At 39.4% G+C, this 72,089-nt stretch overlaps 1 protein-coding gene across 2 annotated transcripts; it reads right to left on the bottom strand.

Annotated features, from left to right (window-relative positions):
- Positions 1-28,527: 28,527 nt before the first annotated feature.
- On the bottom strand, positions 28,528-71,016 carry WDR36 (WD repeat domain 36). Of its 2 annotated transcripts, none has more exons than XM_055315284.1 (23): positions 70,840-71,016; positions 68,471-68,498; positions 66,814-66,914; positions 65,246-65,363; positions 63,223-63,355; positions 61,481-61,535; positions 60,334-60,466; positions 59,885-60,060; positions 59,441-59,561; positions 58,886-58,951; positions 57,547-57,633; positions 56,310-56,455; positions 48,416-48,530; positions 47,756-47,921; positions 47,413-47,521; positions 44,378-44,457; positions 36,811-36,918; positions 34,933-35,030; positions 34,399-34,544; positions 31,821-31,940; positions 31,579-31,660; positions 29,972-30,159; positions 28,528-28,727 (listed from the first exon to the last, which is right to left on the bottom strand). In XM_055315284.1, the coding sequence occupies exons 1-23, from the start codon at positions 70,987-70,989 to the stop codon at positions 28,578-28,580; spliced, it is 2,676 nt and encodes an 891-aa protein (XP_055171259.1). In that variant the 5' UTR covers positions 70,990-71,016; the 3' UTR covers positions 28,528-28,577. The 2 variants fall into 2 exon arrangements, with proteins under 2 accessions (XP_055171259.1, XP_055171260.1); XM_055315285.1 differs by having other exon boundaries at positions 66,814-66,897; positions 70,840-70,872.
- Positions 71,017-72,089: the final 1,073 nt, after the last annotated feature.

Raw genomic sequence — 72,089 nt, 5'->3', positions numbered from 1 at the left:
ATTTATTCATGAGAGACAGAGAGAGAGAGAGGCAAAGACACAGGCAGAGAGAGAAGCAGGCTCCATGCAGGGAGCCCGACGTGGGACTCGTTCCTGGGTCTCCAGGATCATGTCCTGAACCACAGGCAGACGCTCAACTGCTGAGCCACCCAGGTGTCCCAATAAACTTAGGTCTTTAGCAGGATGGAAACAAATTGCTGGGAGCCTGTTCCTATTTTTAAAAACCCTTTCTAACTGTCTCTAGATAATAAAAATAAACATTAGAAAAAACTGGGAATCCAATGGAATTTTAGAGATAGTCCAGGAAAGGAAACAATTTTTCAGTAAAGCCTCAAAACACAGAAGTATTTGGACAAATCAGAGAACTGAAGTGTGCACTGGAGAGCATCAAAAGAGCGATAATGATCTAGGTACCATCCAGGAAGGCTGCCACTTGTTCTCACTCTACTCCAAGGCTTAGAAAACAAAACTATTGGGGTGGGGTAGGATGGAGGTGGAGAGCATCAAAAGCTATGTGACAGAATATCACATACACATAAACTCCAAAAATTATTCTGTTTCTTCAAGTGACAAATGAAGAGGATGGCTGGATAATTTACAAAGGACTAATGATGAGAATGAGAAATAGAGAAGTCGGTGTCCATTTACAAAGAAGGTAGAAAAAAAGAGAAGAAGGTAAAGAGTAGGAAGCATAAACAATAAGTTTTTAAGAAGTAATCATAATGCCATAATTAAGCCATAAGAATTCTGGTTTTGATGGAATAATCAGCTATGTTCTATATTTAATTATGTGTCCTTTAAATCAAAAATAATTTATCCTAACAGCTAAGCCCAGAAATGGATAAAGAAATACTAAAACTGCAGTTATAAAATATGTTCTTATTCCCATGGGAAGAGGTTAACTTATGAAATCATCAACTGACTGGGAAAATAAATTTTATCATCATTAAGTAAATTGCATCATTAGCAGCTTAGCATCTCTTCTGGACTTCCCATTACTTAACCACAAGTACAGGCCCAGCTTCTCTTGTTATCTAAATCAATGTTCATGCAATTTAACAAAACCACTACCTGTATTACTAAAAACAAAACCATGCTTGAACATGGCAAGGTTTTTGTAACCACCTCCAACATCCATCTCATGACCTACATTATGCACATGCCTATTATTTTTGACATATTTAGTTCTTCAAACGTTTCTGGGGAAAATGCTTTCCTTCTTAGATAATATTCTGAAACATACTCATACTCACTAGACTTCCAAAAATTGAAAGGACAAACCACAAATCTGCATTTGAAGAAAGAGAAGAGATTCTTTTTTTCTAAGGAAAAAAGGGAGTAATTTACTGTAATGCTACTGCATCAATCTAATGGATCTCAGAGGAGGAGAAGGTGGCTCATAGGCTTAGCAGACAGGAGCAATACTTAACATAATTCAGCAGAAGTAACCTGCTTGAGACACCACTGCTATTATTACTGCCACAAGCACCAAGCAGTTCCAACATCTCCAGCACTGGATGTAGACACTGCCCTGGTACCACCACGGTGCTGCCCTGGACACTCCATCCCACTGCCACCACTATTGCTGCCAGAGGACTCCTCTGTCCATGCTCTATCTTACTAGCTTGTAACTTAGAGATTGATCAGATGCATCTGGTTGGCGGGGCTAGGTCACATGCTCACAAACCTGATACAGGGCGATCTGGGAGAGAAGTGTCTGGCATTGTCATACTTCTATATTCTGGAGGTGGCTCTCCTATCAAAATTTGCGAGGTAAGAAATTCCTCAAACATATGAAGAGGGCTTAGATGCTGGGTAGACTAAAAGAATGATAAATACCTACGTAAAAAGATAAGGGTGTGTCCAGTTCTTCTTGATCTCCTTCATGGGCTCCTCTTCCAAATTCTGGTGTTTCCTTCTGTGCATGAATCCCTCATCTGCACACACTCTTTAGACATCTCCTCCATTTTCATAGTTCTGTGGCTCCTAAATAAACACCTTTAGCCACTTCACGTCCTTACTATAGCAGACACTGTTCACTGTCCACCAAAATCCATTACCTTTTCTTTTAATAGAAATAGAATCTTAGCTTGGCACAGAACTTCCCAGACATACAAAATTTCCCAGCTTTTCTTGAAGTTAGTTGTGACCACATGGCTAATTTCTCTTCAAACAATGTAACAGATGTGATGTCTGCCACTTCCAGCTCTAAGATTTAGGATGTCCAGATCTGTTTCCTCCATATTTCATTTTCTCTGCCATTTTCAACAGCTGGAACCTGTGGCAACCCCACCTCGACCACACGTATAAGGACAAAGCTTTGGGGAATGAAGAAGAAACCTAGAAACCTGGGTCGCTGAGAAGCAGAAGTACCCATTAACCAGGAATGTGGCTCTTGTACTAATATATGAGAGACAAGTAGAGGTCTATATTTGTAAGCAAAAGAATAATTATTGGGCGACTTTTTTTTAGCTTCTCAGCCTTATGCTAATACACACAAACACACACACACGTATACATGCACACACACTCATAAGTTCACCAATTCTTTCAATGAAATCAGTACCAAGTTGCTACCCTAGTACCAATGTGAGAAATCTTGTGGTTGGCCTAGACCCCTCATTCTTACTCCCCAAATGCAATAGATCACTATATCCTGTTTTCTATATTTCACTAATCTAGCTCTTTCTCTAAACCCAAAGCTACTACCTCTATCTAGGCTCTCATTTTTTCTCTCTTGATGTGAATTCATTGCTTTATTAGTTGGCTTAGGCTACCATAACAAAGAACCACACACTGGGTGGCTTAAAGAACAGAACTTGATTTTCCCACAACTCTGGAGGCTAGAAGTCCCACTTGATCCTTCCCCTTGATTCTTGGCCTAAACCTCTGAAGCTAGGACCACACAAGTTCCAGCAGAAACCATGACTTTTAAATCAGAACAACTCCATTTCCTTCAGGAGAGTTTTCTGAATACTGCAGCTAGTCCCCAGGGAAAATGCTGATGGAAAGATAATTACAGAATCCTTCCTGTCCTGATTACAACAAAGAGATCTGTGGGCTTGCCATGAGACAGCCACTCTTAGAAATGGTATTATAATTGGGATACATGGCAAGAGGAAAATAAAATTCAGATCAATTCCCTTGGGTTCTCTGCCTTATACTTTAAATTTGTCACATGTCCAGACTTCAGTAAGCTATTCTAAGATTCACTGCCTCCTTGCTTTTGGTATACAAGTGTAAAGGCTCTGACCTAGCACACAGAAACAACAGGAAATCCTCTTATCATGGTTGGGTGGAATCATCCTACATAAATAGTAAGTAATGTAGCTTCTAAGGGATCAACTGACTTTTCTGATCTTGCAGCTTCATCACTACTGATCATGGTTGAACTTTTACCATGGAGATCATGGTGGTTATCCAATTATAATTATGTGAAATAATAGCAATGATGTGTCATGTGGTCCTACTGATTCAACAGTGTCATTCAACTGTCGACTTCTGATCTATTTATCTATAAAAAATAGCTATTTCACAGGCTTTCAAATGTAAAAAACTATAAAGTCTCTTACAGATTGAGCAATTTCCCCAAAGTCACCCTATTTAGTTGACAGTGGCAGGGCTGTCATTTGATTCCAGTCTTCACTTACCAATTCCTCTGATGATACCCTTTAGACAGTGTGATATCTTACCGTCAAGCAACATTTTATTGAGATTAGGTAAAGAGATAAAATCTGGAGCTCAGGGTAAGCTTAGAATACAGAGTTCCAAGTCACTGAAGTCCCGTGAGCCACTGACTCCTTACCATAGGATGTGAATTATAAATCTGGATTTATAAGCAGGCTGTGTGTGAAGCATCTAGTTTATAGTAGGTGCTACATAGATGTCCATTACAGTTACAGAAATCAAGGTTCTGTTTTCTATTTTCCTAACAATGTAATGGCCAAGTTTTTACTCAAATATTTTCAGAGTAAAGGATAAGAAGCTTCAAAACTTCTAATTTTTCCTTTCTATTCCCTCCTTTCCAAAATGAACCACACACATCCCTTCCTCTGGAAAAACTTACGAGGCAACTGTATTCGTGTAGAGCCTAAGTGTAGGTGTAGTGGGCTGCTACAGATGCCCTCTTCAGCATTCCAAGGGGAAATCCCCAAAACAGACTTTTAAGCAACCTTCCCCCCACATCGTCTTCCACATCCTTCTAGGCCTTTCTTTGGTTACTTTGGGGAGAAGCAAAGCATTGCATGTTGAGATCTCTTGTTAAAACTCCCTCACCTAGGAGAGGTGTTGTGTTTGTCCCTGTGTTTAGCTTACTGCATCAACACATTATCATTTCACTCAGGAAGCTAATCCAATTCTGCTGGAGTCTTGGAGAGAAAAGGAGAGCTGTACACACAAATAATGACAGCGCTCAGCCTCCTGCGTGTGGCTGCCTGTCAGCAATCTTCATGTGTTAGACAGTGTTTCCACCTACTGACTAAATGTGATACCGCAGCCCATCCCTGCATCTGGAGGGGACGCTCACAGGGGCAATGGAGAGAAGCCGCCTCTCAGAAGGGAATTGTGATTTACTTTGGGGAAGACCGGGTTTTTTCCTGGCCCCAAGTACATAGATTCAACCAACCTCCAAGCAGTCTTGGTCCTTTTAGGTATAGACTAATACTAGCAAATAAAGTCTGATGCTGGGCCTAAATATGAGAGCAGTGGTAGATCACAATCACATTGTGCTTTAATACACAAAAAAGATTTGTAAGGATATTTACAGAGAAAAATTTACAGTATTTCTGGGATTAAATCAAAACATCAAAGGTTATATATCTAGAATATGTTACGTGAGGAGCATCTCCTGATTTTTTTTTTTTTAAACTGACTATGCTCTGGGTATTTTTGCAGCCTGTCTGTAGAGAGTCACTTTCTCCATATCCATTCACCACTTCTTCCTCTCTAACACAATTCCAAGCAAAATTATCCCAAGCTACAAAACTCGATGTTTAGCACTCCACCCCCTCAGTTAGAGGTCTCTCTACGATGTAAGACTCTGCTGGGGAAAAAAAAACTGCTTTCTGATGAACATACAACGCTTCATCCTGCCAGCCAGGTGAGCAGATGTAAAGTAGGCTGGAACAGAAGCCACAAGCTCAAGTAGGGAAACAGATGGAGCCTGAGGCAATGGTGACATCATGGAGCTACTATGCCAGTCCTGAAATCCTTTCTTCTAGAATTTTACAGGAAAAAAGTGGGTGTGGGGGGGGGGAGGAATCTAACTATGGACTGAATTTCTATGTTGAAGCCCTAATCTCTACTATGAGAGTATTTGGAAATGGAGCTTTTTGGAGATAATTACGATTCACTGAGATTATAAGGGTGGGTCCCTAACCAGATAGGATTAGTGCTACCTTAGAAGAGAAAGCCAGATCTTTCTCCACACATTAAATCAAATATTTAATTGAAATTACAGAGAAAGCGATCTCCCTACCCCTCCAGGTGAAGACAGAGTGAGAAGGCAGCCATCAACAAGCCAGGAAGAGAACTCTTACCAGAAACCTCATCAAGTAGCACCTTAACCTCACACTTGCCAGCCTCCAGAACTGAGGAAGAAATGTCCATTGTTTAACTGACCCAGACGGTGATATTTTTGTTATGGCAATCTAAGCCTACTCATACAAACACCCATCTGATTAGGCCATTTTATTAAATTTTCTGTTACTTGCATTCTACATTGATGCCAAGTGTAGGACCTAGCAGTGGAATGCTGCACAGAGAAGAAACAAAAATGTGAATTTTCCAAGTAAAGAAGGCAGAGAGACAGACAACTAGGTCTCTCCTATTTCAATCTGGAAATTTGAAGATTCTTTCTTATGCAGTATGAAATGTGATTTCATGCACAGACTTTGAGTTTACTACTGCAGCTCTAGTATTAGAAGAAAGTGATATGAAAATACAAAATGTGTGGGGATCCCTGGGTGGCTCAGCAGTTTAGCACCTGCCTTCATCCCAGGGCATGATCCTGGAGTCCCAGGATCAAGTCCTGCATCGGGCTCCCTGCGTGGAGCCTGCTTCTCCCTCTGCCTGTGTCTCTGCCTCTCTTTCTCTCTCTGTGTCTCTCATGAGTGAATAAATAAAATATTTTTTTAAAAAAAAGAAAATACAAAATGTGTGCGTTATTGATGATTTTTGCAAAGTCCTACCTGAGAAAAATGAATTCGGATGAGAGTTGATTAGTCTTATAGCTAAGAGAGCAGGTCTCTGCATGCAGACTGCAATCTAAGTTGTCTGTGAGGCCCATGATGGGAGTCTTCCCACTGTAAGAGGAAGAAATACTACTTTTCTACCAGAGCTGAAGCAGCAGCCTTACCAAAGGCTGGTATTGGGCTCCCAGTTCTTGTTTCATGTTCTCTGCTGGACAAAGGAGGTAAACCTGCTGGTAAAAAGAGATATAAAAGGTGTTTCCTTACCTCCAAACTTATTATTTCATATTGTTAATGGCAATTAAGTGAAAAGGAGAAGACGACTCCCTCTGCCATTCTCCCTGCTTGTGTTCTTTTAGTCTCTCTCTGTCAAATAAATACAATCTTTAAAAGAAAGAAAGAAAAAAGGGAAGGAGAAAAGAGGAAAGGAGAGGAGAGAAGAAGAAGGAGAGGAAAGGAGGAAAGGAAAATAAAGGAAAGGATGTATGGAAAATAAAAACCTGTCACTAGGAACCAATATTTCTCAAGCCTTAACACTGAATCTTGTAAGACCTTAGGCAGTGGTTGTTCACAAACAGAAATTAACTGGAAAAGACTAAAAGTCTTACTCAATTTTAGAGGGAACTGTATTTCTCAAGACATATCACACAATGCATGACTGATTTAACTTGGGAACGGCCTGGGAAGGTATTCAATTTATAGGAGAAAGGGTGTACGTGAATGTTACAAAGCCAAAGGAGTAGAAAGTGGTAGATACTTCTAGTTTTCTGCTCAATGATCTTTTATTCCTTACTAACAGCATCAAATTTTGTTCAAGCCAGCATTGTGTCCCAGAGGTGGAAATGCAGTTCCTGATCAATTTCTTCTTTTTACATTAAATTTCAGAAGGCTTAGAACCAACTTTGTGGGTCATCTTGTACAAGGAAGTTTCTGTGGTAGCTTCATATTGTATCTCCACCCAAGATTTTCATGCTTCTTTTTCACCAATTTTCACAAGTACTATTTTGCTGCACTTATTAAACATTAAACAACCTTAAGACATCTCTAAAACAAACCATGCAGAAGCAGCAGCAAGGAGGGGCAAAAGTAACAGAGAGGAAGAGAGAAAACTAGAAAAAGAGAGGGGAGGAGAAAGAAAAAAAGAAAAGGGACAGAAAGAAGGGAAGAAGTGAGGAAGGAAGAAAGAAGAGAGAAGGGGTGCATAAAACACACAATTAGGTGACGGGGAACCTTGCAAATCCAAACCTTGACGGGAATGATAAATGCCATTACCATCAGTGACTCACTGTAAGAATTAGCAATGCGGCTTAGGGAAAGACGGATAAAACACGGGAGAAACGATAAAAAGTATAAACACCTAAAACTCATTGCCTGAGGATATTTTGAAACATCCTTTCTCTCAATTCCTGATGTCATGTAGGGAATCACCTTGCTGCAATGGTTGCCTGTAAGTACATCATCAGGCAAGCTATTCTGGGGGCAAATGCCTGGGGCCACAGTGTAGTTCACCAATCCGTCTGATGAGCAGTTACAGTTTTTACTCAGGCAGAGAACAGACAGGGCCAGAATGGGTGTCCCTAATGGGTGGCTGATTTAAGATCTCACAATCTTAAATCTCTTAAGAGATTTAATCTCTTAAAAAGACTGTGTGTCTCATAGATAGTGTATTTTAAATACTTAATGTCTACTTGTTTCCTCTGTCACTCTCCATCTGTATCCACACACATATTCTCTACTTGCTTTATTTGTGCCATGTATCTCATGGGTTACCAATTTACTTATCTCTTAACAGAGCTAAGTGTGTTCTGTCCATTTGTTTTTTATCTCACGCTCTCTGGCAAAATTTAGTATCCTGAAATAAAGAGGAAAATTCACATTACACCTGGCATCTTTCACTTTCACAATGCTCCTTTCGAAATAGTCTTATATAAGAACAAGGGAAATGTTAAGCTTTGAATTCAGCTTAATGCATCTCAGTAAAATAAATATATAAAACCATTTTAACCCAAGCCAAGCACACAGGCTACATATCAATATCTATCTATACCTTAAGTTGGCTTTTCCGACATATTTCACCATGCAATCATTCCCTTACTGTAAAAGCACATCACTGAATTTCTTTAAGAATTTCCTTGTAAATCTATACCAATTTTATACATAACATACTAGTCCAACTTTTCCAACTGAATATTCTATGAAAGGTACAAAAAGATATTGGACAAAATATCATATTATTGAACTATTACAATGTAGTAAATTGCAAAGCTATTTAGGACTTCCTTTACTGTTTTGAATCATAATACAATTTCTGATTATATTCTTGCTATCAATTCCTGATACTATAACAAGAAACAGTCAAAGAGCCAAGCTATTTCATCTTTAAATAGATACCAGGCTATTACTGCTCCCTCAGAATCTTTTTCCTAAAAATAATTGTGATTCTCTGAGTACTAGGAATAGGCAGTTGACAGAACAAGTTCCATTACAAAATGGCATAAAATGGTTTTGTGTCCCAGTTCCACCTATCTTTAGTCAAAGTGACTAGATACATTTTTAGATGAACAGCTCCATGGCTTTCAGCCATGGCTAAGAGATAGACAAATGCTCTGTTCTATGTTGATGGCATAGAAACGCAGTGTAGTTTCAAGAAGAAACAGAACAATTTTTGTTAGAAGAGTTAAATATTAGTGACTGACAATAAAATCTGTATCACATGCTTCTTACTATTCATGTGGGCCATAAAAGCAGAACCTAACACCTACATAAACACACACGATGGTCCAGGCAGTAGCTTCATAAAACAGGTCAATCAATTTAACAATCTGAAGGCACATTTTGCAACTTACTCATCTAAAAGGTAAAGATTTCTGTCAAAAATCAATCACTATACAGATGCTGTCTTAGTCAATTCTATAAAAGAATACCACAGCTGGGTGACTTAAACAACAGATACTCATTTCTCATCGTTCTGGAGGTGGGGAAGTCCAAGATCAAGGCTACAACAGACCTGGAATTTGGTGAAGGACCTCTTCTTTTGCAAATGGTTGTTTTCTTTTATCCTCGCAGAGCAGAGAGCAGAGAAAGGGGAAGCAAGCTCTCCTGTCTTTCTAAGAAGGGATCCATTCTCCAGACCTGTCTCCCAAAGACTCCACTTCCTAATACTATCACACTGGGGGGCGGCAGGGGGTCACGATTTTAATGTATGAATTCAGGGAAACACAAAAGCATTCACTCTATAACAAATGCTGTAGAATATGAACAAGTTTTAGTAATGTTTGTGGAAGGAAAGGTGCCCAGTTAGTGACAACTGCCTTCAGTGGGCCACATTCCAGGCCAGAGTGTTTTCTCTTATTTTTTATTTATAGAAAGAATACCTATCTTTTAGGATTTGTGGTATCTTTTTTTAAAGATTTTATTTATTTATTAATGAGAGAGAGAGAGAGAGAGAGAGAGAGAGAGGCAGAGACACAGGCAGAGAGGGAGAAGCAGGCTCCATGCCGGGAGCCCGACGCAGGGACTCGATCCCGGGACTCCAGGATCGCGCCCTGGGCCAAAGGCAGGCACCGAACCGCTGAGCCACCCAGGGATCCCCGGATTTGTGGTATCTTGATAAAGAATAACTGTTAAAGAAGAAAAAGTATTCAGACTTGGAAATAAGGCAATAAGATTACTTCATCTCTTTTTAAAGTCATACTAAGTCATTGTCTAAGAAGCTACACTGTCAACAATGGTCATCTGATGACATAAGGGAAAATATTTTGACTTTAGATTAAGGCCTCAATTCTGTAAAATTGTTGACTTTAAGAAGATAGATAAGTAGTAACTTTTTTTGTCCAGTAGAGATGAAAGTAATTTCTTTTAAGAAGAAAAAAAAAGATACCCCAGAGTTTGAAGTTTAGTGCTCTGTAAAACATTAACTAGTTTTATATCCAACTTAGGAATTGATTTTAGCAGTCTTTCTTTTACTTTCTTTCAATCTCTTATATTCTCTTTGAACCAGCTTTACCTTCCTGATAATTCCATCATTAATGAGTGAATAACATATCTCTTATATGTGCTCATCACATATTTGTATGAGCTATACTTTCAATGTTTTAAAATTATACTTTATCATACCCCACTTTCCCACCCTAATGCAAGTTAAATTAGGAAAAAGATAAAATTTTAGGAAAGATAAATATTCTTTATATTATATTCTAATATACCTCAAGATAATATATTCAATATGCCTACTTTCTCCACAGGAAAAATTGACTGGAGAATATGGCATTAGAACTGGAACCAAACGGTCCTTCCAATACTTCTCTCTTGAATTAAACTCACTTGCTGGGCAGCCCGGGTGGCTCAGCGGTTGGACGCCGCCTTCAGCCCAGGGCCTGATCCTAGAGACTTGGGATCGAGTCCCACGTCAGGCTCCCTGCGTGGAGCCTGCTTCTCCCTCTGCCTGTGTCTCTGCCTCTCTCTTTCTCTGTCTCTCTGTCTCTCATGAATGAATAAGTGAAATCTTTAAAAAAAAAAAAAACTCACTTGCTCACCAATTCCTAGCAGAACAGACAGCTTCAGCCCTTCCACTACCTCCACTCTCCAGAAGCAGGCTGCACGAAGCTTTGCAAAATTCTTTCTCCCTGGACAGGGGTTAGTGAGTTGGAGGAGAAAGGCCAGGAATGAAGATTAAGTGTCAGGTCACTGCTGCCACAGTTCAGCAGATCTGATCATCCTACCCCCAGGTATACATGGAGTCACCTCCCAGTCTGAAGAAAAGCACAAGCTTGGTTTTTGCCATAATAGATGTAATGATTGTTACCTATACATTTAGTATCTTCAACAAATACCAAACAATAACATGGAATCCGTTTATACCGGGCCCTCACAAGAGGCCTCAATCAATTTATATAATGTCAAAAGAAGTACATTTTATTCAACAGTAACCTCTATTAAAACTCAGAGACGATACTCAAACATGTCAAATGAATAAATGACTGAATGAACACAAGAATTAAGCATAGGATATACTTCCAGCATTATTAGAGAAAGGAAGCTGAAGTTTTTGAACAAGCAAAGCAGAGAGTTTAATCAGAGTCTCGCACGTCTCTGTACCAGGGTATCTAATGAAGTCGTTTCTTGAAAGAATGGTGTTTCTATCAGTTTAGGATTAAAAATAACATCTGGAGGATACGGATTTGGCTCTTCCTTTTGCTTCTGAATTTCACCCAAATTATCCCAAATCAATCAGAACAAATATCACTTAAGGTCCTTTAATAAAGGAGATGCCACATGATCCCTTGGAAAAGAATTCCAGGTCCCTCAAACCTTACAGTTGAAAATTTGGGGGAGTCTATTTGAAATCCCCTTTGCTCCAAAAACAAATCCAGTCCTATTTTCTGTTCAATAAAGAAATGAATTTTAGTTAAGGAAGCTTCCTCTTTGCAAAATATATACTCTCCTTTCATAATTTTACATGAAGTCTACTCCAATTAGAGAATCTGAATCTTTGATGTACCTGGGTGGCCCAGTTAAGCATCTGCCTTCAGCTCAGGTCATGATCCCAGGGTCCTGGTATGGAGACCGGGGTCTTCAGGCTCCCTGCTCAGCGGAGGGTCAGCTTCACCCTCTGCCCCTCCCCCTGCTCATGCTTTCTCAAATAAATAGAATCTTAAAAAAAAATCTGAATCAAAAAAAAAAGAAAAAAGAAAAAAAAGGAAATTTAAACAATCCAAAACTTAGAAACAACCAAAATGTCTATAAACAAAGAAATAAATTATACTAAATTCATATAAAGGAAGACTAAATAGCAATAAAAAATTGTGTGATATATACAAAAACATGGATGAACCTCAAGACACTATGTTGAGTGAAAGAAGCTGGACACAAATTAAACAATGTATGGTTTCATATATATGAAATCCGAGAACAGGCAACACTACTCTGGTTACAAAAATCAAAACAGCAGTTGTTTCTGAGATCTTGTGTGTGGAAGAAAGGGGAACTGACCGGCAAGGGACAAGAGGGAGCGTTCTGGGTGATAGAACTGTTTTATTATTTTTTTTAAGATTTTATTATTTTATTTGATAGAGAACACAAAGCGGGGCAGTGGCAGACAGAGAGGGAGAAGCATCCATCCGAGGACCATCATGACCTGAGCTGAAGGCAGACAGTTAACCGACTGAGCCACCCAGGCACCTCTTACATCTTGTTTTAATAGTTTCATGATGTACACCTGAACTGAGCATTTAATATCTGTACATTTACATATATGCAAATTAAATTCCAAGAAGAAAACTTAGTAGAGAAAGGGCTATCAGATATTACCAACAGCCTTGCTAGCACTTTCCATCAATCAAGGACCCTGAAGTTTCAATTGCTTTCTTGAAATCTGAGATTATAGCTAAATAATCAGTTTCTGGCTGGCTACAGTTTTTCTCCTCTGGAAGTAGTGAGGTTCACCAGAAGAGTAGGTGAGTCAGGAAGTCAGTTTCCAAATAATTCCATACTCCTAAGTATGCTGGGCTCTGAAGAAAATCAAAACCAGTGATTAATGAGATGTGCCCTTGATTAATTAGCCAGGTTGTTTTTCAGATGTACTTCCCAAACAGGTCTGGAGGGCAATTGGATATGAACTTTTCACAGCTATTCCTATCAAGGTACCAGATCAGTGAGAAGATTCTCCAGTTGATAAGAAAATTAATAGGTTACTTTCTTTTTATTTGTGCAAGTACAGATCAATTCCCAAGGTGGAGAAAAGGAGCTTTCTAGTAACTAATTAATCCCAGCCAGGACACCCCAGAATTTATGGGATGTACAAAAATATTCCTGTTTAATATTAATGACACTGTGCGAGTTTCCTTAAGTAGAATAGGCTTTGGAGACAAAGACTGTCTACCACCAACTAAAGAGTGATCTTTGCCAAACTTCCTCAAATGACTTCACTTCTCAGAGGTAAAGGGAAAATTAAGTACAATGATTTGAGATCATCAAGGGATGTTAAGAAGTATAAATCCTGGATGACACTCTCTCTTTTCTCAGAAATCTGCATACCAGACACGTATGTGGAAAAATGGCTTTCATATACTTTTGAAGAAAACACTGACACATAAATGAGTCTTCAGTAAGTGATCCCACAATTCCATCAGGCTACTTGCTTTTGTGGTATCATAATTACTACAGAAAATATCAAAATATTTGTAAGCATTAGGAAAGAGAGCCAATCATTTGGATGATTCTTAATTACTTAGGGGGTTTTTTCTCCCCTTTTAACTTTAGAACTTTATGACTCTTGATTGAATATGACCCTTCTGAAGCACAGAAGGGGAGAAGGGGAGGGTTGGAACTGCTTACCCAGTGTGTCCCTGGTGCTACAGCAAGGGCAGAGAAATATGTAAGGGGACTGTCAGAGGAGAAAATGGGACATGGTAGCAGATTTGAGACACTTTTAAAATGATAGATTCCAGGCAGTCCAGGTGGCTCAGCAGTTTAGCGCCGCCTTCAGCCCAGGGCGTGATCCTGGAGTCCTGGGATTGAGTCCCACATTGGGCTCCCTGCATGGAGCCTGCTTCTCCCTCTGCCTGTGTGTCTGTCTGCCTGCCTCTCTCTCTCTCTCTCTCTCTCTCTCTCTCTCTGTGTGTGTGTGTCTCATAAATGAGTAAATCAAATAAAATCAAATGATAAATTCCTAGACTGAATTAACTACTAGCTCTGTCTGAGCTTTTATACACAGAAGAGCTTGAGGTCTCTGAACATGATGAGCCTCCACTCTGGTATCAATCAAAGCCACGAACATTATGTATACATCACTCTGGATGAATTAAATAGCTAAAGAAATGCTCAGGGGCTACTGCATCGACACCCAGACAGGAATTCCCTTGGGCTTAATCTATCTTGGCTAATTAGTATGCTAAGCATTTTACCCAGACAACATATGTCAATTTTAATTAGTTTCACCACTCAAGAGCAATGATTCTTAGAATGGATAAAGATGGAAATAGGGTGCTTGGGTGGCTCATTTGGTTAAGTGTCTGCCTTCAGCTCAGGTCATGATCCTAGAATCCTGGGATCGAGTCCTGCTAGACAGGGAGCCTGCTTCCCTCTCCCTCTGCCTGTCAATCCCCCTGCTTGTGCTCTCTGTCATATAAATAAGTAAAATATTTAAAAAAAAATAAAGATAGAAGTATTTGTGTCTCATGTGAGTGTCACTTAAAAGCATCCATGGCAGGGGTAGCTTTCAATAATTAGATGGACAAGAAGATACATTCTGTGGATGTCAATCCGACTCCTGCCTCCACTGCACAGGTGTTTCTTTAAAGCGCCCCGTGTACAAAGGGGTTATGGTAGCAGGAAGAGAGGCCGTATATAGGCTTAAAAAATACACAGGCCGATCTGGGTACTGTTACTGCTGAGTGCTCTGCTTGCGCACACGAAGACTCCTGCTGGGCGCCTGTATGCCAGCACTTCCTGGGAGAACAGCAGACACCTGGTGACAGAGGGATTACACCCGACCTCTTCCATCATAGAGGACACAGCATTTTGTCCTCCACAGGGTAGACTGATATTCTGAATATGCACTTGTGCTCCCTGCCTTTAAAATCTCTGCCAGCACCGCCCGTATGGACCTATGGATGTCATATTCACCACCATGGTATTGCCAGAATACGATTTTGGATCAAGAAACTCATGTCATGGCGATCAAGGTGCATTAGTGGGCTCATGCTTACAGAATTCACTGGTCTTACATGACCCTGAAACTACAGGGAGGAAAGGGACTTGATAGACAGAGCAGGTTACTGAAGTCTCAGTTATGATGCCAGCTGAGAAACAATATCCTGAAAGGATAGGTAATACCTTATAGAAGACAGTATATGTCTTGATTCAAACCCAACACATGGTGCTGTTTCTCCCATAGCTAGAATGTTTGAATCTGAAAACTAAGTGGTAGAGTGGGTGTGACTAATCTAGGACATTTATTATTAATAACCTTCTCAGTGTTCCTGCTTCCCTTCCCCTCTGGTGTGAGCTGTTCTTGGTTCCTAATGGAGAAATAGTATCTTTGTCAGAGAACAAATCAAAGGTTCCATGACTTGGGAGTGGAGATTCCACTTATCTTTTGGGCTCCTTGCACCACTGAACAAATAGACAAAGGGAGAAAAAGAAGATGCTCTACTGTCTAAGTGACTTCTCCTGATGACCACGGGGAAAGTGTTGCTATTTCCCTGGGGGTAGGAAGGCTGACATTCTCTCCAGTGTCCTGTCAGTCTTCAGTGACAAGAGGTTGCTGAAGGGAGGCTGCAAAGCTAGTGTGGGAAGAAGACACTCCCCCCTCTTTTTTATTTTAGATTTTTATTTGAGAGAGAGCACAAGCAGAGGGGGAGGGGCAAAAGGAGAGAGAGAGGGAGAAGCAGGCTCCCTGTGGAGCAGGGCATCTGATGATGTGGGGCTCCATCCCAGGACCCGGAGATCATGACCTGAGCCGAAGGCAGACACTTCACCAAATGAGCCACCCAGGCGTCCTAAGACATTCCTTTCTTGTTTGCTTCCTGTTCCAGCCAGCAGTCCCCAGCTGCACTTCTTTAATCCAGACCAGTAATTCATTCCATAAGCAATGGTTGGTTCTTGTTTGCATATCTTCTAGACTAGGACCTCATAGCATTCACTCAGAGGCACCAGCACCAGTTGGCCAATGCTACCAACGGCTGATCTGAGAGGCGGTTCCATCTCAGTGGCACCTCCTCCAAGTTCCTAAGGCACAGGTACCAGCCAGGCAGCACCACTATCCTCAAGGTTCTGAATTCCAGACTCACGCGGCAATAGCAGCATTTGGCCAGGAAGCCTGCCTCTCTTCTCTGCTTCCTGGGATAGTGTATTTTTTATTACTTTTACTTTCATAATTTCTCCTTGGCTTATATTAATATTGATCTAAGAGTTTGGTACGGAGGCCATAGCCCATCGGGAGAAAGGAGGAAGATGAGGTGAAAGAGAGGCCACTGCTTCTAGAGTGAGCCTAAGACCCTGGCAGGCCTAATGAAAGCTCTGGGATCCTTGCAGCTTTGCAATGGCAGGTCTGATTTGGTCTGCTTTGGGAATTTACTTTCCTCTCTCTGACATTCAACTCAATTACCTGGAGGAGACACTCACTGAGGAGGTACCCAAGCCATCTTGCCCATCAGTACTGGGGATTTACGGATGAGTAAGAGCCCAGCTCTGTCTGTCCCCAGGTGACCTGGCAGGGACACACTTCTCCCATGCGAGACTGCAGGAGACAGGACATGTTCAAGAAACCAACTATGCAGTGTTTTTCAATGTCTGTCACACGCTGGCAAAGTGCCAATATACATGCAGCAAACTCATGTCACGTATAGTGACAGGTCCACTTAAAGTTGGAGGAGATGTGCCTAGGAGCATTCCAGATCCCAGCACATACTCAGAGACCATTTGCTGAATTACCAGTGGGTCCTGGCACACAGCAGTTGAAAAGCTATGCATTATTTTACATGAACACACACACATATACTATGAAGTATAAAAAATGCAATTTCCAAAAAGCTAGGCCAAATTTTTTCAGACATATGACCCCCAGAATACAGATTTATTCTTAACCCTGGGGATACTTCAGCAGGACACCATCTAAGAACGAGAGTCAAACAAACCCCCTCGGACATATATATAGCACACAGGGTGCCCACGAGATATGCACTCCCACGTGGATGATGAAAAAGGCTCTGTGGTGGATGTGGCATTTTCCAAGAATCCTGGGGAGCAGTGCATTTTTTAAACCCTCACTTCAAAGCTGCGAAGACTCTGGAGCTTCCATCAGGCCTGCTGTCAGGTGAGGCTCATTCCAGAAGCAAAATCTTCTCCTTTCATACTTGGAAACTGGCAGAGAGGACATTGTGAACACAAGCCAAAGCACAGGCATGGGAAAGCCACAGGGAGAGCTGGAAATTTCCAGCAAGCAGTGCAAGTGTCTGTAGATCAGCACGTGTTGAGGAGAGGAACTGGCTGAGCGTGGTTGGACTGTAGAAGGCAGAGGACAGGCCAGGATTGTGCTGAACTCTGGACGCGCGTGGCAAATGGAGCAACCACGGCGCTGGGAAGTGGACTGCACGGAATCAGGGACTACAGATACATGCACACCCAAGGGGCAGGGCTGTGCAACCGGAGCGGTGAGGAGGGGGACCCCTCTGTATGCAGTCTCTTTCCCCATGGTCTCTTCCTCTCCCTGCTTTCCCGATATCCCTTCACTTCATCACCTCAGAGGCACCTTGTAGAATAAATGGTCAGGGAGGCTAGTCAGGACATCAGGTTTGCAATGGCCACCACCACTCATTCATGCGGAGCACAAACCCTTGGCTGGGGAGCAGACTGAAGCCTTAAACTTGAGGAAAGTGTGGAGTACAGACCTTTTACAGGACTCTAACTAGCAATTCAGTTTTCCACAATTACTTTGTCACTGAAAAGATGCCAAATGATACACTTTTTAAGGAGGCAGTTTGGCGGTTATTGTTTTTTAAGGAGGAAGAAGGAAGACTTGTATTTTTAAGTTGCTGTAGTTTAATAAAAAAAAATCCAAAGTACTCTATGTTGTTATTTACATTTGATTTCTTCAGGATTCATTTAAAAATGCAGCATTGTTGCTAGAAAGTGATGCCACTTGTTTTCTCTCCTTAAAACATAGGATTTCCTGGTCTGTCATTTCTTTAATGGAAATTAAAATTTATAGATGTCTTTATTTTTAAAGGTAAAACTTTTTTCTAAATGTAGTATGTTTTCACATAGATGATCAACTTGAGATATTATTTTATTGCTTTTTTTTTAAGATTTTGTTTATTCCTGAGACACAGAGAGGCAGACACAGGCAGAGGGAGAAGCAGGCTCCTCACGGGGAGCCCGATGCGGGACTTGATCCCAGGACCCCGGCATCACACTCTTGAGCTGAAAGCAGACGCTCAACCACAGAGCCACCCAAGTGTACTGTGAGATAGCTTTTAATTCGATATAAACTCCTTGAAAATATTCTAAGCCTTCCCTAATACCTTTTTTCTAACATTAGATCATTTAATATTTTTAGATGAGAAAGATGTACCTAACTGTGCATGCCATCACTTGACTGAAACACCCTTTGAATCTTGAACTTTCACAGGGTGTTGCTACTGACAGATGAGGTGCTGAAAAGAGGGACTCCTCAGCACTTTGCCCACACACCCGGACTAGATCTGAGTGACTTTACTTTCCTGTGCTGAATGAGCATGGGACTCCAGGGATCAGCAGAGGGCACTCTGACCCCGCCATGGTTGTGGCGATGCTATCCTGGGTATCATGGCACATGTTCAAACTCATCAAGCTATATATACTACATGTGTGCAATTACACATTGACAAAGCTTTAAAAAAGAAACTCCAGGGGATCCCTGGGTGGCTCAGCGGTTTCGCGCCTGCCTTTGGCCTAGGGCACGGTCCTGGAATCCCAGGATCGAGTGCCGCGTCAGGCTCCTGGCATGGAGCCTGCTTCTCCCTTTGCCTGTGTCTCTGCCTCTCTCTGTGTTTATCATAAATAAAAACAAATCTTAAAAAAAAAAACATTTAAAGAAGAAACTCCAATTATCCAAGAAGCTACTATTTTCATACTGACTTAATCAGTTGAGTAAGGACCTGAGGGGAATAGGGCAACTGAGAGCAATGAAATCATGTGACACCAGCCCTTAAACTGGAGAAAGCCTGTAATTTAGGAGGCTACTAAAAAGAAGGTTATAGGAGCAGCTGAGTGGTTCAGTAGATAAAGCATCTGACTTCTGATCTCAGGGTCATGAGTTCAAGCCCAGCATTGGGCTCCATGCTTGGCATGGAGCGTAGTTTCTAAAAAGAGCAAATTTATATAAAACAGCAAGGTCACATTCATACAAGAGACTTCGTCATAAATGTCATGTATAGCTTTAAATCTTCCCTTCTAGATTCTTTTCTAAGAGCTGTACTGCTACCAACTCAAGAAGTATTGTGTTTACCACTCATAGTTACTCAGAGATGGTGAGCCAGGCTCACAAGGCAGAATAAAACTGGACTATTTGGACAATTTTAATTCCTCAGCATCTATGCACTTTCATATCATACTAAAATATCTGACCAACTGCTAAATTATACACAAAACAAATATATTTTGTTTAAATAATATTTAACCAATAACTCAGTAAAAATAATCTCCAGTAAACGATGAATAGCGTAAGAGGTTTTTTTTTTTTTTTTTTGGTATTATGAACCAAAAGACAGTGTCCACTGCCACTGTAACAGCAATGCCTGGCATTTCTTTCCTTCTAACAGCATCCCAGCTTCATGTTTAGATTGTGTCCATTGCTCTTTCCCTAGCCCTAGGGGCTACACCATGTTTGGTCTAAGTTAATCATTCCTCTTTATCAGTGACTCGCCAAATGGTAGCAATGTGAGCCAGGTCTGCCCAGGGACACTTGGCTGGTAGTTGGGGGCTTTTCCAGTTAAAAGAACAAAGTTCACATGGAGAAATAATTTTCTCTTTCCATTTTTTTCCTTCTTGGAAAGGTCTGATGAGGTGTGATGTCTACAACTGTTGATAACCATCCTGACCACAAAATAAGATATGAGGAACTAACTTTAATATCTGTTACAAAATTTCATAAAAATGAAAAAGGAAACTAGAAGAAAACCCTATGGCCTTTACAATATTACTGAAAAACTGAATCAATGTGAAAAACTGCCTACGTCTAGACTTCTTAATGTATAAAAAAAAATAAAAAAAATAAGGCTCTTCCATCTGTTAAGACCATGGTTATTGGGGTTTTCTGTTACTTAATCCTGATATCATTTTTTAACTGATAGAGAACGGTTTCTCCTATGGGGAGGGTATATATGCTTTTATTTGTATGAAGATTGATATTGTATTATTGTTGAAATTTAACATATAGACTAATGGTATGTGTTGGACAGCCAAGCGGAAGATTATGGGAAGACCTACTTTTTGATACCAAATACCTTGTGAACACTCTATGTTTGGAGAATTTCCCACTTAAAATTCCTGCATCCCCAACATAGAACTCAGAACCTCACTCTCTTGGCTTCCTTTGTGACTTGGGTATAGGAGTGAGCCTTAGCCTGTTCCCAACTGGATGTACCCTCAGGACAATATGAATTATAAGCCGTTGGTATGGAGGAGGCACTGTGTGTAATCTGTTCCAGGGAGGTAGTGGCCAAGACCACCAGCCTTCAGAGGTATCAGGGATACCCAGCAACCCGGGGCCAGTGCTGCCATACAAGTGCCTTGAGATGATCCAGACACTGTTCTCAGCCACAAAGTCAGAAAAATTTTGGAAAGATTACTAATGTTCTCTAATAAATTTACATACAGCTGAAAATAGCTAAAACTGATTCTAAACACCCAGACTGATGGATCTCATTATATTAACAATTTAAACATTCTTGATTTATCATTTGTCCTAGCCCAAAGTCAGCCATCTATCTAGTACTAACTGAACTCAACAAACCACTGATCTCAATGGATCTGCAAGTGAATTGGATCCCAAAACCTGAGAGCTGCCCTGGCCCCACTAGCCCTCTCAGGGACTGAGAGTAACACTGATTCATATTCTGTATCTCAGAACATCGGGGTTTAAGGCATTCTCATAGATGGGCATTAGGTATCGCGTAGCTTATACTACGTATATATTTGCACATCTTGGTCAAGTTGTATGTTTCATTCACCAATCATTTAGGGCAGTAATTTTCAATATTTTTGGTCTCAGCATTCCTTCAGTCTTAAAAGTTACTAAGGACTTCACCAAGCATTGGTTATACAGATTATATCTACTGATATTTCCTGTATTTGAAATACTGAGATCATGAGATCACAAAGAGTCAAAAAACTTATGAAACTTTTTCATAATACTTTCTTATGAAACTTTTTCATAATACTTTTACTGATCCTCTGAAAGAATTTCGAGAACCCCCAGGGAACACTGGCTCACTGTACAAAAACCACGGAATTAGGTATTTATTGAACATTTGTTGTTTGCCCTACATCGAAACGGCCTCTAGCAACTGTGCAGCTCATGCGAGGGCACACGCGAAGGAGAGGCGTGAGAATGTGGCTGCCACGCTGGCAGTAGTAGAGGAAACCAGCCACTGTGAAGAGGAGAAAAAATAGTGAGAGATACTTTCGTGTCCGATCTAAATTTATCCCAAGTGCCTCCAGGCAGTGCTATTTGTCTAGGGATTTTGCACATAAGAACTTTTTTTTTTTTTTAAAAGGAACTTTGGTTTAAAAAAAAAAGTCAACATTTTTCTTACAGATTAGTCATTTTTTAAAGACGAAATTGGTTTCCAGGGATACAAAGGTGTGGTGTATCTGTTAGGTGACTGTCATTTCCCAGCAGGAAGGGAAATGGTAATTTCCTGCTTTGGCTCTGGTAAAGGGTGAGGAGATAAGCTAATTGGGATTAACTCTCCCTTTGACATTTAACTCATCTGCAATCAAGCGGATTATTTCTGTTTATCGCTGAAGGAAAGTGAAACTCTCCCACCTCAATATTCCTCCCGCTTCCTGGGAAACCCCGCCATGCAGGCGAGGATCGCTTCTGCCAAGAGCTGCCCTTCCCACCGCCTCCTGGAGGAGCTCCAGGCTCGGCCCGGCTCCCGGTGACTCAGGGCGCGTCGTCGTCTCGTCGTCGGGGCGCCTTTCTAAGCCTCAGCTCGCGTCCGCCAGGCGCCAGGCGAGGGGGCGAGGAAGGGGCCTGGGCACCACGCGCTCCCTCGAAACGCCGAGGACGGCGCCGGGCGCCCGGGGGGCCGTGACCGCGTGCAGGGGCCGCCCCGGTTCAGGCCGGGGTACCTGCGGGTCTGCGCAGGGGTCACCTTCCAGAAGGAGCAGCGCCGCTGGAGCCGCGGGATGTACGCACGTGCCAGGATGCGAGCGCGGGCGGGCGGGCGGACGGGTGTGTGCACGTTTCATGAGAAAAATCACATAGAAACTTAAAACAAACGGAGAATTCTGAAACGGAGATATTACAAAGCCCAGAGTCTGCAGTTCACGTTATTTCCGGTTTTGTCTGATTTTCCCTGAATCCCGCGATGGAGACTGCGGGGCCTCCGGCTCGCGCCCCGACAGTAAGGGCGAGCACGGGGTCAGCCGCCCGCTTTCCCGCCCTCCCCCGCCCCCGCTTCTCATCCCCGCGCCCATCTTTCCTCCGGACCCGCGGCAGCCGCCGTCTTCTCCGCAACCTTCGGGGCCCGTCCGCTCCCGGCCTCCCGCCGCCTCCACACGCCCGCGGGCCGCGCCTCCATCACCCGAGAGCGAGGGCGCTCGGCCCCGGGGACTCCGGCGGCAGCCACGCGAGGCCTTCCGCGACCGCACGTCGTCGCTTCGGACGCCTGGCTCCTGCTCAGGACTCCCTGGGCAGAACGACAGCGGCCGCCAGCAGCACGCACGCGGCCCCGACCCGCCGCACCCGGGCCTCGCGCCGCCGACGGCACGCCGACGCTCCCAGGCCGCCCGACAGCGCCTGTCCGCGCGCCTCACGCACGTCCCTCACGCATGTGCGCACGCACGCACGCACCCTCACCCTCACGCACGTCAGTCACGCACGCGCTACCCCGCGCCCCCTCACGCACGGGCGCACGCACGCACCCTGGCCCTCACGCGCGTCTGTCACGCACGCGCTCCCTCGCACGCGTCCTCACGCAACACCCTCCCGCATGCGCACGCACGCGCGCCCTCGCGCACACGCCCTCGCACACGCGTCCCAAGCACTCCTGTCACGCACGCCACTCACGCGCACACCTCTCACGAACGCTTGTCACACACACGCCCTAACACTCCCTCACACGGGGCTGCCACGTACGCACCCTCGCACGCGCCCCCACGCACGCCCGTCATGCACGCGGCCCCCCACGCCGGCCTGGGCCTGAGCAGGGCAAGGTGACGTTCGGGTTGGGACGTCTGCTCAGCGCCGGCGCTCGCGGCTCCTTCCCGGAGGGCCTGGCGGGGGGCGGGGCAGCCGCCTGCTCCCGGGCCTGCTTCACCCCTCCGGTGCCCCCGTGCCCGCCGGCCGCAGCCCCGCAGGCCGCAGCCCCGGCCTCCCCTCGGCCGCACTGCCCCTCGGGTATCACGTGGGACCCGCCGCGCTCTCCCGGGGTCACCGGGTCGCGGCCGCCGCCCCTCACAGGCCGCTCCCTCCGCCGCCGCGGGGCTAGCTCAAGGCGGGTCCTACCCGGGTCCGGGTCCGTCTGAAGGGAACCGCTTTGTAGTGAGGTAAGGAGAGGACGTGTAGACTCGGAGCCGCGGCCGCAGCGCATCCTCCGGCCCCGGGGGAGGAGCGGGAGCGTTCCTGGGCCAGGCGGGACGTGGGGATCCCGAGGAACGCGCTAGAACAGCAGGGGAGGCCGGCGTTAGCCCTGGGCTTGGGGGCGCCCACGCAGGCCTGCGGTTCCGGGCAGTCACAACCCAGTGCTTGATTGAAAAGCACGGTCCTCACAGAACCTACACGAGTAAGTTTCAAACTCAATCCAAAGTCCTGACGTGGGGCAGCCCCGGTGGCCCAGCGGTTCAGCGCCGCCCTCGAGCCCAGGCGTGACCCCGGGGTCCGGGATGGAGGCCCGCTCCTCCCTCTGCCTGGGTCTCTGCCTCTCTCTCTCTCTGTGTCTGTCATGAATAAATAAATAAAATATTTTTAAAAATAATAAAGTCCTGACGTGTAAGGAGGATGTAATTTACCCATACGGGCTAAGAAGAGACAGAAAACCCGGTTCAGTAACCATAGGAAAAAAACTAGGCAAAAATCTCAATAAAGACTTTGTCCAAGACTTTCTTCCCTTTGATCAAACAAGTTTTAAAGACCTACCCAGGCCAGGGGCACCTGGCTGGCTCAGTACAGCACGCCACGCGTGACCTCAGGGTAAGGAGTCCAAGCCCCACCCACGATGGGTGTAAAGATTACTTAAAAAAAAGAAAAATCAAGGATGACTCTATGGAACAGAAAAATCCACCAGTTTCACCTTACTTACAAATTCTATCTCAAGAATAAAAGTGAAGAGTAAGTCTTTGACTAGGAGCGCCGGGGGGCTCAGTCATGTAGGCAGCTGCCTTCTGCTTGGGTCATGACCCGAGTCTGGCTTTGGCCCTGGATCAGGCTCCCTGCTCAGCGGGGAGAGCTGCTCTCTTCCTCTGCCCTTCCTCCCAGCTTGTGCTCTTTCTCAAATAATTTTTTAAGAATATTTGAATAAGGGATCCCTGGGTGGCGCAGTGGTTTGGCGCCTGCCTTTGGCCCGGGGCGCGGTCCTGGAGACCCGGGATCGAGTCCCACGTCGGGCTCCCGGTGCATGGAGCCTGCTTCTCCCTCTGCCTGTGTCTCTGCGCCTCTCTCTCTCTCTCTCTGTGACTATCATAAATAAATAAAAAAATTTAAAAAAAGAATATTTGAATAAAATTCACCAAATTACACCAGTTAAGGCAGATACCGATCCTCTGATACATGCTGAAAAATAACCTGATAAATTTTATCCTTTCTAGTTTAAATTTTTTAAAGTAGTTATTAATAGAATTTAACGAAAGGGTATCTGCAAGAAATTCAGAGCATTTATTATCGTTAATGGTGGGACATTAAAAGCATTTCCACTCAAGTCTGTAGCAAAGCAAGTATTTGTTACACACTGCTAGTATCCAGTTATCTGTGCCAGACCATAGCTAAAGCAATCCTAAGAACACTTAAATAAAATATCATATAGGAAACAAAGTTTCATCAATTGCAAAAGATGGGATTCTTTTGGATTTTCTAGGTAAGAGTATGTTCACAAGAGTTCTGCAGTTTAACGGATTAGCACAAAAACCAAACTGCTTTTACCATGACAGCAATGGCCAGTTATAAGATATATTAGGAGAAAGGTATATTTCAGTACAGCAACAAAAATTAAATGCCCAGAAAATGTTACAAAATGTAAGAAATCTTACAAAACCAAGCCCACAAAAAGCTCTGGTTTAATGAAAACGTATGTTGTTCTTCAAGAGAAATACGATTGTAAATCTCTCCAAATCCCGTGAATTTATTAGCACAACCAAAAACTTCCAAGATATGTTCACCAATAGTCAAGAAAATTTTTGCAAAATACATTAGTAGGGTGTTATCTCCATCAAATCTGACAATACACCAGAAAACCAGAATCAAAGCAATTATTTGGGATATCAAATACCTCAAAGAATTTAGTACATAATAGCATTTCAAATCAGAAGAGTGGACTTCAATAATTGGTTTTTGAACTTTTGAATAAAAGTAGCTCTATACCTTACTCTTCAAAAAATCAATTCTTGGGCAGCCCCAGTAGCCCAGCGGTTTAGTGCTGCCTTCAGCTCGGGGTGTGATCCTGGAGGCCCGGGATTGAGTCCCACATCAGGCTCCCTCCATGGAGCCTGCTTCTCTCCCTCTCCCTTTGCCTCTGCCTGTGTCTCTGCCCCTCTCTCTCTCTGTCATGAATAAATAAAATTTTAAAATCTTTTAAAAAAATCAATTCTTGATGAAGATCTAGCTGGATGCATACATGATGTCTTAGAGAATATACTTCATATTTTGAAATTAGTAAAAAATGTATCAATCTGAATACACAGAAATATAAAACATCTATTAAAAAAAAAGACCGCAAAAGTCAAATACAAGTGACCAATCAGTAAACATGGGTAACATAAAAGACTAATCTCTACACTATATGAAAAAACCAACAAAAAAGAGAAAGACAATCATTCAACAGAAAAATGGGTCATGTTAGAAAAGGCACTTCACCTAACATAAAAATGGTCTAAAATAAACTTATGAAAAGATGTCCATCCCTACTAGTGCCAGTTTGTAATTAAAATAAAAATATTTTTTCACTCATTAAATAAAAAAGAAATCTGGTATCAAATGTGCTTAGTAATATGGGGAACGGGTACTCACTCACTGCAGATAAACCATAAATTGACAAGCCATTCTGGGAGCCAACTGAAGTATCTCTTTAAAACTGCCTAACTCTGGTCCAACAATTCAAAAACTATCTCCTGCAGAGAGATCCTTATATGCACCCGAAGAGCCATACAGGATGATGTGCTGTGTTCTTTCAGCATCATTTGTAATTCGGGACAAAAATGAGGAAACTCTCTTAAGCGTCCATTTTAGACTAGATTACGGAACAACTTATTTTTATAAAAGTAAAGAGATTAGGTGTGATTATACTGAAATAAGCCAAGTAGAAAAGTTGCAGAACAAAAAGCATACATTTATGTAAAAATGGAAACTATTTTATTTCCGGCTTACACAGAACATGTATGTACATCCATGGACAAAGGTAGAAAGTTAGGTAGAAAGTTAACGACTGGTACTCACAGGGAAGGCATTAGGATTGAAGGTGATGGCCGAAAATAGATTTATCTCTGATGTTTTTACTAGTAAAGTGTAGTCATATACTACATTTGTAATTTCAAAGGTAAAGAAAAAGCAGTATGCACAAACACATTTTAAGAAACAAATGCACAAAATTATTTGTATTTCTTCCTCCTTTCCTTCCGTGATGAAAACATACAGGTGAGGTTCTGGGAGATTACCTGCCACAATGATGCTAATTCTGTACAAAGATATCTCCAGTAGAAATGATACACTCAACTCCTATATTCTCATTTGAAAGAAAGGAAAATTCAGTTCAAGATTTGTAAAAGCAATACAGGATCTGTTTAGAGCTCCAATTATTTTTAGTGATTTCTGACATCCACATGGTACATGATTGTACACTGAAATTCTGCTTATCTTTAGAAGGCAGTATTTGGGGCAGAGGGAAATACAATTTTTAAGGCTAAACTTAAGTCATGAGCATTTCAGTCAGTAGTTTTTTATTAAATTTATACACATCTCTGAAATCCAGATTGGCATATTTCTTTAGCAGTTTACTAATTCCACCTCAACCATTTAAACAAAAATCCTTTGATATTTAAAGTCACCAACTGATCAACTCCTTGTGAGCATTGTTCTTTCTGGAGATTATTCTGTAAAACCTTATTCTAATGAGAATGACACTGGCATTCGAGTACAAGCTGCATTTTATGAATAACACTACGCTTGAATGTATAAACTAAAAATTGTTTTCAGAGGACTGTGCTCTTAGAATCACTTTAAGTAGATTAAACTTGATATTAATACATCCATTATCAATATGGTTTCCAATTATTAAATTGCCTGTAGCAATAGGGACCGAGTTAAGACACCACCACAGCAGTCCTATTGTATCTTGAAGACCTGCAGTGTAACTGGCGTAACTTGTCCCCGCCTTTTTCTGCTAATTAGTAAAGTGTCTATGTTTGGGACAGCACAATCCCACCATAAAGTCCTCTATCAACCTCTCATTCTGAGGGAGCTTCAGTTAATAGATGCAAAGACTGGCAGCTCGTTCATTCATTGGTGACCTTAGCTGCACCCTTGGAAGACTTCTTTGGCAGCAGGGAAAGGGGATACACACAGCAGGCCCAAGCAGCTGCCGTGATGACCTCTGGCACTTTTCCGGGCAGAGGAATTGCTGACTTTGAATTCGTGTATTGCTGAAGTCTTAACTCATGAAAATAAAGGTAAGAGACCCTGCCAGAACGATCTGGTTTCACAACGGTTAGGAGAGAAAGTGTATGGGCAGTAGTTTCTCCCAAATGAAGAGGTCACGGGTGAGGAAGAACCATCTCTCCAGTGGAATTCAGAATTTCCCTGCCCCGCCCTAAGTACCCAGTCAGCGCTCTCCTACGGAGGCAAAGGCGGGTTTGCCTCGGGAAAGTGCCTCTCACCTTCCTTAGAACAAGTCCCTGTGAGAAAGGGCTCCAGTGGGAGAGCCTGGGGCAGGGTCATAAACCTGCTCTGCCGCTGAGATCCCACAACCACAGGGGAACTTCCCCTCCTGCCTTCTAAGAGCTCTGGCTGCGTTAAGGTCTGAGTCAGTGACCTAAGCTCTAAGACTCCACGATCCAAACTGTCTTCACCACAGGGCACCAAGAAAACAGGCCTTTTTACTTCATATCATGAAGGCACTTTTACAACTCTATTAAACACCAGTTTTATCTTCATTCAGCAATATTTTACATGAAACACCTAACACCTCTTACGTTACACATATTCAAAAAACAGGAGCCGATGACGACAGTTCAAAGAAGTCATACACAAGTAAGTGATGTGAAGAGACTCAGAAAATAAGTATTTTGAGTAGATTCTGTAAGTATTTAAAACAAAAGGTATCATTTTATTTCAAGAAACTAGCATTTGAAGTGAAAAGTGACTACTAGTTAGTAGTTTTGGCAATTCTTTTCTTTTCATGGTGAAACTTAGAAAACAAGACATGAGTTAAACTGAACCCATTTAATAAAAAAGTATTTATTCACATAATTTTATTTTTATAACAAAGCACTTTTTATATAATTTAAAATACACATGCTTTGATTGAAGAGTGACTGTAAATGGATCCAATTTTCTTCAACCTGTGATGATAACTTTGTTATTTCTTCTAGAAGTACTGGCTCTGAAGGAAGCATTTTAAGGTGTAACTGAAAAGAAAAATAGAACATTTGAGAAAATTAAATTTTTGTTTATTCTAGATTTAACCTTCTTACCAAGGAACATTGCAAGATACTATTTTTTCTTTTTAAGATTTTATTTATTTATTCATGAGAGACACAGGCAGAGGGAGAAGCAAGCTCCCTGGAGGAGCCCGATGCAGGACTCGATCCCAGGACCCCAGGATCATGACCTGAGCAGAAGGCAGACGCTCAACCACTGAGCCACCCAGGAGCCGCTCTATCAAACTTTCTTACGAGTTCGTTTCTGGTACTCTCTGTCTCTCCCTTATGAGAACTTAAGTTGTCATCACTCTCCTCCACCTAAGGAACGCCCTGATACAAATAGAGAAACAAAGTCCTACTTCTAACACTAACTCCATATTTCTGTATCTTTAGGTTTCTCCTTTCACTGGAACTCACTGGTAATGAATGACTGATGGCCTTTGGCTTTATCTTCTAAAGATTAAAGTAAATTTATATTCAGGAACTATACAGTTGGTAAATTTGGGAAGGGATATAGAAAAAATTTGTAGCACTTGTTTTTTCAACCTACATGGTATCATCTACATATTTACTTTTAAAATAATTTTAAATAATTAGATCAAGTAAAACCGATTTTATATATATTAATAGGATAGATGGAGTATATCATCTGTTAACACTAAGTCACATCATCTACTTTCTTCAATACAATATACTATTGAAATAAACATGATTTGTCCATTACGTTAGTCATAAAAACCACTGTTCTTGCCAAATGACTTGAAACCCCTTCAACCAGGATAGATGTACTTGATTTCAGCAGCAGAAAAAAACAAAAAGTAAACATGAAATCTAATTTTCTCTTCATGATAATAGAGTGCCAAAATATAATGACTTTAAAAAGTTAATAGTTTAGTATATTGAATCAAATGGACGACACAGAAAAGTCAGGGGAATGTATCAAAATTGTGTTGAGTAAAGGAAAAGACTACAAAGCTGTGCTGTTCAGCTGTCCAATACAATAATCACTAGGTAAAGATGGCTATTTAATTAAATTTCTGTAAAATAAGGAATCCAGTTTCTCAGTCACATTAGCTACATTTCTCAGTGCTCGGTAGTGAAATGTGTCGAGGGGCTGGCATGCTGGACAGAGCAGACAGAGAACACTGCTATCCTTGCAGACAATTCCATCAGACGACGTCACCCTAGAGGAAGGCAAGCTGAGGATTCCTGCCTTACGATGGACTTACCTTTAGAAACAATGCAAGATAGGCCTGGGCTAATTCAAAGTCACGCTTCTTGTCCAACATCATCCCGATCATCTTTAAGAAGCTCTGCATAATGTCTACAGACCCACCACAATCAGGAGACAGGCTTCGCAGCTCTGTTTCAATTCCTGATGGGCCTAATTCTTTTAGAAGGTTAAGAGCAGCTTCATCTGCATTAAGTTTGAAGAATCCAGTTATTACCTACAATCACTTCACTTAAAAGACTATAGTTTCATTTCATGCCCAAGCAACATCTATTTAAATTACACAGGAAAGTCTTCCCATGACTTTATTTTTTACTCTTAAGTAGCAGAATGAACCCCAAATTAAGTAACAATCAATACAAATGATGAGAGAAATACAATAAAAAGTACTAAAAGCACTAAAGTTTTTGCATTCTAAGTTTTTTTCCCCTGCTGTTCAAGCTGTTAAAATCTAATTAATGCCTAGCAACAGACACTTCAAGATGGTCTTACATCAATCAGATGGTCACATATCAATCAGAACAAACCCAAATATAAGAAGGCTGTAAGGTACACACCAAATTAACGGTAGTTGCAAGGAGAATAGGATGAGGTGAGGGTATTTATTTTTCTTTCCTTTTATTGCTATAAAATTTTTTAAAGCATCATATGATCGTTAAGAAACACTAACAATACAGAAATATCTAAGAGGGGGAAGACTCTACACCTTATTCTTACCCACCTAAATTTACTCCTTTTTTCCAGAAAGAAGCACTCTTGTTTTATATGCATCCTACAAGTACATATTCTATACACTTACAACTATTTTTAAAACAGGTATTTGATATTATAATGGCAATAACTATGCTTTTAGCTTTTAGAAAAGGAGTAACACCAATGACAAAAATCTAATAAATTTTATTTTCTGTCCTTCAGTCTATACTAAATAATAGTGCTTTTTCTTCTTTGTGCCTTCAGAAATATAACAAGTTACTCTTTAATGATTCTGCTATTCTTTAGTCATCTATATAATGGCCCATCAGTACCATTATTTGACTTTTGCCAAGGTGGACTGAAGTAATGCCAGTATGAAAACAAAAGCATTTGGATCCAAAAAACAAGAGGATAAATCGAAAAGGAGAATGACCGTGATTTTGTTAATTGCTTATAGTTCGTATTGTTGATCACTATTAGCTACAAACTCTAGCTTTCAAAATTTGAATCTATTATCATAATAAATAAATTTAAAAACTGTCTTAATGGGGTAACTTGGAACTATCTAAAAATCACCTAAGATCAAAGTCTCTGTATTATAAACTGTATTTGTAAATAACAACAAAAAAGACAGGAAGAAAAAACCCACTAATTTTCCATATGGAAAATGTGAAAGGTTCTCAAAGGTTATTATAATATTGATACTCATTTGCGTTTAGTGTCACTTGTCTAACATTAACAATACAAAAGCTAAAATTATTTCACATTAAAATCAAAATTTCACTCCCTTCAAATTTTTACTATCTTTTTTCAACTACTGGAAAACTTGCTAATATTTCACTCAATTTCTCTTCATAAAATGTATTATATAATACATTGATATTTGGTGAAAGATTTCATAATTTAACTTACATTTATTATTTACCAGTCCTTCTTCAAGTTTCAAGCAGAAATCTGATTTTTGAGCTAAAACTCCAAGATTTACCACTTTAGACTTAAACAAAAACAAAAATACATTATTCCAAGAATACGAGCGTAACAAAATTATAGCTTATAATTAAAAGCTGTCATACATTTTGCTTTATATCTGTAAAACTAGGTCTTGATAAAGAACTATAAATGTAGAACACAGAATGCTTCAATTTGGTTTTTACCTGATGGGGATCATTATTTTGCTCAGGTACAGCATATCTGGGTACAAGGCCAGGAACTGTTGGAATAAAAAATGGTGCTGATTTGGGTACTTTGGGTGGTTCCTTTGGTTTATTCTTTTTCTGATTAAAAGGAAATGAGAAAGGGAAAAAAGGACTAATTAGTAATTACCTTGCCAACAGTTTCTAATATTTAATTCCAAATCAATTTTAAAACAAAGTGCAAAAAGTAAACGGAAGGAATGAACTTTCTCAAATTCGAATGCCAAAATAAAGTCCCAACTGACCAAGATTACATATTAAACTGGGCATCTCGGGCAGCCCAGGTGGCTCAGCGGTTTGGTGCTGCCTTCGGCCCGGGGTGTGATCCTGGGGACCCGGGATCGGGTTCCGCGTCAGGCTTCCTGTGTGGAGCCTGCTTCTCTCTCTGCCTGTCTCTGCCTCTTTCTCTCTCTGTGTCTCATTAATAAATAAATAAAATCTTTTAAAAAATAAATAAAAAATAAGTAAAAAAATAAACTGGGCTTCTCAAGGCAGACCTCCAGTGCCCTTGCTGACGAGGGAGAAGAAGAATGACAGGGTTCTGGAGAAGCTCTGAGAGTTCTCATTTTCCTCAAACATATTTATATGAATATTTTGGTAAACAAGTAACAAGTAATTTTGAACTTCTAGCCCTTTTTTGCAAAATGGGCTAGAAAGCAAAACTTAGATAAGTGCTCAACAGTTTCTCAAATTTTTTTTTCTCCAAAAGAAATTTGGAACCAGGGGTAGACTTTGCCACTAGAAAAAATTTGGTGAAATTTTTTTTGTGTGTGAAGAAAAGCCCTGATTCCACCAGGGCTATCACCAGGGATACTGGTGTCCTTGTGGAGGCATACCATAAAAGAAAATTCCTGCACGCAAACAGGACAAGGTACTGCTGCCTGCAGCGTAAGCACAGCCCTTCCTGATGACGGTGGAGACTGCAATAAGGATCACAGTCACACTGAGTTAGAAAGGAGAGACACTGAGATGTAAATAAGAACAAAAGGCTTCTGCAGGTGCTCCATAGGGCTCTGGAAATTATCTAACCTCACAAGAAAAACCAAAAGGAGAAAAGTTACCCACAGGGAAAATGTTAAAATTCTAACTTCTTTCATTCAATAAGAAATAAAAATATTGGGGTTTTTAGCATATTTCTCCCATAAAGATCATTCACTCAGGAGTTTTTGTTGTTGTTGTTGTTTTGTTTTGTTTTTTTGAAGATTTTATTTATTCATGAGAGACAGAGACAGAGAGGCAGAGACACAGGCAGAGGGAGAAGTAGGCTCCATGCAGGGAGCCCGATGCAGGACTCGATCCCATGACCCCAGATCATGTCCCAGGCCAAAGGCAGACACTCAACCGCTGAGCTCCCCAGGGGTCCCCTTCACTCAGGTTTCTAGGGAAGTTTTTATGCAGAACAAAACTGTATCTGAGCACAGAACAGAGCTGTCCAACACCTTAGCTCAATGAATTGGGCATTATTCTGATTGCTCCCTTCACACTAGTCTACTTGGGACTTAACACACTGCTTTTAAAGCTATCCCATAAAGTATTCCCTTTACAGCTGACACCCTGGGCAACATGATGGACAGATTTCATAACTATGTTCCGACACGATGCACACTAAAGCTAATGCCCAATCTGTCACAAAGTGAGCAAGTAGAAACAAGAATATTTAACTTCTGAGAGGAAAATTAACACATGAAAACTCTTCTTATCCAAGACACACCTATCTTTTTTGGTGCTAAGTAATCAATTACAAAAACACCCTATCTTGTCATAGTTATCTATGTCAGTTCTCACACTATTTTATGCCTGGCCCACCATGTCACTTAGTATACACATAACCTCTAATGCATGTGGAGATGTATATCTAAACAATCAAGTTTCATAAAACAACATTTATCCTTACTATCAGAGGATAATCTTTGAAGTTTTCTATTCTATTAAATTATTTTGCTACTCACAAATATGGAGTCATAAAATATGCTTTGGAAAATACTAACATGCCATAATTTTCCATTTCTCATGTAAAACTATGAATTCCTCAAGGACAAAGGAACTAGGATTTTTTTCACTGCTGTTGTCCTTAGGACATTACCCAGTACTTAGTTCATATTAATTTATGTGCCTGGACTCAACACAGCAAGCTATAAAAATATTCTTGGGAGTTGACAGTAAGATATGGAATAATCAATGAAGCTTAATTAAAAGACCAGCAAAAGTCTTCTTTTCATACCCAAGTACCTAGCAATAGAAATATCACACATCACAGCAGCCATTTAAAACAAAAAAAAGTCAAAAAAAGTTTATTAGATTTAAAACACCCAATTTTTAATGGTGTGCCCTTTTGTTCAGGGCCCTCAAAGTCAATTTCTATAGGGAAAGAATCCTATAATAATCATATTGGATAAAACAGTATTCAACTAGTATTTTCTACTACCTTAGGCATTAACTGTTCCTTCTGAAACTCTCCAAATAGAGGAGCTATCTCTACTAAAGAATATGCTTCTGGAATGTGTCTTTAGGAGCCAATATTAAGCGTTCTAAGCAATACCTTAATAACATCAAGATTAAGAAGATTTTTCCACCGTGATTCAGGGAGGAGTGACAGTGTCACCAACTGCTCATTCAACTGTTCTGGGGAATCATACTCTATCATTTCATCACTTGGTTCTATGGTTTCTTCTGAAAATTCCACATCTTAAAACAAAAAAATTTCAGGTGAAACAAATTAATGCAGAATGAGATTTCTGTCAGATAAAAAGCAACTTATTTATTCTAAATCCATTAGTATTTCATACCATGTTAACTGAGCATAGCCTTATAAAACTCTACTGACTTCATTTCCTGACCTCATATTGTCTACAACTCCCATGACCAGTTCCAAAACACTTATCCACTGGTATACTACTTAATTTCTTATCAATACTGTATCAATTATATTTTTGCAATTAATTCATGAAGTCATTCAAAATATTTCCTACCAGTTAGAAAATACTTTGAAGGAATGGATTAAACTTTGCCTTCAGTAGTAATATCCCTGTTAGGTTTATGATATTATACTTCAAAACTACTATTTTGTGATTACCTTCGTTTTGACAAGTACCAGGAAGCATCACTACTAAAGGAACATAATCTGTGGGAAGTGGCCGTAGTGAAACAACTGAATACAGGGAAATATTGGACCTGAGAAATAAACATATAAACAATTTTAAAAACTTATAAAAATAGATTTTTCTGAGAAACTTCAGTTACTGGCAATAATCTCTACTATCCTGCACTCAGCGTCAGATTCCATCATTTTGAAGTAAAAAAAAAAAAAAAAAACTCAAAGTATTATTTTGAAAATGCCTCGATTTGTATCACAGATGTCATCACAAGAAAGCTGTGCATAAACATTATAAACAGAGTCTTATTTATTTATTTATTTATTTATTTATTTATGATAGAGACAGAGAGACAGAGAGACAGAGAGACAGAGAGAGAGAGAGAGAGGGGCAGGCAGAGACACAGGCAGAGGGAGAAGCAGGTTCCATGCACCGGGAGCCCGACGTGGGATTTGATCCCGGGTCTCCAGGATCGTGCCCTGGGCCAAAGGCAGGCGCTAAACCGCTGCGCCACCCAGGGATCCCCAGAGTCTTTATTTTCAATGTAGTACAAAAAAGTATTTTTTTGAGAGATCAGTAGTAGATAAAACTTTATAAGATAACATATATCTGTATTGTTTTGACAAATGGCAACACCTCCATTTAGGGAAATCATTACTGAAGGAAAGATGGACTCAGAGAATTAAGTCAGAGAGAGAATATGCTGATTAGATACTTTGCGTTGCTGAAGTTACGGACTTTCCCTTCTTTAGAATGATCCTCTAAACTGGTCATGTGTTAACCCTGTACCATGGCCTTGGATGACTAATCAAGATGTAGAGAACTCTCCCAAAGTGGGCTAATCAGATTCTCTTTCCCATACATTATAAATCTGGAATATAAAATAACAATTGGGAGTATCAGATCCTGAGTTTCATTAATAGTGGCACTATATACTCTTGCTGAGGTCCCACAGGTACTCTACTATTCTTCTCTTGTCTTGACTATTCAAGCTTCTTAGATTCTAGCAGATACTCTATTTTGTATATTAGAGTGGCCAGAGTCTATTTCTATTATATATTTATTTTCACATCCTAAAAATCTATAAAATTTTAAAGGAATCCACTTTTTTCTCTTTAATAAGAATTAAAGGAATTAGACATCTGAATTCAGAAAATAGGTAAAATTTTTCTAGACTCAGATGATGGACCACTTATCTTGAACTCTTACATGTTCATCATCACCACCATAAATATCTTTACATGGTTATGAAGAGTTATGTAACTAGAATGAATGAATCTTAGAAAGCATTTTGCCCATACTTATAGCTTACTTTGTAGATAAAGAAGGCTGAGTTGAGAAGCTGGCCAAAGTCATAAAGTAGTCCTGGGCTGTGGCAGAAGGCCAGGGCCTGGCTAGGGACTCCCTTTCCCTAACATTGTAAAATTCACTTGAGCTATTCTGCAAATAAAAGCCAAATATGATAACCAGTGATCCCCCATCGTCCCTCATGCCCCGTGGCTCAGTCGGTAAGTGGCCAACTCTTGATTTTGCTTCAAGTCTTGGAATCCTGGGATTGAGCCATGGATGGAGCTCTACACTCAGCAGGGAGTCAGCTCTAAGACTGATAAATCTTAAAAAAAAAAAAAAAAAAAGCCAAACGTGATAAATAAAAATCAGTCATATGGTTTAGAATTTCACACACAGGGAAAGATACCTAAATTATCAAGCAGATGCTGAATCAGTCACAAACTTATGGTCAATTAATTTCTATTTTATAAATTAAAAAAACCAAAACTAAATGACAATGTTAGCAACACGACTTTCTGACAATATCATCGTCCTCCTTACCTAGAACAAAAATGTATGAAATAACTTACCAGAGATAAATTCCAAGGTGGTCCACATGGGAAGTGGCCAGAAAGTCTCCAGTAGGGGACATGGTAACATTGAGAGGAGCGGAGTCCACCAAAAAGCTGTCTATAAGGCTATAAAAAAAAAAAAAAATTATAAAGTATTTGAACTGTACCAAAAAAGGAAGTAACTCACAAAATATATCTTTGTAAAAGAACAAGGGATCAGAGATGAAGAAAACTCATTTTTGACGTTCACAAATGAACACCAGAAAGCCATCACTAACAAAGAGCTTTATTAAGTTAATATGTAATAATCATTTGTCTTGATGAGTAAGACCAAGAACACTAAACAGACCAATTAACTGAAGAAAGTTTGAACAATATTCCCTACTGTGTACTAAAGGAAATGCTCTATTTTTCTGGAATACTATTTTGGTAGACTGAATTGGAGACAAATTCTGAAGATGTAACACATTTAAAATAAATCTGATTACCAGTATTCTCCTATATATTTGTTATTCCATTGAAATTTTAAAAAGGCTTAGTCAACACAAGGAAGTAATAAAATAAAATAGCTGGAAGTAAGAATAAGAAAATAATAATGGAATTACTTTTTGAGTAATTCTAACTATTTTTCAAATAGGTAACTGTACTATATGCGAAACATGAAAATTCGGTCTGCAGACCATAACCGCAGAACAGCTTATGGAAGCCAGTCTCACAACTTTAAAATGCTGAAAGAGTTAAAAATTGGGGAGGAAAAGGGAGTGATCACGCCTCTGTAGGAGACACAAAAGAGGATTTTCTTTTTTTAAGATTTTTTTATTTTTTATTTATGAGAGTGAGAAAGAGAGAGAGGCAGAGACATAGGCAGAGGGAGAAGCAGGCTCCATGCTGGGAGCCTGACGCGGGACTCGATCCCAGGACTCCAGGATCGGGCCCTGGGCCGAAGGCAGGCGCCAAACCGCTGAGCCACCCAGGGATCCCCAAAAGAGGATTTTTCAAAGAACAAAGAGAGGAGTTGAAAAGTTGGCCAAGGTCATAAAGCAGTCCTGGGCTGTGGCTTGAAGGCCAGGGCCTGGCTAGAGACTCCTTTTCCCTAACATTGTAAAATTCACTGAGCTATTCTGCAAATAAAAGCCAAATATGATAGCCCCGTCATCCCCACCCCCCCGCCCCCATCGTGGCTCAGTCGGTAAGTGGCCCATCTCAAATCTCAGAGATTGAGATTGAGCCTTACATATGAACAAAGTCTCCACAGATGTTGTTGATACAGAAAGTACTTCCTGGCTGAGGAAAATGTGGGGCACAAAGGGAACGAAAATGCAAATAGGTACAAGTGAGTGTTGGTTTGGTATATAAACAGGTGCATAAGCATAAGGCTGAGTACAGCACCTTGAATTCAACCATATGAGTTTATCTTTAAATCAATGGAAAAGTCACTAAAGGCTTTTCAGCAGATAGTGGTGTAATCTTCACCTTCCTAAGAAAATCTGCCATCAAAATGTCGAATACATCTGAACAGGAAGTACAGTGAGATTATGGTAGTAGTCACCTGACCAATGGCGGCAGGAGGAAATGAAACAAGGTGGATCTAAGGAGTAAAGAAAAGTCTAACCCACTGGCATCTTGTAAAGGAGGCTTCTTACGCTGGCTGAGTGTGAATACTTTGTATTTTAAGAGAAGCATACTGGGTTTTTTTTTTAATTTTTTTTTTAATTTTTATTTATTTATGATAGTCAGAGAGAGAGAGAGAGAGGCAGAGACACAGGCAGAGGTAGAAGCAGGCTCCACGCACCGGGAGCCCGACGTGGGATTCGATCCCGGGTCTCCAGGATCGCGCCCTGGGCCAAAGGCAGGCGCCAAACCGCTGCGCCACCCAGGGATCCCAAGCATACTGGTTTTAATCACAGCAAACTACATTATTCACTGAAGCCAATACATTATCCATGGGAAAACTCTACAAAGTGACTGAAGTTTAAAATCCACATTAAGGGGCACCTGGGTGGCTGTCAGTTAACTGTCTGACTCTGGATTTCAGCTCGGGTCATGATCTCGGAGTCCGGAGATGGAGACCCGTGTCAGGCTCCACGCTGAATGTGGCACCTGCTTAAGGTTCTGTCTCTCCTCCTGCCCACCCCTCCCTTTTCTCCTCACCTCTCTAAAACAAAGAAAAAATCCACATGAAATAAAACATTATTTCAAGAAAAAAAATAATAGCAGTGAACACTTTTTTAGTGCTCCATGCTAGGAAGTAACCTGAGTGCTTGAGTCCACTTAATTTAATCCTCACAACTCTCTGAGGCAGATCTGTCCTACATAGATCAGAAAAATGAGGTCTAGTTAAGATTTAAACACCTGCTCAAGGTAGAAAGCAACTGAGCTAAGGACTGTCATCCAAGCAGCTGAACTCTTCATCTCTATAAACTCAGCAAAACTACTAAAACTAAAGATACAATAAACAGCTCAAGGGCATATGCAGACCCAGAGGATCCTTACACTGGTGATCCCTGGAACATACTCTAAACAGCTCAAATGTAAATGAAGATTCTCCAGTGATGATATTAAGTGACTTTTTCATGTCAAAATCTTTCTGTATTTGTTCAGAATGATTAAAAATGTAACTTTCAGTAATGAACGCAAGATAGGAAAATAAGACTAAAATTAGTACTAAAGACACACACACACACACAAATACACAGCAAAGTGTGCTCAGGACAATGTTTAATTGTTAGTTATGGGAAAAAAGTGAGTAAGAACCTGTCTAATTTCTGTTCAAACCTACTTTGGAAACTCCTAAGAATGGCTTCTCTTAGAAATCAAGGGGATTTGGGGAAAAACAAAACATGTGCTAAACAATTACTATATAACAGAAGCAGTTAAATTATTTATACTAATTCACTTAATCCTAGCAATCCAGAACAGAAACATTACCTCAGTGTATATAGATGAAGATCAAACCTAAACAATTTCAGATCTTACCATTTCTTGTGTCTCGATCAATATTTGTTCATTAAAACTTCCGTGAACATTAAAACTTCCTAACATATTTACAATCTGTTAAAAAGAGAATCTAATGCTTGAACAAATTTATTTTACTTGATACTGAAATTATTTCACCAAATTCATTGTGTAACCTGGATTCCACAGCTGTTTTGTGTGGATTGGCTCTACATTATGTAAAAGTATCAAACAGAGAAAGGTGATTTCCACATACACAGCTTATTTTACATTGCCACATTAGTTCATAAAGTTTCAGTGAACAGGCTTAACGCTACACCAAACTACCACATAGTCTTCTGCTAATCCCACAAAATGAAATGTCCTAGGTAAATGATACATATTTTTGAGAACATTAAAATTCCCATTCTAAGGGATCAGATTTTTAAGCACAGAAAATTGCATATACAAGTAACATTAAGGAAGTAATTTTTTTAAAAGATTTATTTATTTTTAGAGAGAGAGAGCATGAGCAGGAGGGCCAAAGAGAGAGAGAGAGAGAGAGAATCTCAAGCAAACTCCTGAGTGTGGAGTCCCACATGGGGCTTGATCTCACGACCCCCAGATCCTGATCCCAGCCAAAATCTGGGGTCAGCCACTTAACTGACTGTATCACCTAGGTGCCCCTGGATTGGTTTTATGTTGCCTTGGTCATTGCAACTTTGCTTGTACTTGCAATCAGAAATTTGATCTTACTGTTGCTTTATTATTTGGTTATAAAATTTTCTTATCCCAGTTCAATTTGTTTTTCATTCCAACACTGACTGTTCAGCCATTATTTGTTTTGTTCCCATGTTTCTGTTCTCTTTAAAATAAAGCTTTGCTTTATTTCACTTCACTTCGGTCCACATGCGAGCTGATGCTTGTTTTCGCCACATGCAAGCACAGCTTCAGTGCTGTACAGACAATGATAGGACAGCCTTGTGTTTGAAGAGTATCTCTTTGAGTTTGGTTTTCACTCCTTACCTCTTCCCTTTTGCCTTATCTGCCTGAACTCCCCATGTACAGTCACTTAACTACAGTCATCCCATTCCCTGTATCCATTTACTGCTGTAAGATTCCAATGGCTCTCTGCTGCCAAAAAAAAAATCAGTGGTGGTTGGAAAGAGAGTATTTATGGCAGGTTTCTCTCTCTCTCTCTCTTTTTTTTAATTTATTCATGAGAGACCGACACAGAGAGAGAGAGGCAGAGACACAGGTAGAGGGAGAAGCAGGCTCCATGCAGGGAGCCCGATGTGGGACTCGATCCCGGGTCTCCAGGATCATGCTCTGGGCTGAAGGTGGCGCTAAACCACTGAGCCACCCAGGCTGCCCTTATGGCAAGTTTCTGTTAAAATTGATGATCTACCCAAACTCTGCTATTCTTTTCTTAAAGTGCTTTTGTCTTTTTGCAATTCTGTTTACCTTAAGATTCACTTGACCATTATTAACTCAGTATTATACAAAGTTCACATTGGACTGAACCTTTTTGCTTAACTAACTGTGCCACCCAGGCACCCTTAAGTAATTTTTTATTACATTCTAAACTAATGTAAACAGCATCTAGATGTTCAATCTCCAAAGTATCAGAATTATCTCACACTGGTATCTTTAATGAACAGAACAAAAGGGATGGTTTTGCCTCAGTGAGAAACCCAAAACAATGTTCTATTCCAACTATATTCATGTAATGCTCCATTGAAAGCAGGGGTCAGAGGGTGAGAAAGAAGAAAATGTAAATTTCTATTAAGCTATTTCCTTTTACATTTTTCTCACTCCAAAGGGGTTCAATTTGAACTTCTTAATAGGTTAAAAACAACCAGAAATAAGAGGTGGTAGTGATAGGGGATGCCAGATAATTTCAGGGATAAAAAATTTCAACTCTGTTTCTCTGAGAATCCTACAAACACATGAAAATTTTCAGCACTTAAAAACATTTTACGGAAACAGTTCAAAATCCATGCAATCTGCTTTAGATAGGTATTACAACAAATGGATACGCCTGTATGTAACCACACTCAAAGGTCTGCTCACAGATGGCTTCACTTTTCAGACTATGTAATAAGTAAACTCACTCTTTAACATGTTACGTAAATGATGAACCTGCTTACTGAAGAAAGAACTAGGAGTATTCAAGGATTGCTCCAGTAATTATGTTTTTAAAAAGGGGGGGGAAACCAAAAAACCCAACAGTTACCTATGGTCATATGATGAAATACTAATCCTCACTTCCTTATTATCTTCTACATCAACAAAAGTAATTCATCCTTAGAACATGATGCAACCAAAGTTGATTATCACCAACTATTGGGAAATTTGTTTCTTTCTCCTACGCTTATTATAGCAAAATGTCACTTACAAACTATGCTACCTTGGGTAAAATAACTTCTCTCTGAGCCTCCATTTCCTCATATGTAAAATGGAACTAATTACAGTAGTAGTGTCTACAGCTATATTAAGTGCCTAGCACTCATGGTAAACGTCAGCTTAGTTGCAATCAGGCAGCAGCAGCTATGTGATACTGCTTTTCAAACTCTCATTCGACCTGCCTCATGGCTGAACCAAAAAGCACTTAATGTTTTTCTTTATTAAAATATATTTTGGTTCAATCAACCGGTGTAGAAATTATTACATTTTCTTTTAACTATCTCTTTGTGACTCATTTCTTGCTCATGTGTGTCTCCTAGCTTCCCTCTGTATTCACTTAATACTATCTCAGTGCTCATCTAAAAGTAAGATATCAGACTGCCAGATTTAAATGTGTTCAACTTTCTACTGAAGAAATTCAGCAAAAAGGCTAAGGTTGAGTCAAAGACTGATGGGTTTGAATACTACTTTCAGATCCAAATATAAGCTTACCACTTTAAAAATATTAACCCATCTCTCCCATCTAATGTGAAAAAGTAGTGAAAGGTAAATTATACTAACTCTACTACTTGTACAACTTTTCTACTGTAAAGAAATTCAATTATAATATTCATTTTTAGAAGACAGTGAAACTCCAAGAAACAAAGGACTACTAGCATTTCTAATGTAGCCTTCGAAAAAAGGTTTTAAAAATAAGAAAATACCAACTTTATGTGAACTTTTTAAAGCCAGAAGACAAAACCAACAACTATATTTTGTTTTACTGTATTTTAAGTGAAAAAGAGCCCTGTGGACAAAGGTCCCTGTTATTAGGGCTGGACCCATTAGACACTGTTGAAGTGCATATTCCAAATCTTCTACGTGTTCTAGACAGTAGCTGTGCCTCATTCCTGCATCAAAGTTAAAGGGAAATGAGCACATCAGGGTTTTTCCTTTCTAAAGGTCAAGTTGCTTTCAGGTATAAACTTATCAATTCCTAAGAAAAGAGGAAGTACAATTGGACAGAGATTAATTTAGGAATATTTCAGAGGCTTAGAAAGTGCCATCCTCCTTCTCATTTTCCCCACATTTACTTAAAGTATGTTCCTGTTAAAATGGACACTTCACTATTCCCATCAACATCTTCATATTCGTCCAAGCAATACTGTTAAGTGATATGCTTTTAAACTGTGTCTATTCCTACATAATTTTTAACAACAAAGCTAGCTCCCTTGCTCTTTTCTGTAGGTCTCCACTGTTCCAATTATGTAACAGAAGTAGATAATTTTTCTAAGTGCTTCTTTTTCTAACAAGTTTCATGTGAAACAGATTTCTGAACACTGCTGGGTTTTGCCCAAATCTTTTTTTCTTTTCTTTTAAAGATTTTATTTATTTATTCATGAGAGAGAGAGAGGCAGAAACACAGAGGGAGAAGCAGGCTCTGTGCAGGAAAGTCTGATGTGGGCCTTGATCTCAGGTCTCCAGGATCACGCCCTGGCCTGAAGGCGGTGCTAAACCGCTGAGCCACCTGGGCTGCCCCGGGTTTTGCCCAAATCTTAACACATTTTCGTTACTTTAAGGTCTCTCAAACATCTTTTTTCAAGAATTTTGTTAGAGACAGAAAAGATGTAATATACACAAAGGAAAGTTAGGGTTTTTGGCCTTTTAACTAAATTCACTATAAACAACAAAAAGACACTCCACAGAAGTTTGCAGTTCTAAAATCTGAACTCTACCAGTATCTGGAGTATCAAAAGGGTCAAGTAAGCTTTCTTAAAGTTTATGCAACTCACTTCTATATCTCAATTTTGCAGGAACAGAAAACCTAAGAGACACCGCGTTTCCTTACTACTATCTTTTACAGCACTACTCCCTGCTGTTTAAAAGATCAAAAACACTCCAAGGACAAAATAGAGTAAGGTCAGAAAAATCCCCAAATATATTTACATTCAAAAGGCATACAATTATTGAACTACAGGTAAAAGTTACATGTAAAGACAATTACTGAGGGATCCCTGGGTGGCGCAGCGGTTTGGCGCCTGCCTTTGGCCCAGGGCGCGATCCTGGAGACCCGGGATTGAATCCCACGTTGGGCTTCCGGTGCATGGAGCCTGCTTCTCCCTCTGCCTGTGTCTCTGCCTCTCTCTCTCTCTCTCTCTGTGACTATCATAACTAAATAAAAAAATTAAAAAAAAAAAAAAAAAAAAAAAAAGACAATTACTGAGAAATCTTCTGACAGAGGTTAGGGATTTAAAAATAAACTCACCACCCAGATGGAAGGTCCCAAGTTCTAACAGAACAATCCATTGAAGCACTTATTAACCAACGACCATCAGGACTGAAAGCCTTCAAAAAAAAAAAAAAAAGGATATATATATATATATATACAACATGTGTGCGTATTTACATACATATGCTTGTGTCTGTATATTTAAAGCTTAAAAAATGTAAGAAATGTAAACAAGATGTAGGTTTCATTAAAAATAAGCCTGCGTAAAATTTAGACTACACCTTATTGCATAAAAAAGTATCACTTCTTATATACCATTGGTTGGATAAATATAATTAAGCTTTTATATGAATTACAAGAAGTTTTACAAGTTAACAGTATCCAATTTTTAATTTACTCCATAATCTCCTATAGACAGTTAACTGACTACAAAACATTTTTAGCATAAAACTGCTATTCCAAGAACATTCATTACAAATATTTTGTTAGCCTAATTTCATTTATAAAATTATGTGAAAGAAACAAAAGTTCTACTGAAGAGTCTATATATTTCGACTGACTTTCTAAGAATCCAAAGTGATTTTGAAGAATGTAAATACTCTTAAAATACTAAAGTTACTAATGAGTAACTTTTTCTTGTAGTTTCAATTAAAAAACTTTTATAATGATGTTTCATTTCCAAAATAAAATTTAAAACTATAATAATCTGGGACTTCTGGGTGGCTCAGTGGTTGAGCGTCTGCCTTCAGCTCAGGGTTGTGATTCCAGGTCCTGGGATTGAGTCCCGCCATCAAATTCCCCACATGGAGCCTGCTTCTCCCTCTGCCTGTGTCTCTGCCTCTCTCTGGGTCTCTCATGAATAAAGAGATAAAATCTTAAAAAAAAAAAACCTGTAATAATCAGAATTTCAAAATAAATTTAAATAATAGATTACTTATGTCACCTTAAAGAAGCTGTATCTATTTTATTGACAGAGTGGAGAAAGCACTCTCATTTCCCTGTAGCATAAAAGTATTGTGAAGCTTAGATCAGGTCGTATGTGAATCTAAATACCACCAGGATTATGACCTTCAATACTGACAGATGATAATGGGCTAAACAGATGAACAGATGTTCACTGGGTTGCAGTGATACTGTGGAAACGCAAATCTTAAGGTACAGTGAACTCAATTTACAAAATAGTGCACATTAACAAAGGAAAAGGAAAAATGACTCTGATTATGTTATAAATGCTCAGAGGTTTAATTAAACAGGAGTAACTTATTATTAAGTAGGAGATATTCCAGATACACAAGGTCAAAGTAAGGTTTGAAAAGGAAAGAAATACAAAGAACAAGCTGACACTGACTGGTTTCAAAAATGCCTCAAAAAATTTCATCAAGGAAAAAAATCAAGGGACACCTGGGTGGCTCAGTGGTTGAGCGTCTGCCTTCAACTCAGGGCGTGACCCTGGGGTCCCGGGATCAAGTCCCACATGGGAGACTGCTTCTCCCTCTGCCTATGTCTCTGCCTCCTCTCTCTCTGGGTCTCCCATGAATAAATAAAATCTTTTTTTTTTATTTTTATTTATGATAGTCATACAGAGAGAGAGAGAGAGGCAGAGACACAGGCAAAATAGGCCAGCCCCGGTGGCGCAGCGGTTTGTTTGTTTGTTTGTTTATTTATTTATTTATTTATTATTATTTTTTATTTAATAAATAAAATCTTAAAAAAAAAAAAAAAAACGAAAGAAAAGTTTTAAAAAGATTTTCATCAAAATTACTCCACTCCAGACAGAACACAAAAGACTCCTAACTCTGGGAAACGAACCAGGGGTGGTGGAAGGGGAGGTGGGCAGGGCGGGGTGACTGGGTGATGGGCACTGAGGTGGGCACTTGACAGGATGAGCACTGGGTGTTATTCTATATGTTGGCAAATTGAACACCAATAAAAAATAAATTTATAATAAAAAAAAATAATAAAATAAAAAAAATTACTCCACTCCTGCTTTCATTTCTATAGAGGCTATCACAACATATTCTGTCAATGGGTAGTCCTGCCAATCTCCACCTGCAGAACAACACAATTTCCTGACCACCCCCCACTTTAAAGATTTTATTTATTTATTAATGAGAGTCACAGGGAGAGAGGGAGAGAGGCAAAGACACAGGCAGAGGGAGAAGCAGGCTCCCTGCAGGGAGCCCGGCGTGGGACTCGTGGGACTCAATCACGGGTCTCCAGGATCACACTCTGGGCTGAGGGCAGCGCTAAACCGCAGAGCCACCCAGACTGCCCTTTTCCCCATATTTTTAAGGGAATGGATAACCACTGCAAGTTCTGATTTTTGATGCGAGAACAGATACATAATGTAGCTATTGGAATTGCCACTGAATCGCTCAGATTTTAACTTTTTTGTTTTCAAGTAAATCAAAGTGACTGTGATTAATAAAAAGTTACAATATATACTTAATGTAGTTCTCAATATATAGTTTTCCAACTATCATATCCCATTATACTGTATCATGTAATCACATATCCCACTATAAGAATAAAATGTCATATCACATATACCGTTCATCCCACTTTAAGTACCTAATAGTAAGCTAAAATACATTTTTATTAATTAAACTTTTACAGTTAAATATAAACTAGAAATTACACTAAAGTAGAATAAACCAGGTATCAGATACTGCAGGTTCCCTACTATTAATTTGTTATGCATGCAAAAAATCAGAAATGAGTTCTTTCACCCTAGATTAATATTAAGCTAAAAATGATACACTGATGTTTCAATAGGTCATTCATTCTCCAAAGTATACTTCAGCTTTGTTTAGAGTTTAACAGAAAAAGATGAACTCTGGGATTTATGCTTTAACCTGATAGTATTAACTCAATGAGAAATATTAAACTTCTTTAACTTCTAAATTTTCTTTAAAAATCTATTCTGTAAAAATTAGTTTCTGAATTATTTTGAATACCTCATGATAAATTTAATGCTACCAAAAGATAACAATTTCATTAATTTGAAAATTTTTAACCCAAATAGAAACAGATTAGTCAAGTTTTATTTAAACATCAAAAGTTCATTTTACCAGGTCATTTATTTGGCCTTGGTGTCCAGAAAACTCTCTGACAATCTTCCTAGTTTCAATGTCCAGAACACAAATGGAGAAGTCATCCAAGGCAAGTCCCAGAATGCCACTAGTAAGATAAATATACTAGTTTTAGTAAACAAACCAACAAACTTTTAACTAAAATCTCATAGTCATTTTAATTTTGCTAATAATCAAGTATATCTGTGGGGAAATTAAGCAAAATTCTGTCCTTTTACATTAAATGTCTGATTTTCTCACTTGGAAAATTACGTACTCACATTAAGACTTTTACCAAAAACATCAAGAAGAAAATCCATAATCATTAAAGGAAAAACTTTACCTGTCTCTATGTAGCAGCATCATATTTGGAGATGAATTGAGGCTCACAGAATGGATTAAAATTTTGTTTTTAAAGTTCCAGAACTTGAGTAATCCTTCACTACCAGCTGTAATAATCAACTGGTTTAATCCATCCACTGCAACACCTCTAACAGATCCTTTATGAGCTTTAAGCATACGTTTAAAAGAAAAAAGAAGTAAGAATTGGCACTGCCTCTCTGAACAGTACACAAAGAATGATTCATTCAATTAAATATCTAAGTTCCTACTATTTAGTTCCCTTAAAATCTTAAAATTAAGCTGGATTTTAGGGAATAAGGAGAAAGTTATTATATTGCTCTAGTGAAAACACAACCATCAGGTTGATGCCACAAAGGTTAAGATTTTCTGTTTCACGCAATGGGAAGAAAACAAAAATTTTAATTTTGTATATATCTGCTTTCCCTAATCTATCAATAGCTTCATTCTCTTTAAGTATTTCAACATGGTTTATAGTAAGTGTAATGGCAGTAACTGCCAGGTAGGTTTGACAATAACCCATCTATAACTTTGGCAAAATGCCTGGCACTCACTCAAGAATTTAATAAATGCCAGAGACAGTCATTAGCTTTGTTTCTTTCCATATTATTATTTTTTAAGAAAAAGGAAATAAATTCAATACCTTGATCCTCTCCAAAACTTCCTCGATGTATACCAGACTGCATGTTATATACATCTACTGTTCCTGATGAGAGACCAATTACAGCAAAGTTTCCGCAAGAAGTTATATCTACCGCCTTAGAAAACAAAATTTAAAGACAATGATACAGAAAATAACATTTTTACTGTATTGTATGATTTCCAAATATCTTTTTATCTACTAATTATCTCATTAAAAAAATATGTTAAATGAATTGTCTCATTTTCTTAAACATAATGTAATTATACTTGGGCATATAGAAACAACATATATGCCATCAACTGATCTATGCCTAAATAAAATGTGGTTTATTCACAAAATTGAATATGATTTAGCAATAAAAGGAGCAAAGTACTGATACATACTACAACATGAATAAACCTTGAAAAGAGGAAAATCTATAGAAATAAAAAGCACGTTGTGGTTGCCTAGGTTAAGGAGATGGGACACAGGGGAGAGTCCAAGATGGCAGAGGACTAGGAGACCTTTGTTTCATCTGGTCCCAGGAATTTCGGCTGGATGGCTATTGAGTCATTCTGAACACCTGTGAACTCAACTGGCGATCTAAGAAGAGAATCCCTGCAACTCTACCAACTGAAAAGTGACCACTTTCTGCAAGGTAGGAGGTACGGAGAAGTGAATCCAAAATGATATATGGAAAATAAACGGGGGAGGGGTAGGGAGCTTCTGTAAGCTGGCCATTGGAAAGTACATAGCAGCAAAGAGCAAATCAGAATTTTTAAAAGTCTGCTCCCGGGACAAACTTGCCTGAAAGGTGCTCAAGCAGCGAAGCGGGGACGGGGAATCCTAGGTGGGACAGTGTAGTCTCAGGGTCACAGGAGACCGGGGGTGCCTGTGTGCAGCAGATTCCCAGGAATCTGAGAACTGCCATCAGCAAGCCAGGGCGGGGGCGGGCTTTCAGCTCAGCGTTGCCATAAACCACAAACCATAGCACAGTCAGGTAACCACCACTCTCCACACAGGAGCCCAGCAAGTGGCAGAACCAGCGAGACCCCAGGGAAGAGCGGCAGGGAAGCACACGACAGGAGTCTGCACGGTTTGGGGACTCCAAACCTGGTCATGTGCCTGAGATCTTAGAAATGCTCAGTCCTAGGGTGTAGATGGAGACGAGGGAGATGAGAATGATTGCTTTTTCCTGAGGTCATGCTAAAAAGTGGGGCCGGGACCTTTGGCTCTGAGGATAGAGACTGGGAGGCCTCCATTTTCCTCTCCTCCTCTAAAGCCGCACAGAAAGCCTTCAGGGAACACAAGTCACATTAAGCAATCCAGAGCAGATGACTTTGCCTGGCCCCTGGCAAGAGCAGTGCAGTTCTGCCCTGGGCAGACACTTGAGAATCAACACAACAGGTCCCTCCTCCAGAAGATCTGCAAGAAGATCCAGCCAAGACCAAGTTTACTGATCACTGACAGCTGCAAAACTCCAGCGCTAGGGGGAAGAGAGCATACAGAATTCGTGGGGTCCCCACCCCGATTGTTTAGTCCTTCCATTTTTACTTTGTTCTCTTTCCTTTTCCCCCCATTTTTACGGTTACATTCTACTCTTTCGTTGTTTTTAACACACACACACACACACACACACGCACACACACACACACACACTTTTCTTTCTTTACAATTTTGGGATACACTTTCTTCTAAAAAACCAACCAAAACATACTCTGGATATAGTGTATTGCTCAGTTTTATTCATCTGTCTGTTTATATTCCCTCTTTTTTTGTCTTTAAAGTTTCATTTTTACAGTTACATTCTATCCTTTCATTATATTTATTTATTTTGTACATAGAAGTTTTTCTCTCATTACAATTTTGGGATCCAGTTTTCTAACAAATGGACCAAAATACATGCTGGATCCAGTGTATTATACTATTCTGTTCACCTGTCTAAATTCTTGGTTGTTTTTTGGTTTCAAGTCTCTTCTGATTTGTTTAGTGCATATTTCTCTGGGATCACTGTTGCCATTTTAGTATTTTGTTCTCTCCTTCATCTATTCTCCACTGGGCAGGATGACAAGATGGAAAAATTTATCTCAAAAAAAATAGAACAAGAGGTAATACTTACTAATCAGTAAGGATATAAGTAGATGTCAGAAGTAGAGTTCAGAATCACAATTATAAAGATACTAGCAGGGCTTGAAAAAAGCATAAAAGACACCAGAGAATCCCTTTCTGGAGAAATAAAAGAACTAACCAAGTCAAATAAAAAAGGCTAGTAATGAGATGCAGTAACAAATGGAGGCTCAGGCAGGATAAATGAGGCAGAAAAGAGAATTAATGATACAGAAGACAAAATGATGGAGAATGAAGCTGAGAAAAAGAAACAAATACTGGATGAGGGGAGAATCCAAAAGACAAGTGATAACATAAAACAAAACAATATTACAATAATTGGGATCCCAGAAGAAAATCGAAGAGAGAGGGGCAGAAGGTGTACTGGAGCAAATCATAGTAGAGAACTTCCCTAATCTGGGAAAGGAAACAGGCATCTGAGTCTAGGAGGCACAGAGAACTCCCCCCCCCCCCCCGTTAAAATCAATAAAAATAGGTTCGCGCCCTGACATATAATGGTGAAACTTGCAAATCTCAGAGTCAAAGAGAAAATCCTGAAAGCAGCTTGGGACAAGAGGTCCATAACCTACAAGGGTAGAAACAATAGACTGGCAGCAGACCTCTCCACAGAGACCTGGCAGGCCAGAAAGGACTGGCATGATATATTCAGGGTGCTAAATGAGAAAAACATACAGCCAAGAATACTTTATCCCGCTAGGATGTTATTCAAATAGAAGGAGAGATAAAAAGCTTCCAGGACAAACAAACTAAAAGAATTTGTGATCACTAAACCAGCCCTATAAGAAATATTAAAAATGATCCTTTAAGTGAAGAGAGCTCAAAAGTAACACAGACCAGAAAGGACAGAGACAATATACAGAAACAGTGACTTTACAGGTAATACAAGGCACTAAATCCATACCTTTAAATAGTTACTCTGAACGTAAATGGGCTAAATGCCCCAATCAAAAGACATAGGGTATCAGATTGGATAAGAAAGCAAGACCCATTGATATGCTGTCTGTAAGAGACTCATTTCAGACCCAAAGACACCTCCAGATTTAAAGTGAGGGGGTGGAAAACCATTTCTCATGATAATGGACATAAAAGGAAACTGGTGTGGTAAACCTTCTATCAGACAAACTAAATTTAAAACCAAAGACTGTAATAAGAGACGAGGAAAGACACCATATCATAATTAAAGGTTCTATCCAACAAGAAGATCTAACAACTGTACATATTTATGCCCCTAACACGGAAGCAGCCAGTTATACAGGGCAATTAATAACAAAATTAAAGAAACACATTGATAATAATACAATAATAGTAGAGGACTTTAACATCAATGGACAAAGCATCTAAGCAGAAAATCAACAAGGAAACCAAGGGCTTTGAATGACATGCAGGACCAGATGGACTTCACGGATATATTCAGAACATTCCATTCTACAGCAACAGAATACACATTCTTCTCTAGTGCACACCGCACATTCTCCAGAATAGATCACATACTGGATCACAAATCAGTCTCAACTGGCATCAAAAGACTGGGATCATTCCCTGCATATTTTTGGGCCGCATGCTTTAAAACCTTAACTCAATCACAAGAGGAAATTTGGAAAGAACTCAAGTACATGGACACTAAAGAGCATCCTATTAAAGAATGAGTGGGTCAACCATGAAACAAATGAAAATGAAAGCATAATGGTTCAAAATCTTTCAGATGCAGCAAAAGGTGGTCCTAATGGTCCTAAGAGGGAAGTACATAGCAATACAAGCCTTTCTCAAAAAATAAGAAAGGTCTCAAATACACACCTAACTTTACAGCTAAAGGGGCTGGAGGAGGAACAGCAAATAAAGCATAAACCTAGCAGGAGAGAGAAGTAATAAAGATTAAAACAGAAATCAATGAAATGGAAACCAAAAGAACAGTAGAAAAAAGATCAATGAAACTAAGAGCTGGTTCTTTGAAAGAAATAATAAGATAATAAGATTGATAAACCCATGGACTTATCAAAAAAAAAAAAAAAAAAAAGAAAAAGGACCCAAATAAATATAATCGTGAATGAAAGAGGAGAGATCACAACCAACACCAAATAAATACAAACAATTATAAGAACATATTATGACCAAACATAAGCCAACAAATTAGGCAATCTGAAGAAATGGATGCATTCCTAGACATAAAAACTACCAAAACTGAAACAGGAAGAAATAGAAAATCTGAACACACCCATAACCAGCAAGGATATTGAAGCAGTAATCAAAAATCTCCCAACAAACAAGAGTCCAGGGCTGGAAGGCTTCCCAGGGGAATTCTACCAAACATTTAAAAAACAATTAATACCTATTCTTCTGAAGCTGTTTCAAAAAACAGAAATGGAAGGAAAACTTCCAAACTCTATGGGGCCAGCATTACCTGATCCCAAAACTAGACAAAGATGCCACAAAAAAGGAGAATTACAGACCAGTATCTCTGATGAACAGGGATGCCAAAATTCTCATCAAAATACTAGCCAATAGTATCCTACAGTACATTAAAAGGATTATTTACCACGACAAAGTGGAATTTATTCCTGGGCTGCAATGTGGTTCAACATCTGCAAATCAACCAATGTGATACACTACTTTAATAAAAGAAAGGACAAGAACCATACAATCTTCTCAATGGATGCAGAAAATGCATTTGATGAAGTACAGTATCCTTTCTTGATTGAAGCTCTTCACAGTGTAAGGATAGAAGGAACATACCACAATATCATAAAAGCCATATACAAAAAGCCCACAGTGAATACCATTCTCAATGGGGAAAAACTGAGAGCTTATCCCACAAGGTCAAGAACACAGCAAGGACATCCACTCTCACCACTGCTACACAACGTAGTACTAGAAGTCCTAGCCTCAGCATCAGACAATAAAAAGAAATAAAGGGCATCCGAATCGGCAAAGAAATTAAACTCTCATTCTTCACAGATGACATGATACTCTATATGGAAAACCCAAAAGACTCCACCCTAAAATTGCTGGAACTCATACAGGAATTCAGAAAAATGGCAGGATATAAAATCACTGCACAGAACACTAACAATGAGAATATAGCGAAATTAAGGAGTCAATCCTATTTACAATTGCAGTCAAAACCTTAAGACATCTAGGAATAAATCTAACCAAGGAGGCAAAAGATCTATATTCAGAAAACTATAGAACACTCATGGAAGAAATTGAGGTAGACACAAAGAAATGGAAAAATGTTCCATGCTCATGGACTGGAAGAACAAATATTGTTAAAATGTCTATATTACCTAGAGCGATCTATACATTCAATGCAATCCCTATCAAAATACCATCAACTTATTTCACAGAGTTGGAACAAATAATCCTAAAATTTGTATGGAACCAGGAAAGACCCCAAATAGCCAAAGGAATGTTGAAAAAGTAAACCAAAACTGGTGGCAGCACAATTCCAGATTTCAAACTATTTCAAAGCTGTGATCATCAAGACAGTATGGTATTTGGGCACAAAAGCAGACACATAGATCAGTGGAACAGAACAGAGAACCCAGAATGGGCCCTCAACTCTACGGTCAACTAATCTTCAACAAAGCAGGAAAGAAAATCCACTGGAAAAAGGACAATCTCTTCAACAAACAGTGTTGGGAAAATTGGACAGCCATATGCAGAAGAATGAAACTGAGCCACTTTCTTATGCCATACACAAAAACGGACTCAAAATGGATGAAAGACCTAACTAAATGTGAGACAGGAATCCATCAAAAACCTAAAGGAGAACACAGGCAGCAAACTCTGCCATTGGCCACAGCAATTTCTTGTTAGACACACTTCCAAAGGGCAACAGAAACAAAGGCAAAAATAAACTACTGACACTTCATCAGGATAAAAAGCTTTTGCACAGCGAAGAAAACAGTTGACAAAACCAAAAGACAACCAACAGAATGGGAGAAGATATTTGCAAATGATGTATTAGATAAAGGACTAGTATCTAAAATCTATAAAGAACTTCTCAAACTCAACACCCACAGAATAATCCAGTCAAGAAATGGGCAAAAGAAAAAAAAAAAAAGAAATGGGCAAAAGACATGAACAGACATTTCTCCAAAAATACAAATGGCCAACAAAACATGAAAAAATGCTCAACATCTCTCATTAGGGAAATACTAATCACAACCACAATGAGATACCACCTCACACCAGTCAGAATGGCTAAAAGTAACAAATCAGGAAATGACAGACGTTGGCAAGGAGGCAGAGAAAAGAGGATTCTCTTACACTGCTGGTGGGAATGCAAGCTGGTGCAGTCAGTCTGGAAAACAGTATGGGGGTTCCTTAAAGAGTTGAGAATAGAGCTACCCTACGACCCAGTAATTGCTCTACTAGATATTTACCCCAAAGATACAAATGTAGTGATGTGAAGGGGCTCCTGCACCCCAATGTTTACAGCAGCAATGTCCACAATAGTCAAACTATGGAAAGAGCCCTGATGTCCAATGACAGATGAATGGATAAAGATGTGGTGTATACATATATAATGGAATACTACTCAGCCATCAAAAAAAATCTTGCCATTTGCAATGATGTGGATGGAACTAAAGGGTATTATGCTAAGTGAAATAAGTCAATCAAAGACAATTATATGATCTTACGTGGAATTTAACAAACAAAACAGAGGATAGGGGAAGAGAGGAAAAAAATAAAACAAGACAAAATCAGAGGGAGACAAACCATAAGAGACTCTTAATCATAGGAAACAAACAGGATCACTGGAGAGGAGGGGGGTGAGGGGATGGGATACCTGGGGGATGGACATTAAGGAGGGCACGTGATGTGATGAGCACCAGGGTTATATAAGACTGATGAATCACTGAACTCTACCTCTGAAACCAATGATACATTATATGTTAATTAACTGAATTTAAATAATTTTTTTAAAAAGCTAAAATAATAATAAAACAAAAAAGGAGATGGGAAAGGGGAAGTGAGAGAATGGGGTTTCTTTTTGAGGTGCTAAGAATGTTCTAAAATTAGACTGATTATAGTGATGACCCACACAATCCTATAAATATACTAAGAATCACTGAACTGTATACACTGTAAATGAGAGAATTTTCTAGTATGTGAATTATATCAATTAACTTTATAAAAAAACAGGAGCAACAATTCTGCAAACCAAATTTGACACTACTACCTTATAGCTTAAAATCTGAACTCAACAAAAGTAGACATACGTATTAACAAAATTTAATGGAAATAAACTTTTAAGTAAACACTGGCATTTAAAAACTCTATTTAAGAAAGGTTTAGGACTCAGAATTTCTCTTCAAGGCACTTCTCAAGAGACAAACGTAAGAAAAGACATAAAGGCTTTAAATAACTTCTACATCTATAACTCATTCAAGAGTTGGCTAAATCTTAATTCCTATTGTCAAAGGAAATCAAGAAAAAAAAAAAAAAGAAACCTGAAGATACACATTCATTGAGTACAGTACTGTATACTCAATATAATTAAGGTAAGAAGTTCATTGATAAATGCTGAATTCCCTCCGAATCTTCAAAGGGTATTCTGAGTAATCCTATATTAATTATAAGACTAAAATAATATACTACATCTGATTAATCAAAGCTTAAACCTAAAGTAATTCTCTATAGTTGCAAAACATATTATTAGGGAATAATTTCAAAATGTTAAACTATGTTCTTTCAACCAACATTATCATTAATAAACCTGAGTATAACAAGATTACTACCAGACAGTTTTATAGGAGAAAATGCTCTTATCAACAAGCTCACTTACTGTTGCAGTTATGTCATCTTTCTTCAGCTCTTTTGGTTTGAGAAAGTAAGCGCCTATTGTAGATCTCTGATAGTTCCAGGTTGAACATGATAATTTACCTTGATGGCAAGCAATGATACTATCCCAGTCACTTTCACGAGCTTCCTCTAAAACATAATAAAAATCATAAATCACATTATTTTTCATTTCCTCATTATTTATAAAACATATAATATTTATGTTATCATTAAGCACTAGAGATATGATTGATGGTTTACAGGTAATTTTAGATAGCCCTGAGCTTCCAATCTAACAAGAGATTCTGATTAGAAAAAACTATAATAAAAAAATGATAGTATCTTATAAAAGCACTCAGGAAGAGTTTACTAAGAAGATAGGAGGACAGTAATAAATGGCTTCCTGAAATAAGCAGTCAAACCAACAGCAATTAACGGGGAAGCAGGGGGACAAACAGGTCCAAGAGTAACTTGAACAAAATGAAGCCCAGCAAGTTAAGTGATGCATCTTCCTGAGAAGGATGGGTAGCAGGCAAGGCAACTGGGGCCACACATCACAAAAGTTGTCTTGAAAGCCATGTTAGAGAGGAGAATGCATCCTACAAGTAATAAGGGGAGTTTAAAAGATTTTTAAGCAGGTGAGTGACAGGATTTAGATGTTTTAGGAAGATCACTCAGGCTCTAAGATAAAAAAGACAGGAGGGTGGTCAAAACTAAAGTTAAAAAAAGGAAAAAACCATCATGTGGTTGATACAACAACCTCAACTTTATTTGAACTTTATCTATGATAGCTTTCACTCAACAATCCCATCACCTACCTACATTTTCCTTAAAATCACTTCTTTGAATGAAACATTGCTCAAGTGATGTAGCATACTAAGACCTCAGTATATTTTGATTTTGATTAGAGATACACGTTCTCCATTCTTACCATTTTAACATTACTACTTTCATTATACAAACCATAGAATACAATAAGAAAGGTTACAAAATGGAATATCAAATACTGTTTATCAATAGGTCTTATAAAGAACAAATTGAAATTAAAAGGTAATAATTTCAAATTATAAATAACTTTAGAAAAAATAAATAACTTTAGTCTTCACATTAGATTTGCACGCACTTGCAAGCATTATTTTCAAACACTTGCAAAAACATTTTTTAAAATGAAGAAAATTTAAACATAAATAGTAGGAAAAATAAAAAAAAGCAGAACTTCTTGAAACAAAGAAGTTACTTACCAGCTGCAAACTTTGTGATGGGTGGAAGCCTCATTGACATGGCATTCTGAAGTCCTTTCCGCTTGACTTTTTTTTTATTTATTAATCCTGGGGTTGAAGGAGGGAATATAGCTATGAACTCTTCCTAATGAAAAATGTACGTAACAGAAAGCTATTCCTTATCACAGAATTATAAAGTTCAAGATATTCCTATTTAAGTCAAGAGCCAAATAAAGATGTTATTACCACTATTATTTAATCATTTATGAAATTTAATGCATATAATTGCATATGAAAATATAAATTGAAAAACAAAGGTAAAAATAATTTTTTAGATGATGGTCACATAGTCATGTCAATTAAGATAAACAATCAAATAACTATTTGCAGTAACAATCATTTCATAATCAATCATTTTATAACCAAACACAGAAACAAAAAAACAGTGAGTTCCCTATGATGTAGTATTTAATATTATAATTATTATTTTGTAATTACAATAAATTATGTATTCTTATATACTAGTTACTAAATATTAAATATTGCAAGGTCGAAATATAATGAGCAAAGATCACACCCATAATACTAGCAAAAAAAGAAAATTAGAAAATTATAGTAAAATACATAAAATACCACTGAATTATCTCAAATACGTAGGACCAACAAGAGGAAAACTAAAAGAACTTCACTAAGGAATGTAAAACACAACTTGAATGAGGATATATTGTATCCCTAGATGTGAAGATTCTTAAAGATAGCAAATCTCTCCAACGTAATTTCAAGTATCACTTTGGATGATTAAAAAATGATCCAAAAAAAGAAAGAAAAAAAAAAGACTTTGAAACTCATTTGGAAGTACATATATGCATGAATAGCCAGGACAGTAGCTAAAAAGAAGGCTAATTATGAATAAAACAGAAATTTTTGTTTAATATACAAAATCTTTCAAATGTTGGAAACAATGGGAAGGGATAGAGAAAGAAAGAATAAAGCAAGCCCTTTCTGCAAAAAGATGGGACACTGCTTACTTTGATGCTTTCTCTAAGGTCCCTTCCATGTTTAAAATTGTGTACTCTAAACATGGGTCCAGTGAGACCACTGTTATCTTCTGGGTGGCAGGAGTATGTTTTTACCACCCAAGAAGTCTAATTCTTTTCAATAATCTTATAGCAGTACGTCAACCACTTCTATAGCAACACTGATCTTAAGAGTCTTACTACTACTCTTCTATACAGAGGTTTTTAATTTTATCCAAGAAAAGAGGAAATTTATCAATGAAACTTCCTCTGGTTGTCTCCTAGTATCTTGAAATGTTTTTTTTATGACCAGCAGCTTTATTTTCACCTAGCAAGTGACCTACCATGTCCCAAACTCTTGTTAAATTTCTCATGTACTGTGGAAAATGACTGAAGAGTTCCATCTTGACCTGTTGATACAGACAGAAAATACCTAGTCAAACTTCATCACAACAGTGGATCATTTGAATGACAGATCTTATAAAATTAGATTATTAAAACCTGAAGTTACAGTTTGGGACACTTTAAAAGGAGAGCTGGATTGCAACTACTTCATTGCCATATTCACCTGTGCACAGAATGCCATTTAGTAAGAACAAAGGATAAAATGAGGTACTAATAATTTTCAGATTATTACACTAGGGAATGGCCGCAGTTTCAGAATCTGACCATCTGTCTCTGAGAATTAGTAAATAAAATAACACTCCAAATGAAGATAATATAATTTACAATGCTTCCTGAAGTATTCCAAAAGAATCTCATTTCCCCAGATTTCCAAATCACTCTAAGGAGTATCTAAACTCAAAAATTCATAAATGTCAAAGCTAATAAATATTAATCAAGTTAAATTATTCTCAATAATTGTTTGAATAAACTAAAAGCACAAAGCAGAAACTCACTTGCACTGAGAATTTGCTGTCCGTTTTGTCCATAATATCTGATTTTGGTAAGAGGAGCACTATGCCCCATTCTGAATCTCAAAAGCCGACCTTCACCCGTGGGACCATCAAATATCCATATCTGCCAAGAAATAAAAAGATAGAGTTATTTTGCAATGTGTTAAATGATCTTCAAGCAGTGAGATCAACTTTCACATATATCAACTGGCACTGGGTAGTGCTTGCCAGGCTTCTGACCCTGGAGAGGGGGGCAGGGGGAAAAGATAAACTGTAACTGTCTCACTTCACTACAATCATGTAACCTGCTATGCTTTTTGTTTCATTTATACCATTATCTTATTCCATTTTCCTTTCATCTTCTGGGTTTCAGGCTGATACGTTAGAACAGCCTTATTATAATTCCAAGGATAGAAGCCAAGAAAATGATAATAATAATCATAATACCCTCAGAGCATTGTCAGCACCATTTGTGACAAGAAGTGGCTCTCTATGGAGAAATGTCAGCCCAGCAATTGCTGTAGAATGTGCATTTCTCATTTGATTGATTAATTTTTTGTCTTCTAGATCCCAGAGTCCAATGTGGCCACACGGGCTTCCAGCTGCCATTATTGGATGACCATCTGTTAACAAAAATAAAATACATTAAAAAAAATGCACCATAAAACAACCAAACTTAGTAATTCTTCTCTCCACCTTTTTAATCCATACACATGGAGTTAGAAAAGACTATCTACTCTTAAACTATTCTTATTCCTTTGGCTATGTGTGATGTAATATTTCACTCATTTCTTCCAAATATATTAAATGTTAGAAAACAACCATTTGTAAAACTTCCATGAGCCTCGAAGTTATGCATTTTAAATGTTAATATTTATCAATAAATTAAAAGTTACCTGTGCGAAATGAAATTGAAGTAATAGGTCCCCAGTCTTGACGAAATTTCATTAATGTTTCATCAAATTTAATGTTGTGAATGATAACCTGACCTGATGTAAGACCAACAGCAACAACATCCACAGCTGGTGCCTGAAAATTAAATTACTCGGCTTTTTATTTTCTTAATCAAAACAGCTTTAATAATCCTGATGTTTACAGTCATTACTTGTGTGTTATTGAAACAAATAATGGAATATCCTCCGAAGGATGGCAAAAAAACAGTATTACCATTCTAGCATACTTTGATTGCTATTTCGCATGTTTTAAAGAATGATGTTTTGAAGTTACTTTCCAGTTTCAAATCTGGTAGCCACCATCAACCTCCTTACCACTAAAACACAGTTAACACAGAAAACAACTGTAAAAGAAAAAGAATCTCCTATATATCACTACAGATCACGAACTGGATGGAAACAGAAAAAAGAGACAACTCTTAAATGCCATAAAAGGCCAACTATAAAGAAAGTGGAGAATTATTTATCCAAGGAAAACAGGAAAAGCCTATAAAATACGTTAAAAGGCAAAAAAGTTTTACAATTAGTCTGTTCCAGCTCTAATATTCTATGACTATAATCTTCATTTTATACAATGGTCTTACAAACAGGCTCCATAATAAAATTTCTCTATTTTAGCACAGAAGATCAATGTCCCACACTATTACAGAATACAATCAGTCTCAACATTTTATTAATTTACCATCAAGTGACTATTATGCACTAGACCCTGGGGATACTAAAACAAGTTTTTGTTTTGTTTTGTTTTCTAAAACAAGTTATGACTCCTTGTCCTCAAGGTACCTAATCTTTGGATTGCTTTACTGAACAACTAACTCATCTCAATCATCTCTACTCTACACAAGGCCCTGGACTACAAGCTTGCAAAATGATTGGTAAACACAGTCCCATCCAACTATATGTTTAGAGCCTAATTCCAGGCAAAAAGATTTCCACAAATGTTTATAGGCAAAGGCATTATTATTTGTTTTCAATTACATTTCCAAAATACTATTTTTTAGGATAATATTTATAAAAATAAGCTAGTTTTGTTATGTTATTTTTGTCTTCAGGTCTAAAAATATGGTTGACTTAACAGAAAAATACTTACCTGCTGGAGAGCTGTTACTCCAAACTTCCATCCCTGAAATGTATACAGTAGTTTACTACAAGAAGAAAATAGGTGAAAGGTTTTAATTTTAGGAAAACAAAATCTACTACATATTAAAAAGTGAGATAATAGAAGACATCTAAGTTATTACTCTGCCCCACACTATTCTAAGTATGCATGTTAACTTATTTAATACTCAAAAAAATACAAGATAGATACTATCACCATTTTTCAGACACAGAAACTAAGAATATTTATGTGACACAATCAAGCTAAGGTTATATGGCTAACAATTCAGAGCCCAGACAGACAATTCCAGATCCAATGCCCCATGCTGCTAGTAACTATTATACTATACCAACTCTGTAGGAAATAGAAAAAAAAAGAAAGAAAGAAAGAAAAAAACATGACTAAAATCCATTTTGTATTACAGATCATAAAAAACCATCAAACTCTGTAGACAGATCTCTAGGAAAATACTATAGAAAGGATTATAACTATGATACAATATAATGTATCATATATATATGATATAATGTATCATATACATAATGTTGTAGAACTGCTGCATGACAGTAGTGATGGTGCTCTAAATTTCAGAAACAAGCCACAAATGATAAATAAGTCCTTGAAGAAACAGATATTCTGAAATTATATCAATATTCAATAAAGTATTAAATCACGTAGTAAATTCAGTAAGTGGGCACAAATTAGTTTACTCAATGATTACCCAAGGGATACTTAATGCATAATAGTCTAAACATCACATAAAGAGTCTCAACAGATAACATTAGGGGCAGAGAAAATATCTCTCAGTCATTATCACTGAAGCTGAGCACAGAGTAGATAGCCAATGTTATTTGTTAAACTAAAAACATGGATTTAAAACTAAGAATTAGGGATGCCTGGGTGGTTCAGCAGTTAAGCGCCTGCCTAGAGCTCAGGGCGTGATCCTGAAGTCCTGGAATCAAGTCCCACATCAGGCTCCCTGCATGGAGCCTGCTTCTCCCTCTGCCTGTGTCTCTGTCTCTCTCAAGAATAAATAAAATCTTTTTAAAAAAAAATAAAAAATAAATTTTTTTTAAAAAAATCTAAGAATTAGGATAAACCTCTAATAATCTTTTTTTCCTTTTCAAATTTATAAGGGCTTTAAAAAGAACAATTTGGACGGTAAATATTTGTCTTTTTAATGCTATACAAAAACCGAGCTGTCACTTTTTGCTCCAGATAAATGTTCAAGTAAGAGGTAGAGATTACTCAAAACCATTTATCTAGCCCTCTAATTTTACCAATAATATAATAGTAGATGTTCATCAAGTTTGTGGTTGGTAACAAATGTACTTTTACCCTAAAAATGATTCCTAAATGCTAATACTAAATTAACACTGACCTACTTTGGCTTCTTCAAACTTTTCAGTTTATTGAAAACTAGATGCTATCCAGAATAATTATTTTCTTAACTTACCTTGCCAGAGTCTTCTCTATAGCTATACGGACTCTTTACAGCAGATTAGGGCTCTAAGTATATACTTTTCAATTGGTATTATGAAGCTGCCCTGTGTCAGGACCATGTGCCACCTTTCACATGTCATGAATAACAACTCCAAAAGCAGATATATTTATTGAAAGCCCTTCAAGTAAACATATAAAGTCAGGGAGAACTGTAAGACTTAAGTACGCATTAGGGAGTAATAGATAAGGATAAGATGGGAACCACTCACGTTATATTCTAAAGAACTTACTTGGATTTTATATTCCACAGCTGTAGGGTTCCTTGTTCACTGCCAAGAAGTATTTTATTCAAGTAGGTACTTGGGTGCAAAATTGCAGAAATTTTAAATACTGATTTATCAAAAGTCAATTGTAGGTATTCCTCTACAAAAGTAAAAGTTACAAATAACATGTAATTATTTTTCATGTACCTGTATATTTAGTCCTTAACGTAAGTCTGCCATATAAAAAATTTATATCCTAATATAAACCAAAGACTTATATACTAACCCATACACATTCCTTGAAAAAATTAAACATGATGAGGAGCAACTTGTAACTATAACGGACTGTCAAAAATTTTTCTAAAAGTTCTGATATCAATACTATTAAAAATTTCACTCATTGCTAAACTGGTTTACAGGAATAAAAAACAAGGATTAAAAGAAGTGACTTTAGGGATCAGCTTTGCCATATTTCTAATTTGATCAAGAGGCAGAGTGAATATTCTAAGTGAAGTGCTTGTACTGAGCTCTCAAATATCTAGGGAGATTGACGGACCACTCAAAGATGTAAAAAGAAAGAGGCAAACCCTGGTGAAACTAAGAATAGTGCTTTTCAAACATTTCCATAGAGCCTCTAATAGATGTGAGAAAAAACTTACAGCCTTGTGGAGTAGAAAATAGTAAATCTAGTCATTTTTTGAAATCTTATCTATATTTGAAATTCTTATGTGTAAATTTTTATTCCTACTTCATAGTTCATGCATGATGAAAACTATTTTTCACTGAATTTTCCCCAAAATTTGAGTATCAAAGGTAAATTTCACTTAATTTTTAGTTTAGCACACTGCTTCACTTTCCCAGAGATATTTGTCTTCAGTTTAAAAAGCAAAGAAAATGATGAAAATCATTTAAACTTTATAAGATCTTTGCCTCTATTTGCAAGCAATTTTACTTATAACCTATATAAATAGCTCCCTGAAGACACTGGTTCAATGCGCTGCTCTAATAATAAAAAGCTAGCACCAGCAACAACAGAAAGCCTCCTGGACTATAAGAAACCAATTCTCTGACTTTATTAAGACCTCTTAACACCCATCTGCACAAGGACTACTTCAGGAATTCTGCTCTCTTACCTGGGCAAAGACAGAACAAAGAAGGTCTAATTTGAAGAACATGGATTAACTCCCAGGAGAGCAATTTTTACTAAAAATATACCTCATAGAACCATGGGTTAAACAAGAGGTAATATAAGCTAAAAAATATAAACAGATTTTAAAAACATAAAAGCTTGAATTCATGGGAGAGCCACAGTCCTTTACTGAGGAAAGCCAGGGATATTCTGGGGATAAATTCTTTGAGGGTAACACCGTCCTACAGATATAGCTCAGGGCCACCGTAGAAGAGTATCACAGTTAAAGGACATGGATTCATATTCTCAGAAAAAAAATGGGTTCTTTTCTTCAGATTATAGAATCTTAGTTTACTACTATAATCTCCTTTACTGAAAGTTGAAAATACGAACTAAGAACATATACCAAAATTCACTCCACAAAGAAAATAATTAACATGTCCCTAAACTTGGAGAACTGCAATAGAAAATGTTTTTAGCTGAGAGAAACACATTAAGCAGGTTATAAACGTGAGCTCACTGGCTGACTAAAACTTTATCCATTTTTTTACTTAAAATCTTTTTCCTAATACACATTAAAAAGTCTAAATTTTTTTCTGATTACATGTGAAACCTTTGACATGGAAGTTGTATTTACATACTTTTTTTTTAAGATTTTATTTACTTATTCATGAGACACACACACACACACACACACACACACACACACAGAGTGGGGGGAGGGGGGACACAGACAGAAAGAGAAGCAGGCTCCATGCAGGGAGCCCAACGCAGGACTTGATCCTGGGTCTCCAGAATTAGGCCCTGGACTGAAGGTGGCACTAAACCGCTGAGCCACCTGGGCTGCCCTACATACGTTTTTAATTTTAGCTATACATATACTACCCACCAATTTAATGCAATAAATTAGTTCATTCTTACCTTCTGAATATATGTGCCAAATAATAAGAACGCTGTCGGTATCAACCGAAATAACATGATCCCCAAAGGGTTGCAAAAGACGGATCTCTGCCTTATGACCCTTATAGGTGTGTACTACCTACAATGTCAAAGTTCAAAAGAATTTCATATTATTACTCATTCACCATGTAATATTATTCATATTAACCAAAAACATGCTAATCCTAAAGATGCTTATGCTGAGAAATGAGGTCCAACTTTTGACTGTCCAAGGTTAGATTAACAAATAGCAAGGAACCAGGCATTTTCACCTGCTTCCTCAGTCAGTCCAATAGTAAGGAGACATGGAGTAGAAACATCGAAATGAGACCTCTGAGCTTAGGGAGGACGCATCCACACAGCTGGGTCTTTCACATGATCCAACCAGCACAACTCCATGCATCCTAATATAGTGGTTATGTTCTCAAAGGCTGACCATTACAGACTCCATCACCAGCTGGCTTCCTGATGATGGGGGAGATAGAGCACTTCTTTTACATAGCTTTCTGTTTAGACAGAGATCCTTACCTCTACAGCAGCTACATCCCTCAAGAACTACAGCCATGGATTCAGTTCACACCATGGATTCAATTCACACCATGGATTCAGTTTACACCAGGGTCCAGAAACACTATTTCTTCTCCTTGTCCTTCTGACCCTAGATTCCTAGAGTTAAGTCTCTGATGCCTTGCCACCCTTATTTCCCCCGCCCCCCTTCTCTATATATATAGACAGGGGAAACTACAAACTTGAGTACTGGGGGGGGGGGGGGGGGGGGGGGAGAGGACATTTTCCCCGACTCTCTAAAAATCCAAACAAGTCCCATTAAAGCACTCCACAGGTAAACTACCTCCCTCTGCCACAGATAGTGATGATGGAGGACTCTGGGAACAAATGTCAGTCCAAGTCAGGACTTCACAAGTACAGTGATTCAATTACTTGGCTATTTAGGCAGCTCTACTACTACTTTCCCTTTCATTCTGGGCCACCAGAGCCAGGTCATCTCTCAAATCAGTTGTTCCAGGACAAACTTAGAAGCCAGCTGATAGATTAAGACTAGAAAAGACCAGGGTACGAGAAAGAAGCTAGTTTTCTCTCCACAGAAAACAAGCATTTGGTTCTTAGAAAAGGAGTCATGGGTTGAGTTGTTTATAATGAAAAAGTCAATCCACATAAAACAGTGGTATAAATATGAAACTCTTGGGGGAAAGCATTTTCAAAGGCATTTCCTAAATCCTATTTCAACCCAATATACAAAGTAGAGAGCTCAAGAGATGGGACCCAACTGGGCAAGAAAAGTTTGAAGAAGCTGCCCAAATAATTCTGATGTTAATACATGACAAATAAAACTGAACTTAAGCACAAGTTTTAACTAATTTTGAGAATTTGATGAAATCAGCTTTCTCCTCTTCCAGAAAAATAAACGTTTACATTAAAAAAAGTACATGTCCAGAATGTCCCAGATGAAGAATGCCAACAATAAAGTTTCTTCTACTTTTATGACAACTATTGACTGCAAAGGACAATTTAAATAGTTCAGTGATACAAACCTCTTTATTACGGGCAAATGCAGAGAAAACATTCCCATAAGCAGCAAAGACTAGCCTCCCATCAGCTGCCATACAGCAGATATCCTGTGGAAGAGAGTTACCTAGGTAAAGACAAATATGAAATAAATATGAAATTTTAAGATCTTGGCACAAATAGAAACCTCAATACACACAGAACATTTTTCATGTCTATAATTTTTAAAAAAATCTAAATGTGTGTATATATAAGTAAAAGCTGAGAATCAGGATAAACTTGACTTTAATGTTATTTTATGCATCTAGTATTAACTACCAGATTGAGAATATAAAATCATCTTGACCTTCCCTAAGAGAGTTAATGTATAGGACTTACAGACATAAAAACAATCCTAAAGAAATGAGAAGCTTTTTGAGGTTCTATGGAAAAATATCCTCACTTAATATAAAAAAACTGGCAGACAGTCATCCACCTTTCATATAAATGCCTTCAGGAATATCAAACTAACAACTCAAAGAAAATTTTTAAAGTTAATCAAAACCTAGAACCCTATTTAACTTGATCTTTTGGAAAAACCTCAGAAAAACTCTGATACTCTACCTTCTGACCTTAAGGTGAACAATACGGTATCTATTCAGTCTCCAAGGTAAATATGCCTATCATCTCTAGCCATTTCTCAGAGGATATGATTTTTTCACTCCTTTCTATCATGGTCACCCTGGCCTTTTCTTTTTATTACCTGTTTTGGGAAGAGAGTTAAAGATAAAAGATTGTTTCAAGTATTTTTCATGCTACATATTCCACTTCCCAAATACTACTTTTATAAGTTTATTATTCACTTTGTATTCAACTTAAGTTACAGTGCCCTTCTTTGCCTTTTATAATCTTTTTTAAATTTCCTGTTTATCAGACTTATAAAAATCCTCTGTTTCTGTTACAGTGATCATATTTGATGGTAAAACTACTCTCTCAGCCCCAGCAAGCCCTTTATTCTGTTCAATAGTTTCCAAGAAAAATAAATGCTCCTTCTATTGGAAAAATTATCAAAATGGAGGAAAAGGGAAAACTCTTCCTTACAGTAGAAGGAATAATGGAATCAGAAAATCACTATTTGGTAATCATCATTATAATAACTGGTTCCAGCAAGAATCATCCCTAAATGAGTAAAACTTTGAAGAGTAATAGGGTATTTATCAGTGGATCTTACCACAAGATACTTATTAATTACAACAGCTAAAACTTTAAAATGGAGCCACCTGACAAATGTCACCTTAATAAAATGATCAGTTATCACTGCCAGAAAAAGAACTAACCAACAGCATATGCCTGCTGATACGATTCACTGAGAATTCTGCATTATTTCTATGTTCTTCTTGCCACAGGGCATAACCTGAATCTAATCATGAGGAAACATTAAAAAAAGTCCAATTGAAGGACATTCTAAAAAAGAACCCATATTCTAAAAGTGTCAATGCTGTGAAACACAAATTCAAAGACACTCAAGAGATAGGACAACTAAATCCAACATATGATCCTACCCTGGATTCTTTTTTTCACTATGTAAGTTTATCAGAACTAAATACTAGATTTCTTATATACTCTAAGTCTTAAATTAATGTCAACATTTCTAAGGTTTTTAAAAGACACCAAACGTATAAATTCAAAAGAGTTTACACTTACTTACTGCAACCAGACTAAGTTTCTGAACCTGTTTAAAAAAAAAAAAATTAGAATGTAATTGCTTTTGTTAATGAAAACTGAACACCTGAAAACTGAAATATAATCTCATACATAAGTTTGCTATGCTATCTTTCATCAAAAAGACACTTACTGATCCTAATTTTTCATTATTAGAAAAGCGTATTTTTTCAACTATTTCATCAGGAGTACTAATGGAAGGGATAGGCAAACGTTTTCTATAATGAGTCATACAGTAAATATTTAGGGCTTCGTAGGCTATCTGGTCTTTCCTGAACTGCTAATAAAACAAGAAAACAACCACTTATAAATAAATGTGTATGGCTCTATTCCAATTATGAATACAGAAATTTGATTTTCACGTAACTTGTATATGCCATATGACTCTTCTTCTGACTTTTTCTCCAAGCATTTATAAATGTCAAAACTACCCATCTCTGAAGCACAGAGCTTGGAGGGGTATAAATGGAAATTCAAATCCCAGATCTGATAGGATCCTAAGATTGAAAAGGCCCTTGGAGGTCATATTAAATACCTTATTTTTTATTTTTATTTTTTTAGGATTTTATTTATTTATTCACGAGAGGCAGAGACAGAGGCAGAGGGAGAAGCAGGCTCCATGCAGGGAGCCCGATGTGGGACTCGATCCCAGAACTCCAGGATCATGCCCTGAGCCAAAGGCAGATGCCCAACCACTGAGCCACCCAGGCGTCCCAGATCTTATTTTTTAAATGGAAATAGACGCAAGTCTCCATCCCATGACAAAGCTTAATTACACTGCATCTTACTAGTGTGCAAATTTTACTGGGGAAGTGTTAATATTAGAAAAACACCAACATACCTGTAAAATAAATAAAAATGTCAGGAGTATACAAAAACAAATGGTGGGCAGCACTGGCTTGCAGGCTGTAGTTGGTTGACCCCAGTCTTTGGTTACTGACCCAGCAGTAGGACCTGGACAGTTACCCCAACCACCCCCCGCCCCCTCCTCAAAGTCCTCAACTATAAAATAAGAATTAAAACAGACTTCTGCCTTATGGGGTTATTAGATTAGCAGTATTCTTGTGTAAAATTTGTGTTGAACAGTTAGAAAGGAGCTAGTCATAGCTAATGCCCAATAAACCTCAGCTGCCATCACCACCGCCACCTGCACTGGGGGCATGGCCCTCACTTTCCTCTTCCGCTACCCCAACCAGCTACCAGCAACCACCTCTTCTTACTAATAACCCCTTTGCTTTCCACAATCCTTCAAAGAAGGATTACAGCCCGGTTTCCAGAAAAAGTACTTAATTGACACTGGCTCGGGGCACCTGGGGGCTCATCCGGGGAGCGTCTGCCTTCGGCTCAGGACCTGACCCTGGGGGTCCTCGGATGGAGACCTGCATCCGGCTCCCTGCTCCTCGGTCTGCCTGCGTCTCTTCCTCTCCATCTCTGCGTCTCATGAATAAATAAATGAAATCGTAAAAAAGAGAAAAAAAAAAAAAAAAAACACTGGCTGTCGGCCCCGCACATTTATTTGCAGATAAAGGGAAACAGCAACAAAGGTGATTAGGACAACTGACCGAGAGAAGTTAAAGGAGAAAAACCCTCAACTCACAGGCAGGAGGGCCCGGGGCAGGTACCTTGATTTCTGAAACGGTCAGCAGGGCGCTCCGGAAGGACCACCCGTATGGTAAAGAGAGAAATCGCTGCCCGGCTTAGGCCAGGAGGCTGGGGGCCAGACACTGCACGTGGGAGGACGGACGCAGGGGGCCTCGGGGAGGAGGGCCTCCCCCTCCCGCTCTCCCACGTGGGGGCCTAATCCAGCCTGGGTCAGAGCTGCACAGCCAAGTGTCTTACGAGTGTTTCTCGTGCAGAACTCGGGGTGTGTGTGTGCCCAGGATCTGAGTGCCTCACATGTACACCTTCAGGACACCTTCACAGGTGTGAGGGAACAGCCGTGACGTCACGGAACCGGGTGTCCCCGCGGGGTTCCCCCGCGGCCCCACAGCCCGCCTGGGCCTGGCAGGCAGCACGAGGAAGGGAGGCGGGCTGACAGGGCGGGGGGTGCGGGGGTGGGGGGAGGGGCTGACCCCGGGCAGGGGGGGAGGGGGGCTGACCCAGGGCAAGGGGAGGGGAGGGCCTGACCCAGGGAGGAGGATGGGCTGACCCAGGGGAGGGGGAGGGGCTGACCCAGGGAGGAGGAAGGGCTGACCCAGGGCATGGAGGAGGGAGGGGCTGACCCAGGGCAGTGGGAGAAGGCGGGGAGGGCAGGCTGACCCAGGGCAGGTGGGGGGGAGCGGGGAGGGGCGGGCCTGGACGGCGCGGGGCCGCGGGGTCCCGGGCAGCGGGCGACGCGGGAGGCCACTCACGTCATAGGTGTGGAAGCTCTTGCCCACGCAGGTGGTCACGAAGAAGCGGCGCTTCAGCGCACTGAACCGCAGCACGTGCGCGACGTCGGTGCTGAAGAGCCCCAAGGCCCGGAACCCCGCGAAGAGCGCGCTGCCCGCGCCGCGCTCCATGGCGGCCTCCGCGCCCGGCCCGGCGGAAGCGGCGGCCCGACCCCGCCTCGCGCGCCGCACCGCACTTCCGGGGCCCCGGCCAATGGCCTCCGCGGGGGCGGCGCCCTGTGCGCCCGACAAACCGCTCGCCCGAGCGCCCAGGGCCGCGCGACCAGGATTCCGCGGCACGGCCCAGGGCTGTGCCCCCGCCCCCGCCGATGGGAGGGGTCGCGCCCGCAGCGGGCGGTCGCGGGGGGGCCGACACGTGCAGCCACGTTAGGGGCCTGGTCACACCTGTAGAAAACCGGGAGGGAGGCCGGCGCGGGCGCTCAGCGGAGCCTCCGCCCTCCGGGTCCCGGGATCAAGCCCCGCGCCGGGCTCCCGCGGGGACCCTGCCTCTCTCTGGGGGTCTCGGGAATAAATAAATAAAATCTTAAAAAAAAGAGAGAGAGAGAGAAAAAGACAAGGAACCCGGAGTGCCCGGAGATTACCTAACCTGTAATTACCTAACCTGTAATGGGTCGCTTACTTGACGGTCGTGTAGCAGTTTGAACTGGGGTTTGTCCCACAATCACATTCATGTTCTTTAACCTACATCTGGACAGGAAGGCAAAAGTCTAAAAAATGAGAGCCATCCTGGAAAGTCCAGTAGTATAGGGATGTACAGGAGCATGGGCACAGCGACAGATGATGCAGCGCAGCAGCAAGCTCTTACGGGGCGGGTGGTGGGCTGATGGCTTCACTGGGTCAACAAGGGCCCCAGGTCGCCCCTTCCCATCAGTTGATGGCTTAACTGGGTCAACAAGGACCCCGGGTCGCCCCTTCCCATCAGTTGATGGCTTAACTGGGTCAACAAGGGCCCCAGGTCGCCCCTTCCCATCAGTTGATGGCTTAACTGGGTCAACAAGGACCCCAGGTCACCCCTTCCCATCAGTGGGCTCCCTTAGTTGCTTGCTCTTCAGCTGCCAGTGACCTGCGTGAATGTGCAGTGGGAGAAAGGACCAGCTCTCACTCTTTGCTTAGAGACGCCCCCCAGTTAGAATACAAGAAAATGTGTGTATAGTAGACCGTTGGCAAATGATAGTTTCCAATTTGATTCAACACACTAGGGCTTCACAATA

This window comes from Nyctereutes procyonoides, unplaced genomic scaffold (genome assembly GCF_905146905.1).
Source record: "Nyctereutes procyonoides isolate TBG_1078 unplaced genomic scaffold, NYPRO_anot_genome, whole genome shotgun sequence".
In the NCBI taxonomy this organism is placed as follows: domain Eukaryota; kingdom Metazoa; phylum Chordata; class Mammalia; order Carnivora; family Canidae; genus Nyctereutes; species Nyctereutes procyonoides.
The sequence above is the reverse complement of the archived record's forward strand: the minus strand, read 5'-3'. Positions and strand labels throughout refer to the sequence as shown.

Excerpts from the sequence above, each read along its gene's own strand:
- WDR36 (XM_055315284.1), bottom strand. The coding sequence starts at position 70,989 with ATGGAGCGCGGCGCGGGCAGCGCGCTCTTCGCGGGGTTCCGGGCCTTG. Across the intron at positions 36,919-44,377 it reads TGGGACCTTCCATCTGGGTG|CCTTATAGACAGCTTTTTGG; the intron begins GTGAGTTTATTT and ends TTTTTTTTATAG. Across the intron at positions 35,031-36,810 it reads CACCTTGGAATTTATCTCTG|GTCCAATATTTCCCTGTATT; the intron begins GTAAGTTATTTC and ends TTTATTTCTCAG.